The following is a 72089-nucleotide window of genomic DNA, read 5'->3' as shown; positions in this document are numbered from 1 at the left end:
CATTTTATTCAAAGTGTGCTTAACAAATAACTCACACACAAGGAAAGGTGACCTACATTGGTAAGTATTTCAGAAAGGAAAATGCAATCTACAGAAAGGTATCGCTGCACAGCAGTCAGCATCGGTAAGGTCAAAATGTCTACCGGCAATACATGTGGGAGAGGGCTTGGAGAAATGAGAATCCCGCTAAGCCGTTCATAGGACTGCATATTGGAAAGTGGCATTATGGAAAACTGTATGCAGCTTCCCTAAGTGGATACACCAAGAACTATCCTGTGGCAACCCAATGGCCCTCTGTGACAGATACAATTAGAACACCATCCTTGCAAATCACCCCTGCAACCCTTCGTTGCTTGCAGACCTATTTATGATAACCAAGATATGGCAGCCAGCATACGGTCAATCAACAGATGATTGAAAAAAGATGTGGTACATATATACAGAGGACTATTACACAGCCATAAAAAAGGATGAAAAATGTAAATATAAAAAGGTGGAAAGACCTGGATGGATCATATTCAGCATAGTCCATTAGACAGAGAAAGACACATATACTGGGATATCTGTTTTGGGTGGGGTTTAAAACTTGACACAAATAAACTCTACTTTACAACACAGAAACTGAGTCACAGACGTAGTGACCAAAGTATGGATACCAAAGGGAGACATTTGGGGGAGGCATAAACAAGGAGGTAGGGATTAACATATGCACACTAATATACATATAAAAGAGAACACCAGCCAGGACTTAAGTTTTACTCAGTCAAATGGTCCCAGCACTCTGAAATAAGCTGTATGGAGAGAGAATTGTAAAAAGCATATATAGATATAGATAGAGATATATACATACAGATATATAGATATACATGTATAATGGATTCAAGTGGCTGTACAGCCAATGAAACACAGCAGTGTTAATTAAGGATGTTCCAGTATAAAAAGAAATTCAATTTAAATTAAAGGAATACTTCCTCTATTCCCTAAGGCCTCTGTGACCAAGAGGTTATACAGCTAAAAAAAGACCAGGCAGAATGGCTGTGATCAAAATGTCTACAGGGAAAACATGCGGGAGAGGGCCTGGAGAAATTAGAATCCCTCTAAGCCATTCGTAGGACTGCACCGAGAACTACCCAATAATCAGAGAATGGTCCTCCTGGACATGTATGCATAGAACACCATCCCTGAAAATCACACAGGCATTTCTCATGTAAACCATTGGCAAGCAAAAGGAACTAGGATTATATATTTCAGCTGCTGAAAGAGAAAAAAAAACTGTCAACTGAGAATTCTATATCCACCAAAATTTCCCTTTTAAAATGAACAAGAATTTAGACATTCCCAGATACACAGAAGCTGACAGTGTTTATTTAATAGACCTGTCCTAAGAATTACTAAAGGAAATATCCACAGGTTAAACTAAAATAATTCTAGACAGTAATTAAAAACCATGTAAGAATGTGAATATCTCCATTAAAGAAAAATAAAAGTCAATATTTTGCAATTTTTGTTTCTAACCTCAGTTGTTCTTTGTACAGGATTTTAAAGGCAAATATATATAAATAATTATAACTCTTTTTCATTGGGCATAAAACATATAAGGAAATTTTTTGATATTGGTAACATAAAGGAGGGTTAAAATAGTTGCATCATTGTATAGGGTAGAGATTTAGTACGGAATTTAAGTTTAATTGGTAATAATTTAAATTATATTATTATAGCTTTAGAATATTTGATGCAATCCCCATAATGATCATAACTACAATTTCTATAGAATGTACACAAAAGCAACTGAGAAGATAACAATCTACTACAGAAATTTAACAAAACATAAAGAAATGTAATGGAGAAAATAAAGGACAAAAACTACATGTATAGGAAACAAACAACAAAATATGTGGAGTACGGTCTCCCTTATCATTAATTTCTCTAAATGTAAATAGATTAAAGTCTATAATCAAAGGAACATATTGGCAGAATAAATTTTTTTAAGAACACTAACTATATGCTTCCTGTAAAGTGAGTCTTACCTAGAGCAAAAGACACAGATAGGTTGAAAATAAAGGGTTAGAAAAAAATTCATTTAATTAGCAATCAAATACTTGTGGCGGTTATATTATTACAAGACAAAATATACTTTAAGTCTAAAACTATTACAAGAAACAAAAAAGGAACATTTTATACATGTATATGTACCAAAGAACAAAAACCAATAGAGAAAAGAAGTATGTATGGAATTAAGGGAGAAATGGATAATTCTATAATAACAGTTGAAGCTTTCAAAACACAACTTTGAAACAAACAAATAGAGATTAAGAAGGAAATATAGGACTTGAACAACACTATAAACCAATTGGACAGATAGATATTTATATTAGGTCTCTACCAACAAAAGCAAAATACACATTTTAAAAAGTGCACTTGTAAGATTCTTGTAAGATTCTCCATGAGGGAGTTAAGCCACCAAACAACTATTAATAAATTTTATAAGGCAAAAATTGTAAAATGTGTTTTCTCAGATTACAATGAACTAAAACTAGGGATCAATAATAGGAGATAAGGGGTCAATTTCCACATATCTATAAGTTGGAAACTTATAGATATGTGGAAATTGTATAATATACTCTAACAACACATTAAAATATACAAGCGAAATTAGAACATACCTTAAGAAAATTTAAAATAAAATAAAATATTCCAAAATTGATGGGATATAGCAAAGGCAGATTGAAAAACAAAATTCTAGCTGTAATTGCATACTTTAAAGAAGAATCTCAAATCAATTACCCAATCTGCACATTAAGAAAATAGAAAGACAGAGAAAACTCAACCCAATGCTAATGAAAGGAAGGATTCAATATAATTTAGAATGGAGATAAAAAACATAGAGAACAGAAAATCAACATGAAAAATTAACAAAATCAAAAGTTATCTTTTGCAGAAGATTGACTAAATTGACTAGCTTTAGCTAATTTAACTAATGAAAAAGAGAAGACAAAAATTACTGTATCAGAAATGAAAGTTTGGAAATTACCCTTTATTTGATTAAAAAAAAAAACAATAATCAATTCTATGTGTACAAATTGGATAACCTAGATGAAATGGACAAGTTCCTAGAAACAAAATTAAGAAAAATGAGTCATGATAGTGTTACTGCCCAGGGTCCTTGGCCTCCTTAATCAATAGAAATTGATCAGGGGTCAGACAAGAAATTCAGGCAATAGAAATTGATCAGGGGTCAGACAAGAAATTCAGGCAAGCCTTTCCTGGGGCCTCTGCTGCAGCACGGGGGAGCGAGAACAAGTAACAGGTGCCCTTGCTTGCTCACTCCCTGAGAGGGGCAAGCTGGTTCCTTATACGGGGTGAGGGTAGGGGTGTGTCCAGGGGTTGGGCTGGAGGTGTGGCTTAGGTAGTCTGCCCACCTCTTTGGTGGTGTTGAGTGAAGGGGGCATGCACAGTGCCCTGTTTTTGATTCTGACCGCCCTGCTTTTGCTCCTGGCTCTTCAGAAGTGGCAGTTGAGGGTTTTTTTGATCTCTGTATCTTTGGTCCAGAATTTACCTTAACTGCATGTTCACGCAGTTATTTTTAGTCCCATAGAGTTTCTTTGTATTTTGTTGCTAAAGGAGAGGTGCATCCAGATGCAAGTGTTGCAGGATAGGATCCCAGGTCCCAGCCTGTCTCAGTAGAGCTAATAAATAATTTTCCCATTTGAAAACTTAGTTTTAAACTACAGTAATAAAAATAATGTAGTACTGGTATAAAGACAAATATATACAGGACCTGAGGAGAAAACCCCAACTCTTGTCTTGCTAAATTGATTTTCATCAGAGGTGAAACGTGCCAAGACCAGTCAATTTGGATGTTTGCCTTATACCATATATAAAATTTACCCAAATTGTTAAAAACCCTATACATGGAAGCCAAAACTGTAAATGCTTAGAAATAAATATACAGGAAAATCTTCATGGCATTGGATTTGCCAATGATTCCTTAGATATAACACAAAAAGTTCAGGTGACAAACAAAAGTTAGAATACATTAGACTTTGTTAAAATCTGAAACTTTTCTTCATCACAGGCTACTATCAGAAAGACGAATATATACTTTAAATATATCATGTCACTTCCTTTTTCAAAGTCTCTGGAAAAAAATTAGCTAATAGCCTTATGGAAGTTCTGTTGTTTTTTCCCTTCTGCCTTTAAAATTCTTTCTTTATCTTTAATTTTACCATTTTTATTATATGTCCTGGTGTGAGTCTGTTTGTGTTCATCTTTTTGGGACTCTTCGTGATTCTTATTACTGGAAATCTGTTCCATTGCTCAGTTTGTGAAGTTCTCTGTCATAATTTCATCAAATACATTTTCTACCCCTTTCTCTTTAGAAGGTTTTCTTTTTTTTTACTTTTGGCTGTGTTGGGTCTTCGTTACGGCACGCGGGCTTTCTCTAGTTCTGGCGAGCGGGGGCTACTCTTCGTTGTGGTGGCTTCTCTCGTTGCAGAGCACGGGCTCTAGGTGCATGGGCACAGTAGTTGTGTCACACGGGCCCTAGAGCACACAGGCTTCAGTAACGGCGGAGCATGGGCTCAGTAGTTGTGGCACACAGGCTTAGCTGCTCCTCAGCATGTGGGATCTTCCCGGACCAGGGATCAAACTGATGTCCCCTGAATTGGCAGGCAGATTCTTAACCACTGTGCCACCAGGGAAGTTCCTACCCCTTTCTCTCTTTTTTTCACCTTTTGGAACCCTTAACATGTGAAAGTTAGTATACTTGAAGTTGTTCCAGAGTTTCCTTAAACTGTCCTCATTTTTAAAAATTTGGTTTTCTCCTTATTGTTCTGATTGAGCAGTTTCCATTATTTTATCTTTCAGATAACATGCATTCTTCTGTATCACCTAGTCTGCTATTAATTCCTTCTAGTGTACTTTTCATTTCAGTTATTTTATTCTTAACCTCTGACTGGTTCTTCGTTATATTTTCTAGTTTGTGGTTTACATTCTCACTGTGTTCATCTATTATCTTTCCAGTTCGATTACCATTGTCAATACTGTTACTTTGAACTCTATCTGGTACATTATTTATCTGTTTCATTAGATTTCTTTCCCAGATGTTTTTGTTGTTGTTATTTCATTTGAAACATATTCCGCCATCTTCTCATGTTGGTTAACTTTTTCTGTCCTTATGAAATTAGGTGAAACAGTTACCTATCCTGGTTTTGAAGTGATGTCTTTGTGCAAAAATGTTCCCTCACAGTAGCTTTAATGGGAGAGCTGGGTCGGAAGTGAGAATGGGTTATTTTTTTCCCTTTTGGGTTTGCTGGCAGTTACCACCTTCGTGGGAAATAGGACTGGAGATGGACAGGGTAGAGTCAGAGCTAGGTATAAGCTAGGGTTTCTCTTATGCTCAGTGGGAGTCACTGCCCTAGCACAAGTCCATCAGGCACCCTAAAGGAGTTGGGTTTCTCCCTTGTGTGTGATGTCAGCTCCATCTTGGTTGGCATAGTGGCAGGAGACTGAGGGGTTGCACTTTTGTACTTGTTTCACTTTTACCCCAAGTGTGCATACATTGATTAGAGGCTGCAATGGGGCTAGAGGTATTTGTGTCACACTATTGAAATTGTTTTCTCCTTCCAGTGATGTCTTTTCCCTGGAGTTAGTTTTACTCCTCCTTAATGTGGGCAGGGGTGTGCATGGTCATAATGGCTGCATCCACCCTTATCAGAGGCAAAGTCATGTCTGAGCTGGCTCCATTTCCTCTAAGTGTGCACACCCTGGTTGACAATGGCAGCCTCTGTCTTAGTGGAGAATAGTGCTGGGACAAGGGGGTATAGAGCAGGTTTGGTGTGGGCTAGGGTGAACTCTGGGCATGTCCTGCCAAGCCAGCCATAGTCCCAGGAAGTTTTCAATCTCCTACCTTCATGTTGTGACTGGGAGTAAACAAGTATGCCCTTGCACTCTTGAGGAGTGTAGTCTTCGCTTCTTACAGACTTCCAGTAGGCCTCACTGGGTTTCAGACCAGTAAAGGGACTCATCTTCCTAGTGTTTGACCCCAGAACTGGGATGCCTAATGAGTGGCTCAAACCCTCACTCCCCAAGGATGATCCCTGAGCCTGTGACATCTTCCTCTTCTTCTGGGTCCCTTGACAGGGGTGCAGGTCCTGACCAGATGGCTTTTTTTCCCTTTCCATAAGACTGTGGATTTTGCTCTACAGCCTTGGTTATAGAAGAAGCTTTATGTCAGTCTTCAGGTTTTTTTCAGGGTAATTATTTCACATTTAGAAATAGATTTTATATATATATAGATTATATATATATATATATATATAATAGATTATATATATATATATTTTTTGGTCAGACCACACAGCATGTGGGACCTTAGTTCCCCAACCAGGGATTGAACCCACACCCCGTGAAATGGAAGTACAGAGTCTTAACCACTGGACCACCAGGGAAGTCCCTACATTTAGGTATATTTTTGATGTGTTCATGGGGGGAAGTGAGCTCAGTGTCCTTCTACTCTGCTACCATAATCTCTCCTCTGGCTCTTACTTTTTTTTAATGGGAGAAAAATACCAATACAAATGTTCATCAAGATTTGCAGAAATTCATACATTGCTAGTGGAAATGTAAAGTTGTGCAGCTGCCGTGGAAAATAGTATACCATATAATCTAGCAACTCTACTTCTAGGTATGTACATAAAATATTTGAAAACACAGACTCAAACATATATTTGAACACCAATGATTAAATCAGCATTATTTGAAATGCCCAGAACTTAGAAATGACCCAAACGTTCACCAACAGATGAATTGATATTGGGAAGACATAAAGATGATGGAGGAAGAGGATGAGAACCTAATCTCTCTCAACAAACACATCAAAAATACATCAATATGAGGAGTAATTCTAATGGAAAAGTAACTGGGCACTGATGAAGGACTCCTATACAACCAAGGGTATAAGAATGATACACATGTAATTGAGTAGAATGGGAAGGAAAACATCAGGTCAGGACTTGTGCCACTGGGAAGGGACTAAGAAAAAAAGGGAGATCACATGGATGGATGTTTGCACTGGGGTGAGCAGGTTGAGCGGCAGACTGTGAGTACCAGTCTGGGGGTTCTTTGTATAGGAGACAACCTGCTTTGGCTGCTTGGAAAACTGCTGGGACAGATAGAAATGCTAGAGAAGCATAGACTACACTGCAGAAGTGTATAGGTGCTGGCTTGCCCCTAGGCAAGGGAGAGAGGAGTCTGCACTAGAAGTCTGCTACCACCTTATTACACTCCCTAGTCTAAGCCAAGTGAACACACAGGCCCTACTCACTCCATATCACAGCTTGGCACTGGGTCTAGAGTGTCCTGGACCTGGGAAAATACTCGATCTAGGGATGCAGAGGCTATCCAGAGACCTGAGGCATAGCCCAGGTGGGGTGGCATTAGCCATTGTTAGCACTTACTATAGCTAAACCCAGAAAGAGCCAAGATTTCTGACTTCAGTGCAGCTGCCTGAATTCCCACAAATACCTCACTGCATGCCTTAGCACAAGCTGAGTGAACACTCCAGGCTCACCCGCTCTATGCCATAACCTAGCACTGGATGAGGGCCAGCTGCAACAGGGGAAGAATGTGACCATGGGCTGCATCTGAGCAGAGCCTTAGACAACTACACAGGCAGAGCATCAGACCTCTGTAAGGGCATGAGCCCCATTTGCTTCAGCACTCCCCTTCTTTGAGGTAAAATCCTCAGTGGTGGGGAGAAGGAAACACACACACTTAAATGGAACACAGCCAGGTTGAGCCCAACCCTGACAACTTCTTCTTGAGTAAATTGGGAGAACACCTTGCTCCTGAAAAGGCCTGCCTCACACACTGCATGGGCTCTAGCTCCTCTATTACTAGCCACACTCACTACCAAGATGATAGCTTCCGGCACACCCTGAGAGATGTGAATGGTGTCCACATCAAATCCAGCACTGCCCCTAAAGGCATGGGGCACATGCTTTCTAAACAGGAATGCTCCAACAAAGGAAGGCCACTTCAACACCACAATAGATACCTGTTTCCCTTAAATTCATAGACACAGAGAAAATTAAGTAAAATAAAAAGGCAGAGGAACTACTCTTGATAGAAAGAGCAAGACAAAACTCATTAAAAATGAAAGAGATATAAGCAATTTATAAGACAAAGAATTCAAAACATTGGTAGTAAAAATGCTAACTGAATTCGGGAAGAGGATTGAACTAAACACAAATTATTTTAAAAAGGAAATAGAAACTATTAAAAAAAAAAGACCCAATCAAAAATATATAATTTGGGACTTCCCTGATGGCACAGTGGTTGAGAATCTGTCTGCCAATGCAGGCACATGGGTTCGAGCCCTGGTCTGGGAGGATCCCACATGCCATGGAGCAACTAGGCCCGTGAGCCACAATTACTGAGCCTGCGCGTCTGGAGCCTGTGCTCCACAACAAGAGAGGCCACAATAGTGAGAGGCCTGTGCACCATGATGAAGAGTGACCCCAACTTGCCACAACTAGGAAGAGTCCTCACACAGAAACGGAGACCCAACACAGCCAAAAATAAAATAAATAATTTAGAAAAAATATATATATATATGTATATAATTCAATACCTGAGATTAAAAACAGACTAGAAGGAATAAATAGCAGACTAAATGACACAGAAAAATGCATACATGATCTGGAAGATTGAATAATGGGTATCACCCCATCAGAAGAGAAGACAGAAAGACAATTATAAAAAAATACATTAGATCTATGGGATGATATAAAATATGTCAACTTATCCAAAATACGGTTTCCAGAAGGAGAACAGTAGGAGAAGATGATAAAAAATATATTTGAAGAAATTATGGAATACTTCCCAAACCTAAAGAAGGAAACAGACATCCAGGTACAGGAACCACAGAGAGTCCAAAACAAGATCAACATGAACAGATCCACACAAAGACATATAATTGAAATGGCAAAAAATTAAAGAAAAATGCAATGAGAAAATTAAAGTGTCATATACATGGGGAATCCCCACAAGGAAATTAGCTGATTTCTCTGCAGAAACCTTGCATGCCAGAAGAGAGCAGTATAATATACTCAAATTGCTGAAAGGAAAACCTGCAACCCAGGACTTTACCCAAAAAGATCATTATTTAGTATAGAAGGAGACATTTAAAAATGCTTAGGCAAGCAAAAATTAAATTATGCCAAACCTACTCTCAAATAAATTTTGAAGTATCTTCTCTAAATGATAAAGAAATCACAATGTATATGAAAGGGAAAATTACACAAGAAAGGCAAATATATAAAATAATTTGAAATGATTTAAATAAGCCAATGCAGAGATTAAAAGACAAAATAATTATAAAAGCAAATACGACTACAGGAAAGAGTAAAGGGGTAATAATTAGCATGTAAAATATGACATAAAAACACAAAATATGGGGAAGGGAGAAAATATAGATCTTTTAGAATGTGTTTAAACTTAAATGACTGTCAGTTTAAGTCAAGTAGATATAACTATGGGTCAACATATATAGACAAGGGGCACCATGATTAAAAACCTATGATAGATACACAAAATAAAAAGAAAAGAATCCGAGCATACTACAAAAGAAAATTATTAAACCACAAAAGGAAAAACAAAAAGAAGAAATGAACAAAGAATAATGACAAAACACTGTCAAACAAGGAATAAAATGGTAATAAGTATATACCTATTGATAATCACTTTAAATGTCAATGGACTAAATGCTCCCATCAAAAGATACAGGGATGCTGATTGTATAAAAAAATAAAAAATCAGCCTTTCAAAATACTGCCTACAAGAGACTCACTTCAGTTCTAAAGACACACACAGACTGAAAGTGAAGGGATGGAGAAAGATATTTTATGCAAATGGAAATTAAAAGAAAGTAGGATACAATACTCATATCAAATAAAATAGACTTTAAAATAAAGGCTATATCAAAACACAAAGAAGGGCATTATATAACAATAAAGGGACAAATACAAGAAGAGGATATTATACTCATTATCATATATGCACACAATTCAGGTGTACCTAAATATATAAAGCAAATACCAACAGAAATAAAAGGAGAAATTGAGAATAATATAACAATAGTAGGAGACTATAACACCCCAGTGACATCAATGGACAGATTATCCAGACAGAAAATCAATAAGCAACAGTGGTCAATAGACCAGTTGGATTTAATAGACATCTGCAGAATGTTATAACTCCAAAACAGCAGAACACAAGTGTAAATGGATCTTTCTCCAGGATAGATCAAATACCAGGACACGAAACAAACCTCAACAAATTTAAGAGGTAGAAATTATATCAAGCTTTCTTTCCTGCAATCCCAAGGGTGTGAAACTAGAAATCAACTACACAGAGAAAAATGAGAAAGAACAAACATACTGATACTGAACAACATGCTAGTAAAAAAAAACAATGGTTCAATGATGAAATCAAAGAGGAAATCAGAAAATACAAGACAAACCAAAATGGAAACACAACCTTCCAAATTCTATGGAAGGCAGCAAAAGAAATAGTAAGATGGAAATTTATAGCAATTCAGACCTTCCTCAAAAAAGAAACAGAAAATCTCGGATAAACAACTGAAATTACCACCTAAGAAATGGAAAAAGAACAAAGCCCAAAGTCAGCAGGAGGAAGGAAAACTAAAGATCAGAGAGGAACTAAATAAAACAGAGATATAAATAAATAAATAAGAGAAAAGAATCAATGAAACCAAGAGCTGATTTTTATGAACAGATAAACAAAATTGATAAGTGCTGAGCCAGGTTCACCAAGAATAAAACAGAGAGGACCCAAATAAAGAAATTAAGAAATGAAAGAGAAGTAACAACTGATACCACAGAAATACAAAAAAAAAAAAATAATAAGGGAATACTATGAACAGTTATATGCCAACAAATTGGAGAACTCTGAAGAAATGAATAAATTTCTAGAAATATATAGTCTGTTAAGATGGGTCAAGGAGAAGCAGACAATTTGAACCGACTGATAAGTACAAGCAAAATTGAATTTGTAATAAAAACAATACTATCAAACAAAAGTCCAAGACCAGACAACTTCACAAAGGAATTCTACCAAACATGTAAAGAAAAACTGATATCTATTCTTCTCAAAGTATTTCAAAAAATTGGGCTTCCCTGGTGGCGCAGTGGTTGAGAGTCCGCCTGCCGATGCAGGGGACACGGGTTTGTGCCCCGGTCCGGGAAGATCCCACATGCCGCAGAGAGGCTGGGCCCTTGGGCCTTGGTCGCTGAGGCTGCGCGTCCAGAGCCTGTGCTCCACAACGGTGAGAGGCCCGCGTACCGCGAAAAAAAAAAAAAAGTATTCCAAAAAATTGAAGAGGAGAGAACACTCCCAAATTCATCCTACATGGCCACTGTTACCCTGATGTAAAAGTCACAGAAAGATACTACCAAAAAAAAAAATTACAGGCAAATATCTTTGATGAATAACAATACTCTTAAATACAGTAAAGTGAAAAGATATCCATTGTTCTTGGACTGGAAGAAATTATAGAAATAATTTTTTGGATTAGTCACCTAAGGTAAAAGAAATAAAAGGAAAAATAAACAAATGGGGTCTAATTAAACTTAAAACTCTTGCGCAGCAAAGGAAATCACACATGAAATGAAAAGATTGATTCAGCCAACAAAGGTTTGTATATCCAAAATATACATACAGCTCATACAACTCCGTATCTAACAACCCAATCAAAAAATGGGCAGAAGACCCAAACAGGCATTTTTCTAAAGAAGACAAGCAGATGGATTACAGGCACAAGAAAAGATGCTCAACATTGCTAATTATTACAGAAATGCAAATCCAGATGAGATATCACCTCACACCTGTGAGAATGGCTATAATCAAAATGCTTACAAATATCAAAACACAGGATCAGGAGAAAGGGAAACAGTTGTACGCTGTTGGTGGGAAAATAAATTGCTGCAGCCACTATGGAAAACAGTATCACAGGTACATAAGACAAACTTATGTTTACCAAAATGGAGAAGGAAAGGGGGAGGGACAATTTAGGAATATTGGATTAACAGGTACAAAATACTATGTACAAAATAGATAAGCAAAAGTGCTATACTATTCAGCACAAGGAATTATAGCCATTATGTTGTAACAACCTGTAATGGAGTAGTACAATCTGCAAAAAATACTGAATCATTATTCTGTACACCTGAAACTAATGTATTATTATAAATCAACTATATTTTAATTTTTAAAAATGTGTATACCCCTCCCCATGGCTGTTTCACTAATTTTGCATTCATTCCTTAAAGTTACATACTCTAACTAAAGTCTAGCTAATACAGAAATCTTTGTGTTAGGGAAAGTCCATCGTATGTGTTTGGTATGATACCAAGGTCACACACAAAAAGTTAGGCAATATAATTTGCAATATTTTAGCAACATTATTTTCTTAATGCAGGAATTTTTTTGTAAATATATCTTGAATAGTATCCCTACTTAGTATTTGGCATGTAATTTGGGTTTCTGCCAAACTATATTAAGGACCTTTAAAATTCATAGTGGAGAGATTGGCAAAGAAAATTTGAGCTGGTATTTGAGGTCCCATTGGACATTTTATAGCTTTTAGACTAAATAAGCTTTTATTATTTGATTGTTTTCTAAATTCCTACATATGATATTATGTAATTTTCACATGATTTTCTTGATTACGGTATTCACTCTTAACATATTATTTAGTAGTTTCCACAATATTATTTGGTTACTTATACTTCAGTACACATTGGTACCAAGCCATTTATCTTGCATTATTATTTACATACTGTAGCGAACATTCTTTTGGTCTTTATCAATGACTTTACTTCTGAGAGCTAACTTTTAAAAAATAATATGAAAGTAAAATGAGCAAGAAAAAATATTATTGGACTTGCCTATGAGGAATTTGCTCTAACAGATCTCTTGTCATGTTCTAGTTAGTCATTTGCATCAAGAACTTTTTTCTCTGCCAGAACCTGTATTTATTCTAATCAGACTTCAAAACCAAGACTGTTTAGAACACTGAAAAAGTGAGCCCCATGTAACCAGAAAGTATTGGAGAGAACACAGAGAGAGAGGAGGCTTATTTATAAACTTTATATTTATTACCAAGATGTACATGTTTTGATCTGACTCTAAATAACGTATAATATACTTTAAGAACTGAGTAAATGAATAGACTATTCCCTAATTCTTAGGCTTCCAACTAAATCTATATATTGGCACAGATTTTGAAAACTGAAATGACATTTAAACCATTTCCTGAGGAAAGAAAGTGACATCAGAGAAAATGATGGAATAGAAAGTGTCAGGAATCCATCTCTACAATTGTACTGGCAGAAACTCTCTGAAGTAAATATTTTGGAACTTGAGTTTATTTAAATGTTTGCAATTTCCAGGTGACAGTTTGGTTAATATTGATCATTTTTAGCTGTCAGTATGGTGGCAGCTAACCATTTTTACCCCCAACCTCTTGATAAGATGCAAACTAAAGATTCTGGAACCACTTGCTGTTACCAGGGTGGGAAATAAGGACTTTGTCTTTGAAATATAAGGGTTGTGTTCTGATTGTGAATTGCTCTTCTGATGACTGAAGTGTGGATATGGAGGATGGCCATCACTGTTTTAACACCCATGGGACAAAGTAGCTTCCAGGTGACTTAAAGAGGTCACATTATCTTGAACATTAAAAACAACCATACATATTAGAAAGTTTAGAAAGATGCTACATTGATCTGGGAAAGACAAGAACATAAGGAAAAATTCTGAGAAGACCTAATAAAGATTTCACCTCAGATTAGTCATAAGTATGGAGACACTGTACAACAATTTTAAAAAAACCTAGAAAGGGAGAAAATCTGGTTTAAGAGTTATAGTTATGAGTTATAGGTGTTCAGTTTTCAACATCAAGAAACCTGAAAGAAAAAAAAAAGAAAGAAACCTGAAAGACACACATAGAAAGAGGAAAAGATTACCCATTCAAAGGAAAAAAATAATTCACAGAAAACAGACTTGAAAAAGCCAAGATATAAAACTTACTACACAAAAACTAAAACAACTTAAAACTTTAGCAAGCCATATTCAATAACACATGAAAAGGATTATATATCATGACCAAGTGGAATTTATCTCTGGGATTCAAGAATGCTTCACTTATACAAATCAATACATGTAATGCATCACATCGATAAAATTAAAGATGAAAATCACAAGATCATCTCAATAGATGCAGAAAAAGCATTTGATCAATATGCAAAGTTCTTTCAACAACCCTCAACATATTGGGAATAGAAGGTATGTACCTCAATGTAAAGAGGGTCATATATAACATACTCACAGATAACCTTATATTCAAAGGTTAATGAGAAAAAAATGAAAGCTTTTCCTTTAAGATCAAAAACAAGACAACAGGGCTTCCCAGGTGGCACAGTGGTTAAGAATCTCTTTGCCAGTGCAGGGGATGTGGGGTCAAGCCCTGGTCGGGGAAGATCCCACATGCCGTGGAGCAACTAAGCCAATGTGCCACAACTACTGAGGCTGTGAGCCTGTGCTCTAGAGCCTGCAAGCCTCAACTCCTGAAGCCCGCACACTTAGAGCCTGTGCTGTGCAGCAAGAGAAACCACCGCAATGAGAAGCCCGTGCACCGCAACGAAGAGTAGCCCCCGGTCGCCGCAACTAGAGAAAGTCTGTGCGCAGCAACAAAGACCCAATGCAGCCAAAAATTAATTTTTTAAAAAAAGAATACAAATTAAAAAAAAAAAAAAAGAACAAGACAAGAATGTCCACTCTCACCATTCTTATTCAATATAGTACTGGATTTTAATTAGAGTAATAAGGCATGAGAAAGAAATAAAAGGTATCCAAGTTGGAAAAAAAGAAGTAAAATATTACTATTGCAGACAATAAAATTTGGTATACAGAAAACTTCAAATACTCAACAAAAAACCTGTTGGGAGTGAAGTAAGTCAGAAAGAGAAAAACAAATACCGTGTGCTAACACATATATACGGAATCTAAAAAATAAAAGGTTCTGATGAACCCAGGGGCAGGACAGGAATAAAGACACAGACATAGAGAATGGACTTGAGGACATGGGGAGGGGCAAGGGTAAGTTGGGACGAAGTGAGAGAGTAACATTGACATATATACAACACCCTATGTGAAATTGCTAGTGGGAAGCAGCTGCATAGCACAGGGAGATCAGCTCGGGGCTTTGTGACCACCTAAAGGGGTGGATAGGGAGGGTGGGAGGGATACACAAGAGGCAGGGGATATGGGGATATAAGTATGCATATAGCTGATTCACTTTGTCATACAGCAGAAACTAACACAACATTGTAAAGCAGTTTTACTCCAATAAAGATGTTAAAAAAAACCCAAATCTGTTGGACCTTAATGATTTCAATTAAGTTGAAGAATATATATTTCACACGAGAAATCAGTTTGCATTTTATACACTAACAATGAAACATCTGAATAAGAAATAAAGCAACCTATTCCATTATAGTAGCACAAAACAATAAAATGTTTAGACATAAATTTAATAAAGAAAGTATAAGACATGTACAGTGAAAACTAAAGATGTTGTTTAAAGTAATCATAGAAGACACAATAAAAAGATATGCTGTGCCCATGAATTAGAAGAATTAATATTGTTAAAATGTCCATTCCACCAAAAGCCAATCATAGATTGAAAGGACTCTCCACCAAAATAACAACGGCATTCTTCAAAAAATAAGAAAAATATCCTAACATTTGTATGGAACCACAAAAGACACCAAATGGCAAAAACAATTGTGACGAAAAGGACAAAGCCAGAAGTATCACACTTTCTGATTTCAAACTACTACAGTAATAAAAACAGTATGGTACTGCCATAAAAATAGAGAGATAAACCGATGGAACAGACTTAAGAGTCCAGAATTAATCCCCTGAATATATGGTCAATTAATATGCAACAAGGGAGCCAATAACCCATGAGAAAAAGACTGTGTCTTTAACAATACTGAAAAAACTGGATAAACACATGCAGAACAACACAATTAGACCCCTATCCTACATGGCTCACAAATATTAACATAAAATGTATTAAAGACTTATAGTTAAGACCTGACACCATAAAACTCCTTGAAGAAATTATGAAAGAAGTTCCTTGACACTGATCTTAGCAATGATTATTTGGATGTGACACCAAATGGAAATACAAAACAAGCAAAAATCAAGAAACGGGACTATATTAAACTTGAAAACTGCACAAAAAAAGGAACAATTAAAAATGGAATGCAATCTATTGATGGGGGGAAATTTTTTGCAAGCCATATACCAAATGAGGTGTTGTTTTATCCAAAGTAGATTAAAAAAAAAAACTCAGCTTAATGACAACAACAACCTCATTAAAAAATGGTCAGAGGAGGGCTTCCCTGGTGGTGCAGTGGTTGAGAGTCTGCCTGCCCATGCAGGGGACACAGGTTCGTGCCCCGGTCCGGGAGGATTCCACATGCCGCAGAGCACCTAGGCCGGTGAGCCATGGCCTCTGAGCCCGCGCATCCGGAGCCTGTGCTCCGCAGCGGGAGAGGCCACAGCTGTGAGAGGCCCACGTACCGAAAAAAAAAAAAAAAAAGGGCAGAGGAATAGAGAACAAATGTATGGACACCAAGGGGGGAAAGTGGCAGTGGTGGTGGGATGAATTGGGAGATTGAGATTGACACACATACACTAATATGTATAAAATAGATAACTATTAAGAACATGTTGTATAAAAAAATAAATAAATAAAATTCAAAAACAATAAAAATTAAAATGGGCAGAGGATATATGTCAATCCTAATCTCCCAAATGACTTATATACACTATTATGTATAAAATAGATAACTAATGAGAACCTGATGTATAGCACAGGGAACTCCACTTCACTGTACAGTAGAGGCTAACACAACAAGCTAACACAACAAGAAAAAGTACTTCTGCAGGATAGTATCTGGGTCCCAAGGAATAAAAATTTAAAATTTTAAAGCTATCTCCAAAATTCCTCCTCAAAATGTTATACTCATTTACAAATGTACAGATATCATTTGATCCAGCAATTGTACCCCTAGGAATTCATGCTGCAGATATAGTCACAGCTATGTGATACAACTTACACACAGTGTTTCTTACTGTACAGTTATAATCAACTTATATATCCATCAGTTATGTCAAATCTATACAATGGAATACCACAAAGCCATAAAAAAGGACGAGAAAGCTCTCTGTGTGTTTGTGTGAAAATTAAATTGCAGAGCATTGTGTATTTGCTTGTACATGCATAAAATAGTCTTGTAAAAATTCATAAAAGAGTCATCAAATTAATTGCCTGTAAAAGATAAACTGTTGGCAGGGAACTGGGTGGGAACTTTTATTATATAGTCTTTTGACCCATGTGAATATACTACCTATTCAAAAGTTAAGTAAAAAATATAAAAATTGAAAAAAATAAAAATGGGCAGAGGAAATAAACATTTTTTCCAAAGGAGCTAGGCAAATGGCCAATAGGTGCATGAAAAGATGTCCAGGATCACAAATAATCAGAAAAATGTAAATCAAAACCACAATGAGATACCACGTCACACCTCTCAGAATGGCTATCAGCGAGAAGACATGAGCTAACAAGCATTGGCCAGGATGTGAAAAAATGTGAAAATGGGAAAAACTGGGTACTGTTGTTTGCAATACAGATTTGTTCAGTCAGTATGGGAAACAATATGTAAGTTCCTCAAAAAATTAAAAATATACCTACCATATGATCCAGAAATTCCATTTCTGAATATGTACTCAAAGGACTCATCAACAGATGAGTGGGAAAATATTATATATAATACATATCAGAATCACATGACATGAGTCATTCCTTTTTCTCTCCCCTTTGATTTACAACTAATTACACATCCATAACTGAAAAAGAGTATATCTGCACAACATACCAGGACACCCAAGAGACCTGTGTTTCTTAAAGTCTGTGGATTAATCCTCAGAGGTAGCTGTGAAGTGAGGGGAATGGTGGCAGAGCTGACAGTGGCTGAGTCAGTGGCAGCAGAGAGGTGAAAACAGGTCCAGCAGCAGGCCAGCACTGTCTTTCTTTCTGGCAGAGGAAGTGGAAAGTGTAGGTGGTGCGTGTGGGTCACCCAGCTGCACATGTCACAGCTGGAGGGACCTGATGCTCTCCTTGAGAAGGAACTGTGATAACTTGGGGGTGGGAAAGGAAAAGGAAGTAAGCAGACAAAGGAAACAAAGTTAAAGTGTTTCCTGCTGTTGGCTCAGGGACTCACCTAAAAGGACCACCTGCAGACCTCTGGAAGTCCTGCACTTGAGGATCCCCCTACAAAGCCTTGGGCACACCCAAAGTCCCATGTTCTAAGCACACACCTCCTCCAACTATGATGCCACCTCTTTTTTCTCCGCCATGTGAGTGCGTGTGTGTGTGTGTGTGTGTGTGTGTGTGTGTGTGTGTGTGTGAACAACAGAGACAGATATCACAGTCAGCAGCGACTCAGCTCTGATAAGAGAAGCCAAAACCTTGTGCTATAACACCACCTTCTGGAAAAGAAAAGGAAAAGTCCTAATTACCAATCTGTTGGTAAAAAAAATTAAACAAAACCTTGCCTAAATAAGAATGGTGTTCACCACCTCAAATGCAAATGTGACAGTGACACATTGTATCCAACAATATAAAGAATTACGATATATTGTAGCACAAAATGATGATTTTCCAGCAACCAAACCCAAAGACACAGAATACTGTGATCTAACTGATAAAGAAATCAAAAGACCTGTTATGAAAAATTTCAGTGAGCTACAACAAAACTCAGAAAGACAACACAGTGGTATCAGAAATAAAAACGATGAACAGAAGGAGTACTTTAACAAGCCCATTGAAATTGTAAAAAAGGACTGACCAAATTTTGGAGCTGCAGAACTCAATGAATAAGATGGAGAATGCATTATCTACCATAAGAAATAGAGCATATCAGATAGAAAAGAGAGAATAAGTGAGACAGAATATAAATATAGAAATAATTCAGGTGGAAGAGGAAAGGGAACTAAGTTTTTTTAAAAATTGAAGAAAACCTCAAAAACTATCAGACTCCATTAGGAGAGCCATCATAATATTAGTGGGTATACCAGAAGAAGAAGAGAAGAAGAAAGGAGGAGAGAGTTTATTTAAAGAAATAATAGCCAAGAACTCCCCAAATCTAGGGAAGAAATGGGGTATAAAAGTCCACAATGCTAATTTATTATCTTTATGAAAACAAACTTTCTCCAAGATGCATAGTATGAAAACTGTCAAAAGTCAATCAGAAAAATAAGATCGATTTTTCAGCAGAAACTCTACAGGCCAGGAGAGGGTGGAATGAGATATTCAAAATACTAAAAGATAAAAATGTCAGCCAAGATTATTTTATTTGACAAAGTTGTCCTTCAGACCTAAAAAAAAAAAAAAAAAAGCTGAGGAAATTTACCATCACTAGAGCAGCCTTACAAGAAATGTTGAAAAGAGTTGTTCGAGCTGAACCAAAAAGACAGAATTAGAAAACAGTAAATCTTTTTAAGTGTAGTAAATTTTTATGTATCAGTAATTATTCTAAATGTTAATAGATTGAACTCACCATTCAGAAGAATGCCGGATCGATAAAAACAACAACAAAAACAAGATCCAACTATATGCTCCCTAAAGGAGACTTATTTCGGCTCTAAAGACACATACAGGCTCAAAAGTGAAAGACTGGAAGATGATATTCCAACTAAATGAAAACCAAAAGAAGGTGGTGTAACCATACTTATATCAGAAAAATAGACTTCAAGTCATCTTTAGCTTGAGTGTAGCAAGAGACAAAAAAGATTATCATATAATAATAAAAGTGTTAGTACTACAAGAAGACATAAAAACTGTAAAGATATACACTCCCAGCACCTGAGCACTAAAATATACTAAGGAAATAACAATAGACCTGAAGGGAGAAATAGGCAACAATACAATACTTGTAGAAAACACAATATACCACTATCAACAGTAGACAATCCAGACAGTAAATCAATAAGAAAACATTGGAACTGAACCACACTTAGAACAAACAAACTTAATAGACATTCTAAGAACAATCTATCCAACAGCAGCTGAATATACAGTCTTCTCAAGTACATATGTAATATTCTCCAGGATAGATTATATAAGAGACCACAAAACAAAAACCTGAAATTTTTATAAGATTGAAATCATACCAATTATCTTTTCTGACCAATATGTTATGAAACTAGAAGTTGACAGAGAGGAAAGTGAGAATATCTTAAAACATGTGGACACCAAACAGCACATTACTAAAGAATCATAAGGCAAAGAAGAAATCAAAAGGGGAATGAAAATGTAACTCAAAACAAATAAAAATACAAATACAGCATATCAAATAGTGTGGGTTAAGGCAGTTCTAAGAGAAAAATTTATAGCAACAATATATACCATATATTAAGAAAATAGAAAGATCTTAAAATCTTAAATGAACAATTTAAATTTACACCTCAGGGGACTAGAGAAAAAGAACAAGTTAAGCCCAAACTTAGCAGAGGGAAGGAAATAAATGAAATAAAGATCAGAAAAATCAGTAGAAAGGATCAACAATACTAATAGCTTTTTCTTTGAAAATATAAACAAAATGGACAATTCTTTAATTAGAGAAGAAAACAGAGATTCAATTAAATAAAATTAGAAATAAAAGAGAATACATCACAACTAATGCTACACAAATGCATAGAATCATAAGACTACTATAAACAATTATATGCAACAAAATTACATAACCTAGAAGAAATAGATGTATTTCTAGAAACACACATCCTACAAAGACTGAGTCCAGAAGAAATAGAAAATCTGAACAAAGCAGTAATAAATAAAGAGTCCGAGTCAGTAATCAAAAACCTACCAGCAGGTAAAACTCCAGGACCAAATGGCTTCACTAGAGAATTGTACCACACACATAAAGAAGAATTTCACCAATTCTCACACTTTTCTAAAACATCAAAGAGGAGGGAATACTTCCAAATTCATCTTAAGAAGCCAGCCTTACTTTCATACATAAACCAGATAAGAATACCACAAAAAGAAAATTATAGATCAATATTCCTAATAAATATAGATGCAAAATTTCTCAGCAAAATATAAGCAAACTGAATTCAAGAACACGTTTAAAGCATTATACACCATGACCAAATGAGATTTATCCTTAGGATGCAAAGACGGTTCAACATACATAAATCAATATATGTAATGCATCATACCAATAAAATGAAAGTTAAAAATCACATGATCATCTTAACAGAGGCAGAAAAACATTTGACAAAATACAATATTCTTTCATGATAAAACCCTTGATAGATGGGGAATAGAAGAAATAGACTTCAATATAAGAAAGGCCTTTTAGAATGAACCCACATTTAGCATTATGCTAAATAGAAGAAAACTGAAAATGTTTCTTCTAACATCAGAAACAAGACAAGGCTGCCCATTTTCACCACTCCTATTTATTTATTTACTTATTTATAAATTTATTTATTTAATTTATTTGGCTGTGTTTGGTCTTTGTTGCTGCAGGCGGCCTTTTCTAAATGTTGCGTGGGTGTGCTTCTCATTGCTGGATAGCACGGGCTCCAGGCATGCAGACTTCAGTAGTTGTGGCTCGCAGGCTCTAAAGCACAGGCTCAGTAGGTGTGGTGCATAGCCTTATTTGCTCTATGGCATGTGGGATCTTCCTGGACCAGGGCTTGAACCTGTATTCCCTGCATTGGCAGGTGGATTCTTAACCACTGAGCCACCAGGGAATTCCTTCACCCCTCCTATTTATAGAGTACTGTAGGTTCTAGTTAGAGCAGTTAAGCAAAACAAAGAAATAAAATGCATCCAAATTGGATAAAAGGAAGTAAAGTTGTCAGTTTTTGCTGGTGACATAATCTTACGTATAGAAAATCCCAGTCAGTCAAAAATTTGTTGACATTAATCAACAATTTTACTAAAGTTGCTGGATCCAAAATCAACATACAGAAATCATTGCATTTCTTTACACCAATGGTGAAAAATAGCAAAAAGAAATTAAATAAACTAACCAATTCACAATAGCATCAAAACAGTAAAATACTGAGGAATAAATTTTTTAACAGCAGGAACTATAATTTAATCACATCATATCGTATTACACTATGTAACATTCTATATTTTGCCTGTTGATATGTAACATAGTTAAGTTTATTACAAGCATTATTTCCTAAGACTTATGGTATAAGTGCTTCTTTCCAAGTATTACCACTTATTTAGTGTTTATCTATATGTTAACATTAAGTAAATCAGTGATAAATGTATATAATGTAACATGCATTGTGCCATTTCTCCTTAGAAAACCAAAACAACTATAAAATCTAAAACAAGACTATCAACATCACAGATACATGTCTTGAGTAGGTTAACAGCATTTCCCCCTTAACATGAAGGTATTTTCATCAAAAATGCTTCATTGTTTTTAGGCTAGCATTACTTTAGCAGTAGCTGGTCTTCAGGACAAGTAGATCAGAAGCTTCAAGTGCTAAAGACACTGAATTACTCTGAGAAACATCCTTCCGCACAAATAATGAAAAGAAGTGAACTGCTGGTGTCACCTTAACATAAAATTGTGCGTTTTCCCTTTCAATATGTGATTTAGTTCATTTATATGATGACAACAAAGTTTTGAAGTTCTCATGGCACACCAGGGAGATAGACTGATTTGTCAAGAAACCTCTTATTTGTTTTAATATTTAAATTATAACAATACAATAACTAGAAAAAGGTCAGTTCCTTGGTGGTTTTAAACCACATCAATTTCAATATTTGTTTTTCAACATAATGATGCAATTAAATCTATGCTTCTGCAACAATAGTGCGATAGAGTATCCTTTCCTAGATAAAGGAGATGAGGTTTATTCAAGTAGATGCTTTAAATAAGGTAGATTGTTGGCAATTACTTATCAATCTAGCATGTTTGACATAAAATATATTATGAAAGCTTAGGAACGGAAATATCTGCACAAGAAAATCTACAAAATTTTTCTGAAAGAAATTGAAGACACAAACAAATAATAACATCTCATGTTTATAAATTGGAAGAATTAATATCATTAACATGACCATATTCCCCAAAGCCATGTACAGATTCAAATCCCATCAAAATACCAAAGACAGTCTTCACAGAAATAACAGAAAAAATTCTAAAATTTGCGTGGAAACACAAGTAACCCCAAATGGCCAAAGCAATTCTGAGGAAAAAGAACAAAGCTAGAGGTATCAAGTTTCCAATTTCAAACTATACTGCAAAGCCATAAATACAGAATGGTACTGCCAGAAAAATAGACATATCAACGAAGGGAACAGAATAAAATGCTCAGTACTAAATACCAGTATATACAATCAATTAATATTTGACAATAGAGCCAAGAATACCCAATTCAGAATAGATAGTCTCTTCAACAAATGGTTCCTTGATTAAGGGAAAAGAAAGGTCTCAATTAAAGCATGTCCTTGACTAAACCACCTCAAGGTACTGAAAAAAGAACAAACTCTGCCCAAAGTTAGCAGAAGGAAGAATATAAAGATTGTATCAGAAGTAAATGATATAGAGACTGGAAAGAGAGTAGAAGAAAATCCAAAAAAAAAGTGTTTTTCTTTTAAAATAAATAAAGGTGACAAATATTAGGTAGACTAACCAAAAAGAAAAATTAACAGGGATTTAAAGAAACAAAATAATAAATGAAAGAGGAAATGTTACATCTATACCAGAGAAATAGAAAGTATCATGAGTGATACCACCGAAAACTGTCATATTAAAACAAATTGAACAACTTAGAAAAAAAATTAGAAACATACAACCAACCAAAACTGAATTGTAATGAAATGGAAAATCTGAACAGAAAATTATGGAATCAGGAGGTGAAATCATTAAAAAAAAATTTTCCCAATTAAGGAAAGATCTAGGACCAGATGGCTTCATAGATGAATTCTGCCAAACTCTGAAAGCATAATTACTGCCAATACTTTTTAAATTCTTTGAAAACATTAAAGAGGAGGAAACACTTCCAAACTGATTTTTGAGGTAGCATTACCCTGAAAGCATAGTCTGATACTGCACTACAAGAAAAGAACATTACAAGAAAATGTTGCTGATGAACATAGATGCAAATATTGTCAACAAAATACTAGGTTATGGAATTTAACAGCACATAAAATGGATCAAACATATCAAGTGAGACATAATAGGATGTAAGGATAGTTTATCATATGGAAATCAATAAACATGATATACCACATTAACAAAAGAGTAAAATCACATGATTATCTCAATAGACTCAGAAAAGCACTTGACAAATTTTAATAATCTGTCATAATAAAAAACCTCAACAAATTAGGTATAAAAGAAATGTACTTCAATGTAATAAACTTCCTATATGACAATACACAGCTATCATAATAATTGTGAAAAGCTGAGAGTTTTTTTGGGTTTTTTTTCTCTAAAATCAGGAAAAAACAAGGGTACCCCTGCTTACCAATTGTCTTCAACATGATATTGGAAGTCCCAGCTAGATCAATTGATTAGACAGAAAGAAAGAGAGAGAGAGAAACAAGGAAGGAAGGATGGAAGGATGGAAGGAAGGGAGAAAGAAAGAAAGGTAGAAAAAAAAGGAAGGAAAGGAAAGAAGGGAGGGAGAGAGGAAGGAAATAAGGAAGGGAGAGGGAAAGGGAGGAAGGAAGGAAGGGGAGGAGGGAGGGGTGAGTAAGGGAGAAAGGAAGGAAGAGAGAAAGAAAGAGGGAAAGGATGGAAGGAAAGAAGGAAAAGAAAGGAAGGAAAGGAAGAAAGAAAAAGAAGGAGAAAGAGAAGGAAAAAGACAGAAAGAGAAACAAAGAAAAATAAATACAAACAGAAAAACAAAAGTGAAGAAAGAAAAGGAAACAAATTTTAAAAAACATAGTCTGTCTGAAGATGATGTAATCTTACATAGAGAAAATTTTAAACACTCCACCAAAAAGTTATTAGAATTAATTAATTAATTCAGCAAAGTTGCAGTGTACAAAAATCAGTTACATTTCGATACATTAATGATGAAGTATTCAAAATAGAAGTTAAATAAACAATTCCATTTATGATATTATCAAAAACAATGAAATAATTAATAATAAATTTAACCAATGAGGTAAAAGTTCTGTAAACCGAAAACTATAAGACATTGATGAAAGATATTGGAGAAGTACAAATAAATGGAAAGATATCCTTATTCTTGGCTTGGAAGAATTAATGTGATATTGTTCATAGTACTTAAAGTCATGTATAGATTTAAAGCAATCTTTATCAAAATTCCAATGGCATTTTTTTCCCCAGTGAAGTAGAACAGTTGTGGCTCAAAGCAATGGAATAAAAAAAAAAAAGCCACAGCATTTTTGGAAAAAAAAAAGTAAGGAAAAAAGAAGGGGGAATCACTCTTCCTGACTTCAGACTATATTGAAAGCTAACATAAATCAAATATATATGTGTGTTTGTGTGTGTGTGTGTGTGTGTGTGTGTGTATTTTTTGGACTATTATAGGGAGCCCACTGGAATATTTATTATAGGGAGCCCAGAAAATACCCACATATATATGGTCAACTGTTACATGTCAAAGGTGCTTAGAATATATAGTGGGGACAATGAGAGTCTCTTCAATAACTGGTGTTGGGAAAACTGGATATCTAAACATACAAAAAAATGAAACTGGTTTTTCAGACCAATCACACAAATCAACTCAAGACTGATCAGTGATTTAAATGTGAGCCGTGAAACTGTGAAACTCCTAGAAGAAAACATAGTAAAAACTCCTTGATATTGGCCTTGTCAATGTCTTTTTGAATACGCTATCAAAAGCACAGGCAACAGAAATCCCAAGTGGGACTGTATCAAACTAAAAAGTTTCTGTACGTAAAGATTGTGATCAGGCAATCAGTGAAAAGTTAATCTATGAAATGAGAGAAATATTTAGAAACCCTATATCTGATAAGTTAATATCCAAAAAACATATTTTTTGTTTTTCGGAGTGAGAGAAAAGACTGACTACAAATAGGCCCAAAGAGTGTTTCTGTGCTGATAGAAATATAATACTTAAAGACTGTAAAAGTTTCATTACTCTGTAAGATAACTAAATAATATAGAATTGTTTTCTTATAATATGTGAATTTTATAACACATTAATAAACATGTTTTTAAATGGGCCTTCCTGAAGACAATAGAGAAACAAAGCAGTGAATAGTTGAAGAAGGAGATGGCAGTCACATTCACAATGGCTTCTCTTCCACCACGCAATCTGCTCAGCAACTGCCCTCACCCTCCTATTCCAGTTTAGCAACAGGCGTCCCAGTAGTGTCCAACCCCAGCACTGACTCTAGACCAGCTGCCTCAAAACAAACATTGATGGCAGTTGCCCACCATAACTACTAAAAACATCATCAGCTTTATGTCCTATGATTAAATTAGCTAGGTCTACCTCATCTATGAAAGAATGAATTTGGTCTGCCAGAGAATGTTGAATCAGGAATTTGTGTAAATAGAGAGGTATAATATATTTCAGTAACAATTTAAAGCACAACTTGCAAGAAGAGAATCAGAAACAAACAAAAAAACTATTAATTACCTGCTCATGAAGACATCTTTACTGCTACTGAAACAAGATTTTTAGTATTAAATATGACTTTCCTAAAGTATGTGGATTCGAATCTCTGTTGCTTCATCAGAAAATGTTACTGATGAAATTATGGTGAGCTGAGAAATGTCAGTTCTACCAGATTCTCCCAACGAGCTCATGAAGGACTTAAAGAGTTAGGGGTATTTTCTCCACGGCAATGGAATATTTTGATGAGAAAATTGTTTTAATTCTTCAGAAAAAATTACCATTATCGAATTAGTCTGGAATACTCATGGTTTTTCCTCCAGTTGCAGAACATTCTGCAGCCCTAACAATAACTCAGTGTTCTCCAAGCAAAGCCCTTAAACACAAGAGCTTACCAAACTCTAACAGCACTTTAAATAAGTAATGCTGATGTGGCTGTTCTCAGGTGTGAAATTTCGGAGCTTTATGTAAACCCAAATGAAAGAACAGCAAAAGCAGCTTCAAGACCAACACTAGAGCCTGCTAAAACAAATGCAGTACATAGGTGAACAGTATGCATGGGTAGGGCAGAGGGAACATGAACTGTAAGTGATGGACTATACAGTAGAAATATCCTCAGGGTGTGGGCAGAATGAATAGCCTCCTCAGAATTTTGTTTTAAAAATGTAACAAAGCCAAAGATGCTTTTAGAAAATCTAAATGCCTTCAGAATGAAATATAAATTGAATGTGATCCTAGCTGCAGAAGAGATAGCTTAGTAGCGTAAGTAATTCTATGCATATGAGAATTATGTGAGCAACATGGTGTCCCATAGACTTTAGACATTTAGAACACAAACTGGAATTTTCACAGGTGGAATATGCTTACCACTTCTCCTGGTTGGATTATTGCATAGAATCTTTTTATTTTGTGATAAATTTTCATTAATCATACTAGTTCTATCATGTTTTGAAGAATAAATATTTTTGTGCTGTCAACAAAGTACACTAGTTTATTTCTGCATATATGTACCTACACATATATTTTAAACAAATCCAGACTTGACACACTAGAGCTTAAGTTTAATACTATACACATGAAAGAGAAGACCTGCTTTTCAAATAGACACTACACTGCTTTTGGAAAAAAGTAAACTTTTTGTTTAAATGAGCTTTGTCTGGAATGTATGAAAAGTGGTTGATGCTTTTGTGAAGTTATGAGTAAATAAAAGGCCACTTCTGTAGTATTTACGGTAAAAAAAAATCCTTTACAGTATTGACTATACATTTTTATAACCTATTGACAGAGAACGTAGCCAGTCACTATATACATGTTGTCAGTTCTCTTCTGAGGCCACGTCTTACAATGCATGGATGGATGCATGAATCCATCCATGATCAATCCATTTATGTTCTTGCTTTGGTATTGATCTTGTATTAGATGTTTCTTCACTTTTTTTAACATCTTTATGGAGTATAACTGCTTCACAATGATGTATTACTTTCTGCTTTATAACAAAGCAAATCAGCTATACATATACATATATCCCCATATCTCCTCCCTCTTGCGTCTCCCTCCCACCCTCCCTAGCCCACCCCTCTACGTGGTCACAAAGCACGGAGCTCACCTCCCTGTGCTATGTGGCTTCTTCCCACTAGCAATCTATTTTACATTTGGTAGTATATATAAGTCCATGCCACTTTATCACTTCATCAAATCTCACACTTCCCCCTCCCCATGTCCTCAAGTCAATTCTCTATGCCTGCGTCTTTATTCCTGTCCTGCCCCTAGGTTCTTCATAACCACTTTGTTTTTCTTCATTAGATTCCATATGTATGTGTTAGCATATGGTATTTGTTTTTCTCTTTCTGACAAACTTCACTCTGTATGACAGACTCTAGGTCCATCCACCTCACTACAAATAACTCAATTTCATTTCTTTTTATGGCTGAGTAATATTCCATTGTATATATGTCCCACATCTTCTTTATCCATTCATCTGTTGATGGACACTTAGGTTACTTCCATGTCCTGGCTATTGTAAATAGAGCTGCAATGAACATTGCGGTACATGACTCTTTCAATTATGGTGTTTCAGGCTATATGCCCGGTAGTGGGATTGCTGGGTCCTATGGTACTTCTATTTTTAGTTTTTTAAAAACCTCCATACTTTTCTCCATATTGGGTGTAACAATATACATTCCCACCAACAGTGCAAGAGTTCCTTTTTCTGCACACCCTGCCCAGCTTTTATTGTTTGTAGATATTTTATTGATGGCCATTCTGACTAGTGTGAGGGGATAGCAAATTGCAGTTTTGATTTGCATTTCTCTAATGATTAGTGATGTTGAGCATGCTTTCATGTGTTTGTTGGCAATCTGTATAATTCTTTGGAGAATTGTGTATTTAGGTATTCTGCCCATTTTTGGATTGGGTTATTTGTTCTGTTGATATTGAACTGCATGAGCTGCTTGTATATTTTGGAGATTAACCCTTTGTCAGATGCTTTATTTGCAAATATTTTCTCCCATTCTGAGGGTTGCCTTTTCATCTTGTTTATGTTTTCCTTTGCTGTGCAAAAGCTTTTAAGTTTCATTAGGTCCCATTTGTTTATTTTGTTTTATTGCCATTTCTCTAGGAGGTGGGTCAAAAAGAGTCTTGCTGTGATGTATGTCATAGAGTGTTCTGCCTATGTTTTCCTCTAAGAGTTTGATAGTGTCTGCCCTTACATTTAGATCTTTAATCCATTTTGAGTTTATTTTTGTGTATAGTGTTAGGGAGTGTTCTAATTTCATTCTTTTATATGTAGCTGTCCAGTTTTCCCAGCACCAATTATTGAAGAGGCTCCCTTTTCTCCATTGTATATTCTTGCCTCCTTTATCACAAATAAGGTGACCATATATGCATGGGTTTATCTCTGGGCTTTCTATTCTGTTCTATTGATCTATATTTCTGTTTTTGTGCCAGTACCATACTGTCTTGATTACTGTAGCTTGGTAGTATAGTCTGAAGTCAGGGAGCCTGATGATTCCTCCAGCTCCATTTTTCTTTCTCAAGATTGCTTTGGTTATTCAGGGTCTTTTGTGTTTCCATACAAATCCTGCAATTTTTTGTTCTAGTTTGGTGAAAAATGCCATTGGTAGTTTTCTAGAAATTGCACTGAATCTGTAGATTGCTTTGGGTAGTATAGTCATTATAACAATGTTGATTCTTCGAATCCAAGAACATGGTATATTTCTCTCTCTCTTTGTATCATCTTTAATTTCTTTCATCAGTGTCTTATAGATTTCTGCCTACAGGTCTTTTGTCTCCTTAGGTAGATTTATTCCTAGGTATTTTATTTTTTTTGTTGCAATGGTAAATGAGAGTGTTTCCTTAATTTGTGTTTCAGATTTTTCATCATTAGTGTATTGGAACATAAGAGATTTCTGTGCATTAATTTTGTATCCTGCTACTTTACCAAATTCATTGATTAACTCTAGTAGTTTTCTGGTAGCATCTTTAGGATTCTCTATGTAGAGTATCATGTCATCTGCAACAGTGACAGCTTTACTTCTTTCTGATTTGGATTCCTTTTATTTCTTTTTCTTCTGTGATGGCTCTGGCTAAAACTTCCAAAACTATGTGAATAATAGTGGTGAGAGTGGACAACCTTGTCTTGTTTCTGACCTTAGAGGAAATGGTTTTGATTTTTCACCATTGAGAAGGATGTTGGCTGTGGGTTTGTCATATATGGCCTTTATTATGTTGAGGAAAGTTCCCTCTATACCTACTTTCTGGAGTGTTTTTATCATAAATGGGTGTTGAATTTTGTCAAAATCATTTTCTGCATCTATTGAGATGATCATATGGTTTTTCTCCTTCAATTTGTTAATATGGTTTATCGCATTGATTGATTTGGGTATATTGAAGAATCCTTGCATTCTTGTGATAAACCCCACTTGATCATGGTGTATGATCCTTTTAATGTGCTGTTGGATTCTGTTTGCTAGTATTTTGTTGAGGATTCTTGCACGTATGTTCATCAGTGATATTGGCCTGTAGTTTTCTTTCTTTGTGACATCTTTGTCTGGTTTTGGTTTCAGCATGATGGTGGCTTCATAGAATGAGTTCAGGAGTGTTCTTCCCTCTGCTATATTTTGGAAGAGTTTTAGAAGGTAAGTGTTAGGTCTTCTATAAATGTTTGATAGAATTCGCCTGTGAAGCCATCTGGTCCTGGGCTTTTGTTTGTTGGAAGATTTTTAATCACAGTTTCAATTTCAGTGCTTGTGATTGGTCTGTTTATATTTTCTATTTCTTCCTGGTTCAGTCTCAGAAGGTTGTGTTTTTCTAAGAATTTGTCCTTTTTTTTTTTTTTTCGGTACATGGGCCTCTCACTGTGTGGCCTCTCCCATTGCGGAGCACAGGCTCCGGACATGCAGGCTCAGCAGCCATGGCTCATGGGCCCAGCCACTCCACGTCATGTGGAATCTTCCTAGACCGGGGCACGAACCCGTGTCCCCTGCATTGGCAGGCGGACTTTCAACCACTGCGCCACCAGGGAAGCCCTGTCCATTTCTTCTAGGTTGTCCATTTTATTTGCATATAGTTCCTAGTAGTAATCTCTCGTGATTCTTTGTACTTCTGCAGTGTCAGTTGTTACTTCTCCTTTTTCATTTCTAATTCTATTCATTTAGTCTTCTTCCTTTTTTTCTTGTTGAGTCTGGCTAACAGTTAATCAATTTTCTTTATCTTTTCAAAGAAACAGCTTTTAGTTTTATTGATCTTTGCTATTGTTTCCTTCATTTCTTTTTCATTTATTTCTGATATGATCTTTATGATTTCTTTCCTTCTGCTAACTTTGGGTTTTTTCTCTAATTGCTTTAGGTATAAGGTTATATTGTTTATCTGAGATGTTTCTTATTTTTGAGGTAGGATTGACTTGCTATAATCTTCCCTCTTAGAACTGCTTTTGCTGCATCTCATAGGTTTTGGGTTGTCATGTTTTCATTGTCATTTGTGTCTAGGTAATTTTTGATTTCCTCTTTGATTTCTTCAGTGATCTCTTGGTTATTTAGTAGTGTATTGTTTACCCTCCATGTACTTGTATTTTTTACAATTTTTTACCTGTAATTGATATCTAGTCTCATAGAGTTGTGGTTGGAAAAAATACTTGATATGATTTCAAGTTTTTTAAATTTACCAAGTCTTGATTTGTGACCCAAGTATGCTTCATCCTGGAGAATACTCTGTGAGCACTTGAGAAGAAAGTGTATTCTGTTGTTTTTGAATGGAATGTCCTATAAATATAAATTAAGTCCATCTTGTTTAATGTATCATTTAAAGCTTGTGTTTCCTTATTTATTTTCATTTTGCATGATCTGTCTCTTGGTGAAAGTGGGGTGTTAAAATCCCCTACTCTTGTTGTGTTATCGTTGCTTTCCCCTTTTATGGCTCTTAGCATTTGCCTTATGTATTGAGGTTTTCCTATGTTGGGTGCATAAATATTTACAATTGTTATATCTTCTTCTTGGCTTGATCGTTTGATCATTATGTAGTGTCTTTTATTTTTTTTGTCTCTTGTAATAGTCTTTATTTTAAAGTCTATTTTGTCTGATATAATAATTGTACATATATAAATTTTTTTAACTGGAAAATACATGTGGTCAAACATATGGTTGTTCAGAGAAACCAGATGCCTCAAGCAAGTGATTTTAGTGTTTTTCTATGTACGGGAGATGCTGGAATCTGGGATCAATAAAATTCTTCCTTAAATATGCATCTTAACTATTGAGAAGCCCATAGATCCAAAGCACAGAATTCTTCATCTTATTTTTCCCATCCTGAATTCCCCACAGGGTCCACTGTTGGTGGACAACTGCAGTGGATTTGGACTTAACTCTTTGTGTAACTGGATGATGAGTGACTCTTTTCTTGGGTGGTTAAAGCAGATGTACAATATTTGTTTGACAGGCTATAAGACAGGCTGTCTTATTTAGCATAAAGTTCAAGCAAAATCATGTGTAAGCTAGAATGCTTCCTCATACTTCAATAGGGGAAAATTTCTTGCATCACCTTGAAAAAGCATATTGAACATTTTATTCCTGAAGATACACTTCTTAACATTAACTTTAAACTTTATTCTACATCTTTGAACCAAAGTTTTGGTTTTGTTTACATTTCTATTTTCAGTTGTACCTAGAAAAACATGTCTTATACTGTCCAATCTTATAAGTGCTCACCTTAAGAAATTTTAAATTGTGTACAGTGGTTATTTATATTTTTGTGACTTTCAATTATCACTCTCCTAGTTGTATTTTAATATATAAATTATGTAGTTATTATTTGACTAAGTATTTAAAATAACCCTTGCCTTATGCTTCAGTTATTCCAAGTAAATTTAGATGTAAAAATAAAATATATTTCTGGGGGGAGTCTGACATCTTCATAAAACCTAAGGTTTTGGTGTTATTTTAGGGAAATATAAACACAATGTTTCCACATTTTACTTTCATCCAATGTGACATGATTATGCATCTTTTTGACTAACTTTACCAAATGAAAATTTTTCTTATTCATTTTTAATATTGTCCTTAGATTTTGATCAATTGTATATCAACCCTTGACATTCCATTTTCAACACAGTATTTTTTAATGAAAAACCATGATGTAGTATCCAAGTTCACAGTTTGTTTGGGAGATAATTTTATACCATTAACAAAAAATGAGTTTTCCTGTGGGTGTTTTTTTTTTTAAGAATTTTTTAGCATTCCATCTATTTTAGGATTTAAAAATTTTCATCTTTATATATTTATAGTGCTTTTAAGTGTACCTTTATAGTTTTTATGGTGGTTTGGATATTACCATACATGTGTGACATCACAATCTACTGGTATCAACATTTTTCACTTCAAAAGAAATGCTTAATTTCCATTTACATCCTTTATATTTCCTACTTTTAAATACTAAAATTCTGAGTATCAGATAGTGTTACAATTTTTGTTTCAACTATCGAATATTATCATAAAACTTATGGGGAAGAAAACATTGTATGTATCCACATTGCTGCACTTTTTGTTGTTTCTCCTTCGTTTGTGATACTCCAAAATTCCTTCTGTTAGCATTTCCTTTCTTTCAACCCATGAAAAATATTTTGCCACTTCTTTCTTACATCCATTAGTTCAGATTATAAATTCACTGTTGTTGAGTTGTTCTCTTATGATAATACATCATTTCTCTCTGGCTGCTTTCAAGATGTATTTTTATCTTTAATTTTCAAAAGTCTAGTTACAATATGTCTTGGTATTGATTTCTCTGAATTTATCCTATCTCTGGTTCACTCATCTCCTTCAGTCTTTACATTTGTGTGTCTTGTCAAATTTGGGAAGATATTTGATCTGGCTTCTGCCAATAATCTTTCCCTACTTCCCTCTTTCTCCTTTCTTTTTTAGATTGTAATGATACAAAAATTGACCTTTTTGGTTATTTCTTTCATGTTTCTAAGATTCCGGTCATTCTTTTTCTAGGATATTTTCCCTCTATTGGTTAGACTACCTGAATTTTATTCTTTTGTTCCCAAGCTCGATAACCCTATCCTGTTATCTTTTACTATTGAGTTCACTGTACAAATTTTATTATTTTGGTTATTGTATTGATGTTTTTGTGTTCTATAATTTTCACTTGTTCTTTTTATAATTTGTCTTTCTTTGTCAAGATTTTTCTATTTTTTACTTGTTTTATTCAATTTGTAATCGCTATACAAATGTTTTCATGATGGTTTCTTTAAAAATCTTGTCATATAATTTCAACTCAGTGCTTGTATCAGTTAATTACCTTTTCTGATTTCAGTTGTAATTTTCTTATTTTTGATATAATAGTTGATTTTTATTGTATTCTGGATATTTTGTCAATTATGTTAGGAGTCTTTGGGTCTTTAAATCTTTTTATTTTAGTAGGCAATGACCCTGTTTATGTATAATACATATGGCTTGGACTACTTTGTCAGTTGCAGTTTCAATTGCCATTTGACATTCAGACCTTTGTTCTTTTTCGTTTACCTGATACAGCTGAGATTCCACTGATTCTCAGAAGTTCCGCTCAAGAATGTAGTCAGATGTGTGTTGATGAGAGAGAAGTACGCCCCTGTTGGTTCTACTTGAATGATGCAGTGTCTTTGACAGAGCCGCATATCTTAGTTGAAAAAGGGATACTTAGTTCTGGTTAAAGATAGTGCCCCCTTGATTTATTTCTGGCATGGCTTTCAATTGATATCTCTTGACAGCAGTGTTTTGTTTACATGGAATTTTCTTTTCTTGTGTGTGTATGTGTGTCTTTCTTTGTCTTTTTTTATTATTATTATTATTTTGTATCTTTTTGGAGTATAATTGCTTTAAAATGGTGTGTTAGTTTCTGCATTATAACAAAGTGAATCAGCTATATGTATACACATATCCCCATATCACCTCCCTCTTGCATCTCCCTCCCACCCTCCCTAACCCACCCCTCTGGGTGGTCACAAAGCATCAAGCTGATCTCCCTGAGCTATGCAGCTGCTTCCCTCTAGCTATGTATTTTACATTTGGTAGTGTATATATGTCCATGCCAGTCTCTCACTTCATCTCAACTTACCCTTCCCCCTCCCCCGTCCTCAAGTCCATTCTCTGCATCTGCATCTTTATTCCTGTCCTGCCCCTAGGTTCATCAGTGCCATTTTTTTAGATTCCATATATGTGCTGGGATTCACGTTTGACTCAGGGAAGAAATGATTTGCCTTCTGCTGTTGAATAGGGTCAGGAAAAGTTGGATATGGTTGGCCTTCCTCTATTAGGTGAAACATTCAAGATGCTCTGCTGCTATAATTTTCTCCTTTGATCTACTCTGGCATTAACTTCAGGGTACATGATTATGCTTAATGGCAAAAAGCAAGAGGAAACAGATACATGCCATTTTGCCCTGCAATGTAAACTTTTAAATAAATTTTATCCCCACTAAATGTAGGACTTATTGGGAAAATGACTGATTCCAGGATAGGGCAAGGGAAGTAAAAAATGAAACTGAAGTATTTTCAGATATTCTAGAATACACTTCCGGAAAGTAAGAAACTGACATTTTGAAAGGATATGGACAACAGCATGTAAGCATTTCCACTTATCAAATATGGGGAGATTTGTATATTAAATAATTATAAATTGTAATAGATCCTAATCCATTCAGCAAAAAAAATCCATGAATCCATGTTCAAGAAATACTAATTTATTAATTAATTATGTAGAAGAAAAAAGCACTTTCCTTCAGTAGAATACCAGCTATTAATTTTTGCAATCATCGTATGCCCTTGATTCAGGAAAGAATCATCAAAGAAAGCTGTAGTTTGTGGGTGATAGTTTGATAAGAAACAAGACATTTATATTGTTTCAGAGTAAATACCTATAAGTTAATTACTAGTTACCAAGGAAGAACAGTAATTTTCATGGAGAGTTCTAGCAGACACCATTTTAATTGAGGGATAGAAGTTAACAAAAAGATGATGCTAACATCACGTGTTTTCAGTTGTCCTGAGGACACATCTCTTCTGTAATATTCTTGTGAAGAATGAGTTCCTGATTATAATCAAGAGAAAATACCAGAAATCTAAAATGAGGGACTTTCTGCAAAATAAATGTCCTGTGCTCTTGACAAATGTTAAGATCATAAAATATAAGGAAAAACTGATAAATGATTATAGAGAAGGTGACAAGGATAATGATAATTAAATGCTATGCATAATTTTAGATTGTTTTCTGGATAAGAAAAATTCACTTTTTTTCATATGAAAGACATCATTGGGATAATTGCAGAAACTTGAATAAATTCTGATATCACAAAGGAGTATTATGACAATGTTTTTTCCTAATTTTGATAATACTTGTTGTTAGGGATTGAATGTTTGTCTGCCCTTCTCTGAGGTTTGTATGTTGAAGCCTTAACACCTTAATCCTCAGTGTGTCTGCATTTGGAAACCACAGAGGTCTGGTATGAATTTACCTTAGTGTTTTATTTTCGTTGTTCTTGTTTGTTTGTTTATTTTTTAGGTCTTGACAAATAAAGTCTTTTGTATTAAAAAAAATTCAAGGACATAATTAAGGCTGAATGATGCCATAAAAATGGGGCTCTAATTTGATAGAAATAGTATCCTTTTAAAGAAAGAGCTAGCACTCCCCACCATCCCTGTCTTAGTCTGACTCTCTCTCTCGATACTTAATATAAGTGAAATTTTACAGAATTTGTCATTTTGTAACTGGGTCATTTTATTTTGCATAATGTCCTCAAGACTTACACATATTGTGGCATATCTCAGATTTGGTTTTTTTTAGAAGATGTTGGGGATAGAATTTTATTAATTTATTTATCTATGGCTGTGTTGGGTCTTCGTTTCTGTGTGAGGGCTTTCTCTAGTTGTGGCAAGTGGGGACCACTCTTCATCGCGGTGCGCAGGCCTCTCACTATCGCGGCCTCTCTTGTTGCAGAGCACAGGCTCCAGACGCGCAGTCTCAGTAGTTGTGGCTCACGGGCCTAGTTGCTCTGCGGTATGTGGGATCTTCCCAGACCAGGGCTCGAACCCATGTCCCCTGCATTAGCAGGCAGATTCTCAACCACTGTGCCACCAGGGAAGGTCTCAGATTTTTTTCCTTTTTAAAACTGAATATTTCTTCGTATGCATATAACAGATTCTATTTATCCACCTGTTGGTGAACACTTTTTGATTATGATAAAGCACATAATATTTATATTTTAACCATCTTTAGATGTACAGTTTGGTAGTGTTAAATATGTTTACATTATTGTGAAACAGATCTCAAGAACTTTCTTCTTGCAAATCTGAAATCTCACGCTCATTACACAACAGCCTATTTCCCTTTTCTTCTCACCTCCTGGTAACCATTAATCTGCTGCTCTGATTTTGTAAATTTTACTACCTTAGGTACTTCATATAGGTGAATCATACAGTTTTTTCTTTTGTGATGCTTATTTCACTTTGCATACTGTCCACAGGGCCAATTCATGTTGTAACATTACACATGATTTCCTTCTTTTTTTGGCTGTATAATATTCCATTGTATGTATTTACTACATATCATTCATTCATTTATCAATTGATATTTGGATTGCTCCCACCTTTTGGTTATTGTGAATAATGATGCTGTGTTTAGGGGTGTACAAATATCTATTTGAGACTCTGATTTTAATTCTTTGGGTTGTGTACTGAGAGGTGGTATTGTTAGATCATATGAAATTTGTAAGTTTAATTTTAAGAACTACGGTAGTGTTTTCCATTTTGGCTATACCGTTTTACATTTCCAATCAATAGTGCACAAGTGTTCCAATTTCTCCACATTATTGCCAACACTTTTATTTTCTCTTATAATTGTTTTAAAATAACGATCTTAATGGGTATGAGGTCATTTCTCAATGTGGTTTTTTAAAATATTTATTTATTTGGTTGTGCCAGGTCTTAGTTGTGGCAGGTGGGCTCCTTTAGTTGCATCTTGCGGGCTCCTTAGTTGAAGCATGTGAACTCTTAGTTGTGGCATGTATGTGGGATATCCTTGTCTGACTAGGGACCGAACCCAGGCCCCCTGCATTGGGAGCATGGAGTCTTAACCACTGCGCCACCAGGGAAGTCCCCTCATTTTGTTTTTTTGTGTTAATTTTCCTAGTATTTATTGGTGTTGAGCATCTTTTCACATACTTCTTTGAAGAAACGTCCATTTAAATCATGTGTCCATTCTTGAATTGGGTTGCTTGTTTTTGTTGAGTTAGGAGTTCTTTATATATTCCAGAAATTGAATCATTATTAGATATATGATTGGCAAATACTTTCTTTAGTTCCTTAGTCTGCCTTGTTGACTATGTTCTTTGGTGCACAGAAGTATTACATTTTGATGTAGTTTCTTTATTTTTGCTTTTGTTGCATGTGCTTTTGGTGTCACACACACAAAAATTATTGCTGGTGTCATAAAAACTTTTCCACTATGTTTTCCTCAGAGAGTTTTATAGTTTTAGGTACTATGTTTAGGTCTTTATACATTTTGATTTAATTCATCCAACTTCATTCTTTTAAATGTGAATATACAGTTTTCCCAACACCACTTGTTGCAAACACTGTCCTTTCCCTATTGAATCATCACTTGACCATATATATGAGGATTTATTAATGAGGATTCATTTCTGAGTTCTCTATTATATTCCTTTGGTCAGTATGTCTGTCTTTATGCCAATACCACATTGTCTTGATTACTGTAAGTTTATAATAATTTTTAAAAACAGGAAATGTAAGACTTCCAAATTTATTATTTTTAAATGATTATTTTGCAATTGAGAGTCCCTTGACATTTCATATAAATGTAGGATTTTTTTTTCAAGACACCTTTGGGATTTTGAGAGGGAGTGAATAAATTTGTCAATTGCTTCAGGTAGTAGTGGCATCATAATTACAGTAAGACTTCCAATTCATGAATACAAGGAATATTTTTATTTATTTATGTCTTTAATTAATTTAACAATGTTCTATAGTTTTAAATGTATGTTTTCACCTCTTTGATTAAACTTACAACTAAGAATAATATTCCTTTTATGCTGTTGTAACTGGAATTATTTTCTTAATCTTTCTTAGAATTCTGTATTTTTAGTGTATAGAAACGCAACTGATTTTCAATGTTAATTTGCAACTTTGCTGAGTTTTCTATTTGGCTTAACAGTTTTTCTGCAGAATTTTTAGATTTTCTACAAATAAATTTTGTAATCTATTAACAGAAATATTTTCATTTTATTTATCCAATTTAGATATTTTTTGTTTAGTTTCGTTGCATTATTGCTCCATCTCAGACCTCCAGAGCTATGTTGAATAGAAGTGGCAAAAGACATTTTTGTTATGCTTCTAAGGCAAGCTGTGGGAATTCACATATGGCTTTAGTTATGTTGTGGCAGCTTCCTTTTACTTCTGTTCATTTAGTTATTAAAAAAATATATTTTCTCTATCTTATTATGTATTTCTCATGTTGAAGTAGTTCTTATTTGGGTGGTAGAGGGATAAGGGATAAGTTCAGGGCTTGTAAGTTTTTGATAGTTGCATTACCAAAGACCTACCTTTCTCAATAGAAGAGACTTGAAACTTAAATGTTTTATGGGCAGAAAGTAGACTAAGGTGCATATCCTTCAGTGAAATCATTTCTTCAGTGTCCTTTGTAGTATTGAAGGAAGGTGCCAGTTATCCTTACCTGATATTCATGGCTTTGTATAGTCCCTTTCCACACTGCAGCAGAATTTTTCCGTGTTACCAACAGAAAGCAGCAGAAATTATTATGTGTGGTGTCTGAGGTGAGGCTATAAGAAACATCCTACTTCAGCCTTCGTCTTTTAGACTTCTTACTCTGGAGGAAGAAAACCATTTTATCATACGGTCACTGGAGAAACTTGAGAAGAGATCTGCATGGGCAGAAAGTAAGCGCTGTCTCACACACACACACACACACACACACACACACACACACACACACAGTAACAATTTTCCAATCATGTGTGTAAGCTACTGTGCAAGAAAATCCTCCAGGCTTTAAGCCTTCAGACCTGCAGTGAAAGCTGACACCTCTAGGTTTTACCCCTGAGTTTTTTCAGCTCTCTTACCTATTTCAGTTTTTCCCTTCAGTAGCCTGAGACTATGTGGGTGTTCAGATCATTGAGTGGCCAGCTCTTATGTGGGTCCCCAGTGCAGCAAGTTTTTAATTAAAATGAGTGGGTTACCCTATAGGGATGGCTGCATGATATAGGGTCTTGTCTCCAGATCTCCCACAAGTTTCCCAGTTGCCTGAGAAAGCCAGGAGGAGATGTCCCTTCATCAGAGCTGCAAGTTTCATGAGATATCTTCACTTTTATTCCAACAAACTCTATTAAAAAAGCCAATTCAAGGGAAAAATGACAGGTCATTCTCCCACCTAACTACCTACTCCAGCCTCTACTTGGTGTCTTTCAGCTGAGCAAAGTCTTCCCAGTCTTTGAGCTGAGGATAACCCAGGTACCTCTTCTTGAAATTAAGTTTTGAGGATAACTTATTCTTCCAGAGAGTGGTTTAACACCACCTGAAAAAACTCAGGATTGTCAACCAGTAATCAGGAGACCCAAGGATCAGTAGAGAATCACCCAAATTTGTCTGGACTCTCTGATGAGGCTGATGGGCAGAAGAGGACTCTGTTGTTGGGACCAAGGCTCTGGATCCTCCTAGAGTTCAGGTAAAGGAGAGAAGTCTGCTCTGGGTCCCTTTTTTGGTCACCAAAACTGTCAAGTTAAAAAAAAAAAGCAAACCTAATAGTTGAGAATTATGTTTTATTTGGTGGACTTACTGAGGACTATAGCCTGGGATAAAGCATCTCAGACAGCTCTTAGGTATGGCTCCAAAGAGGTAAGTGAGGAGCCAGGATATAAAGGAGTTTTTGCTGAAAAACAAAAACAAAAAAACACCCAAAAACATGTAGTCAAACATGTAAAAAACAGACATCTCAAGGTAATAATTTTCATGCCTTTCTATCTGTGAAAATGCATGTCTGGGCTTGATCTCAGAGATGCAGCAGTGACCAGTGGCTTGAAGTGAGATCTTAGTTCCCTGCCCAGGAATTGAACCTGGGTATCCTTGATGAAAACCAGGAATCGTAGTCATTAGAACACCAAGGACTAGAGGCTAGAAGCAAGGTTTCCCTGGCTCTTGCCTCCACTTGAAAGCAAGAATGTTATAAGGAGGCAAAAGCTCTAAAAACAGGTGCGAAGTTTATTATTAGAGGCACAGAACAACAAGTGGGAGAGCACACAGAGAAGCAGTTTGTTTATTTAAGACTGAAGCAAGGCAGAGATACACCCCTCCTTTTCACCTCCAAGGAGCCTTTCTTGGCATGTGCAGTATCTCCCTTGCCCGAAGGAGAGAATGTGCATGTGCAGTGTCTCCCTTGCCCCAAGGATGAGAAATATGTGGCCTCTTGATCTATTTCTCAAACAGCATTTAGCCCCTCTGTCCCTGCTGTAACTGTTATCTTAAAGTGTCCACAGGAAACGAAGTCCAGCTATTTACCCTGTTTCTGTTGTTATTTCCATCTCACAGTGCAAACAGGAGGCTGGTTGTAAATATCCAGCCTAGAACCCATCTGCATCCTTCCTCAGAAAATGCCAACAGGAGGCTAGTTTTAAGTGTTCTGTCTGAAGCTCATCTTTTTCTCACCCCAAGATATGTAAACAGGAAGCTAGTTGTAAATGACTAGCCTGGAGCCCATCTACCTCCTGCCTCAGGCTCACTGAAATTATTCCTTTGAATTTCAATTCCACTGAATTAATCCTTTCAAGTTATTCCTTAACAATGTAGGGCCAGTATTCTGTCTTTCTCTATCTTGAGTCCCCTCAGGTTGCACCACTGGGGCAGTTGCAGTGGCTGATAACTTCTTTTTTTTTGCGGTATGGGGGCCTCTCACTGTCGTGGCCTCTCCCATTGTGGAGCACAGGCTCCGGACGCGCAGGCTCAGCGGCCATCGGCTCACAGGCCCAGCCGCTCCGCGGCATGTGGGATCTTCCCGGACTGGGGCACGAACCCGTGTCCCCTGCATCGGCAGGCGGACTCTCAACCACTGCGCCACCAGGGAAGCCCAGTGGCTGATAACTTTATGGCTGAAACATCCTTCATCTACTGAAATGTCAGGTGACATTCTTTGTCCACAACTGCAACAAAAGGGAACCTCTAGGGAAGCCTGTATTATCCAGATCAGCCTTCAGAATTTGTGAGAAATAAGGACTCAATAAAACTCTGAGGCATGGTAGGCATATAGGTTAGGGTGTCACCATACAAAGAGAATCAGGCATGCCTTTCTTGATGTAAGAGAAGGCATTTTAGGCCTAAGTCATTTTGTGATCTAAGCCTGAACCCAATACTTGTCCTTACAGAAGAATAGGTCTCATCAGTTAATGATTTTAAGGGAACAAAAGAATGTAAAAATAAAAGGTACTACCAGGGCAGAGAGATAACTTAACCACACCAGAGACAAAATATCAGCTGTACAGGTTCCCCTTTCTATTTCAAAGGTAAGGATTAGTCTGAAGCATATTCTTGAGCTACAGGATCCTCTAGGGCTAAATCACCAGACTAACCGGAACCTAAGGAATGATGAAGTTCAACTTTATTGACCCGCCTGACTTCAATCAACTTGGACTCTGTTGATCCAATTCTATGTTGAATTTTCCTCTGCTCAAGCCCAAAGAACTTACTTCCGGTGAGAATGAATGTTAGTAAAAAGAAGGTTGGGAACCATGAAGCCAAATCTGGCTTCTGTACCCCAACACCAAATTAAATCTCAGAGACAGAGTTTGGGTGAAGCAGAACAGAAGAGCTTTATTGCTTTGCCAGGCAAAGGGGGCCAGAGTGGGCTCATGCCCTCAAAACTGCATGTCCCACCCTGGAGGGGGTAGTGAGGAGTTTTATAGCAATGGTTCACAGAGGGTGTGATCAGCTCGTGGACATTCTTCTGATTGGTTGGTGGGGAGGTAAGTGGTAGTCAGAGCCATCCACCTTATGGGTCCAGCCGGTCTGGGGTCTGTGTGCTTGTGGGCAGCAGACAGTAAACTTCTCCCATCTGGTGGGGGTTTCAGCATCTGCAAAACAGCTCAAAGATATTGTTATGTGTATCCCTTGAGGGGAACCAGGACCCTGCCCCAAGGCTGCACTGTTGTTCCTTGACTGTTCCTCCTTTGTCTCTGCATCCCCTCCCTCCCCTAATTAGCAACCGTTTCAACTGCTCCTTGGAACTCAAGAAAAATCACGGAGGCTGAATGAAGCCTAATTCCTGTAATCAAGAAATGGGAACACAGGAAGGCGTTTGTGCCCAGGAACCCCACAGGGCCCCGTAGTATCAACGACAGGATGTCAAGGGATAACAGTGTTATTCATTGCTCCCAGGTCCTAAAAATCCTCCATTCTTGGCCCTTACTTTTTTTTTTTTTTTTTTTTTTCAGGCTCAGCAGCCATGGCTCATGGGCCCAGCCACTCCGCGGCATGTGGGATCCTCCCAGACTGGGGCACGAACCTGTGTTCCCTGCATCGGCAGGCAGACTCTCAACCACTGTGCCACCAGGGAAGCCTGGCCCTTAGGTTTTCTTACTGATAATATGAGAGTGTTACAGGAGCTATTACAAGAGATAATAAGATCCTGAGTCTCGTAGTCTTCTGTAATGGCCTTTATGTTTTGAAGCACCTCTTTATTAACCCTTTTATGGGAAGAGGTATTGAGGGGTTTATTTGAATCTTTTTGGAAAGTTTGCTGTAAATTTTGCCAACATCAGTTGAAGATTTTTGCCTGTAGGAAAGGTGGTAGCTGATTCAATAGGGACAAATGATCAGCTTTTCCAGAATGTGCTCTCGTACTGACAGAGATGCAACACATAAAAGATGTCAAAGGGTCATTTAATTCACCTGGTTGATGACTACTGTCAATTCTATAATTAGTTTCCATTTTGGGGAGGAGCAATCCCAGCATGATGCTCCTGTAAGAAGTCCTTTGCCTAATATGTGAAAAGTGGTGGAGGAAGCAGTGAGAAAAGGGTGTGTGTCTCTCAAAGCTCCCGAACAAAAGGGCATAGGTTCAGAGACAGGAACCTCTTGAGGTTCATTAGAGATCCCGCTCTGAAAGATTTCAGTGATCCAAGGCAGGGGCTCTTGGTAGTAGAGGGGTAGAGCACCAAGAGTGTGGCTCCAGTGCCAGTTAGGGCCGGAAGCAGGTTCATCCTGAGTGAGGAGAACTGCTTCCCCAAGCTGCTTAACAGGGAGGAGTGGGAAGAGCCCCTGTAGTTCCTCAGAGCTCCATCACTGAGAACTGGGATTGATTTTGGATGCAGGCAACAGTAAATGGAAGCTTACAGCAAGATCTCAGCTTCCAGACCAGGAGTCCTAACCACAGGGGCCAGCGGCTAGGGCCTGGATCCCTAGTTGTTGCCTGCCTACTCGAGAATGAATTCAGGTGAGAAGGCAGAAGGTAAAGAGAAAAGTAAAAATTTATTGGAAAAGCAAAGTACTTGCAGAAAGGTGCATGGGCGAACTCAGAGAGTCATGCCTTTGGGAAACTCTTAAATTCTTTATAAAAGGGCAGCTCTTCCAGGTCTTTGTCTTCCTTCTTGCCAGTCGTCTTGTTTTGTCCCCCTACTCCCACCCCAGCCCTGGCTAATTTGTCTCAGGACCTTTCCCCTAGGTGTGCACGCACCTCTCAGCCAAGATGGACCCTGACGCGCAGGCATCTGGGAGAAGCAAGAGTCACCATAGCCTGGAGTTGTTCCCTGACCTTTAACCCCCAAGGAGTCTTTCTGCACATGCGTAGTGTCTCCCTTGCCCCAAGGAGGGGAGTCGCGGAGATCCCTTGGCTTTTACTCAAACAAGGTTTTGCCCCTCTCTGTTCCAGCCATGACTGTTATCTTAAGGCATCTGCAAAAGACAAAGCCTGATTGTTTACCCTGTTTCTGTAGTAACTTCCATTCTAGAGAGCAAACAGCAGGCTGATTGTAAATGCCTAAGCTGGAGCCCACCTGTCTCCTGCCTCAGGAAATGCAAACAGGAGGCTAGTTGTGTCTGGCCTGAAGCCCACTTTTCCTGCCCTATGAAATACAAACAGGAGGCCAGTTGTAAATGTCTATCTTATCTTATCTGGGGGCCCATCTTATCTCCTGCCTCAGGAGGATGTGAAAGGCTGATTACAGGGTCAAAGTGCCTCCTGAAATACTTAAATTAACAACCTCTTTTTCAATCTCCTGCCTCTTTGCAAAAACAGTAGAAACTAGGGGGATTTTTGTTTCATGTAGAATACTTCATTTGCTGGAGTTGAAGATGAAGAATTTCAGCAGTGTTGCTTTTAGGTGACTTACCTAGAAGGTGAGAGAGCTGGCTTACCAGATTAACTAAATCTGGGTGGACATAGTTTCCCATTCCATCCTAGTCCTTTTTAAAAGAAGGGGAAAACAATTCTCATTCAGTCCATTATTAAACATAGAGTTTAAATCTACCCAGATGGAATCAGTATCTGAAAGAAGAACAGAATTTTCTTTAAAAAAAGAGTCTGAAGTTGATTGTAATATTCATAAACAGGTTTTTCAGATTTTGTGTGCAAGCCTGAATATTGTTCCAATCAACAGGCTTTAGAAAAGCCCTAAGAATTTCTCCATTAAGTTGCCTGGTGACTGCCTGAGCCTGATCATATACTAAGTTTGTGAGCTGGTCTCAGGTTATAATTCTAGAGACATTTCCGAATTTTTTCATTTAGCAGTTTTCATCCAATGCTAGATCTGGCTTGCCCAGATAACAATATGAACAACTAATAAAAAGTTCAGTTTAACTTAATTTCCTTAAAACTGCATTGGGCTACAATGGCTCAAAAATTTCCAGAACTAAAGTGGATTGCTTGTTTTGATTGGTGTTTTGAAGCTTCTGAACATTATCAGCAGTCTAAAATTTTCTTTCTGCAAAACAAGATTTTTAAGATTAACTGAGGCAAGGAAATGATAAAGACAGATAAAATGGTTTCCAAAGCCTCAGGCTTCTCTTCCTTGGCTTCTTTGTCTCAGGCTCTGCCTCCGTGCCATCTTCCTCCTTTTCTTGTACCTATGCCTCCCCTATACCCTCAAATCCTCTATACTAATTCTATTAACCAAACTTCCTTTTTCCCTGAAACTCTCCCCACCCCCTTTTCCTCTGTACCCATCGGAACTTGTCCCTTTAAAATTAAGCCTTCTAAGGATCCAGAAGCTAAACCCTTAATTTCTTATTCTCACTGGACTAAAGCTGAACTGCAAGCCATAGTCAAAGATTTTCCTAACATAACCAAAGACTCTCATAGATTTGTTAACGAAATTAATATATTCATTCAAACTTACCAACCTAGTTTCTCTGATTTATATCAGCTGATAATGTGCTGTGAAGGGCATGCCCAGCCTCAGATGAAAACCCCTAATTGGGAAAGTCCTCAAAGGTCTCTAGAATTACAACTGGGAGATGAGCCCACTAACTTATTATATGATCACGCTCAGACAGTCATCAGGCAACTTCATGGAGAAATTCCTAGGGCTTTTCCAAAGCCTGCTGGTTGTAACGAAATTCAGGCTCGCACACAAAATCTGATGAACCTGTTCATGACTATTACAATTGACTTCAAATAATTGTTGAATTCTTGTTCTTCCTTTAAATGTTGATTCCCCTGGGTAGCTTTTAACTCTTGTTTACTAATGGACTAAATAAGGATTGTTTTCCCCTTGTGGTTAAAAGGACCAGGATGGAATGGGAAACTATGTCCACGCAGATTTAGTTAATCTGGTAAACCAGCTCTCTCACCTTCTAGGTAAGCCACCTAAAAGGAACACTGCTGAAATTCTTCATCTTCAACTCCAGCAAATGAAGTCTCCTAAATGACAAAAAAAAAAAAAAAAAAAAAAAAAAAAAATCCCTCTAGTTTCTACTGTTTTTGCCAAGAGGCAGAGATTGAAAAAGAGATTGTTAATTTAGGCATTTCAGGCACCTTGACCCAGTAACCAGCCTTTCACGTCCTCCCAGTTCTCAGTGATGGAGCTCTGAGGAACTACAGGGGCTCTTCCCACTCCTCCCTGTTAAGCAGCTTGGGGAAGCAGTTCTCCTCACTCAGGAAGAACCTGCTTCCGGCCCTAACTGGCACTGGAGTCACACTCTTGGTGCTCTACCCCTCTACTACCAAGAGCCCCTGCCTTGGATCACTGAAATCTTTCAGAGTGGGATCTCTAATGAACCTCAAGAGGTTCCTGTCTCTGAACCTATGCCCTTTTGTTCGGGAGCTTTGAGAGACACACACCCTTTTCTCACTGCTTCCTCCACCGCTTTTCATGTATTAGGCAGAGACTTCTTACAGGAGCATCATGCTGGAATTTGTTTCTCTGAAAAGGAAGACAGGTAACATAAAAGTTAACAGTCAAGAAATTTTCTGGAAAAGGCAATTATTACAGAGTAGCAGAAGTGTATTCAAGAGCAGGAGACAGCTCGGGTGATTTCCAAGTAGGATAACGTCGTGGGCCTACCCTATACTTGATTCCTCCTCTTGTCAGCGCAGGGCCTGGCGCTCTAAAGATTCCATTTTCCTACCGGAACCGCCCCCAGTGTGTCTCACTTTCTCTAGCAGCGGGAAGTCACTAGCTGTGGGCTACGCCTGCGCAGTCGCGGGGACGGAGGGGAGCGGTCGAGCTTGGGGGATGGGGAAGTCGTGAAGCCACCTGCGCAGCTGTTTGCTTGCCAGTAAGCGTGGCTGCCTGCGGAGCTCGCTTGAGTTGTCTGTTCGGAGTCTGCAACTACTAATTTCTTTCGGCACCTCGGAGGATTACCTGGCAGCGCCACCAACACCGGAACCCAGTTGGAAACGCTGAGGTTTTAGTTACCGCCATGCCCAAGAATAAAGGTAACGCCTTGGCTTCCGAAACCATGGTTTTGCTCGGCTTGGTGTCGTTGGCAGTGACTCGCGGCGGTGGTAGTTCTTCCTTCTCGTGCTTGGTTGGTGTCTCTGAGTGGGAATCTGTTGTCGGGACAGGAGCTGGGAAGCGACTCCTATCTCCCTTCCACTTTGCTCACGTTGCTATACAACCGACGCCATTATTCTAAGGGCCTCTAGACGGAGAGTGTAAAATTTGTTCCTGGTTCACGGCAGGCTAACTAGCGGCACGTCACGAACCTGGAGAGCCTCTCCTGGGCCGCCTGGCCTCTCCGGCGTTGGGCCCTTCCCAGGACTGACCAGGACCACTTTTTAACCAGTGATTCTTGCTTTTGTGACCGTTAAATCTTCGTACATATTCTCTTTGTGGACTGTTGGTGAAGACATTGCTTCTGTGTAAACACTAGGTGAAAGCTTGTGACGTATTTAGGTTCAGCTCTGCCTGTTTACTTTCCTCCTTCCGTCACAAACTTGAACATTCTTGTTTACAAGGTATGTTATACATTTACAAAAGTTTTCAGCCTTCTTTTCTCATAGCATAGATTCTGGTAGTAAATATTTCTACCCATCGTTATTCTGAGGCAAACCGTTCACGAATTATCACATTCGACAATAACGTTGCTTGGAACTTCCAAAATGGGAGTCCTAACCTAAGTAAAGCAGAGCAGTCGGACCGTCACTCCTTAAAGAAGTTTTCCTTTCTAGAGACCTGAGTTCTGTCATTTTTAATCTCTACAGCGTCTCCTAGGAAACTATAAGGGCAAAGAAGGCAGCATAGCACCACATTTCACAGTCTACAAGAAATGTCCCTTCATTATTCATTCTTGACACTCATATCTACTGTGTCTCCTTTCTACTTAACCGCTTGCTGCACGGATTCTACTTCATTTTCTCTTTGTAGCTGTCACCACTTACTTTGCCTTGCGATACTTGGTCACAGCTCTTTGCTTGCCCTGTTGAGTTCACTGCTCTCTGTGGCCCACAAACCAGCTCACAGATTGTTTTTCTAGCAAGTGTTTTCCTGCTAATTATTCAGTGCAACAGTAGGGTTGTCTTTCTAACCATATGTTCGGTAAATTAGATAAGGCTTATACCAGTGTTTTCCTTATGTATATAATTCATGATTATCTCACAAATAACAGTACATTTCAAAAAATATCTTGTTTCCACCCGTATTTCTAGTAATGAAGTTTCAGCCTCCCTCACTAGATTGTATATTCTAAAGGGAATAATACCTGTTTTATGAATCTTGGATTACTACAACTTGGCACTTATTGTATGTCTAATAAATTTTTGTTAATGTTGTCTTCCTATGCTTTTCTCCATCCTTAGGAACTTAGATAGTAAGTTCCCTCCTTCTGTAGGACTTTTAAACTAACTGATGCCTAAGTAAATCACATCAGAGAATATCTGCAAATCACATCTTATTTTTTATTAGAAATTTTAATTAGAGTTGATTTACAACATCTGATTTAAGGAAGAGATCTGTGAAATTTGCCTGAACTTAGTTTTAGAAAGAAAGATGAACTATCTTTCAGTATCAATATTGATATTGAAATATTCAGTATCTGTATTGAATACAATACATTGTTGTATTCTCAGTTCTTTCAAAAGACAATTTTAAATGGATTTTATTACTTGATAGTAAAATAAGGGGTTTTTAAGGTATGGTTAATATAGACTAAACTCCTGGAAATTATACTTCTGAATTTAAGAATTACAACATACCTTCAGTTAAAGACATCTGTGTACCTCTCTGAAATCTCCTTTCTTCCTCTCTTTCTGGAGATAATCATCCTGAATTTGATATTTCAATCTGTGTATGTAAAACCAATCTGTTATTTTCTAGGTTACTTAGTTGAAACCTGTTGTTAGGACTCCTGAATTTTTGAGGTGAAGTTTAGTAATGTAGAAATAAAACTCTATAGATATTTTTTCTTCATTTGAAAATTCAAAAACCCTGTGAACATAGTGTCAGTGAAGGTTACCCAAGTAAGAATATAAAATTACTTTGGACCATATGTTGAATAACTTTTGCTTTACTCATGTGGCTTGTTTTCTTTAGAAATCTTAGAAATCCATTCTTAAATCAGAAAAAAAAACAACACATCCTCTGACCCACTTAAGAAGAACATTTGGGGTAAGATGCTCCTACCCTTTAAAGACATCACTTTTTTCTTTTTTTTAAAAAAATTTATTTTATTATATCTTATTTCTGACGGCGTTGGGTCTTCGTGGCTGCGCGCGGGCTTTCTCTAGTTGCAGTGAGTGGGGGCTGCTCTTCATTGTGGTGCGCAGTCTTCTCACTGTGGTGGCTTCTCTTGTTGCAGAGCATGGGCTCTAGGCGCATGGATTCGGTAGTTGGAGCATGCAGGCTCAGTAGTTGCAGCCCGCAGGCCCTAGAGCCCGCGGGCTTCAGTAGTTGTGGTGTGTGGGCTCAGTGTTGTGGCTCGCAGGCTCTAGAGCACAGGCTGAGTAGTTAGTTGTGGTGCACAGCTTAGTTGCTCTGCGGCACGTGGGATATTCCTGGATCAGGGATCGAACCCGTGAACCCTGCACTGGCAGGCGGATTCTTAACCACTGCACCACCAGGGTTTTTTTTTTTTTTAATACTTCCAGGAAATCTACATTTTATTGAAGCATTATGCCAAACTAAGGACATAAGATTTTTAAATTTTCATTCATTTAGAAATATAGGAACTACTCTTGGTTTATGTGAAAAACTGGCAAACTGTGATATATAACTAAGTAAGCAAAGCAGGTATTACCCTTGTCCTAACAGAGCTTCCAGTGTATTTTGAAGTTCTGGCATGTTTTATATCTTGAAATAAACACTTTTTTCCCTCTTGAATGATGTGTCCTTAATGTATAGGATAGTGAATCCAGATACGTCAGGGAATTGTGAAGACCACCTACCTTTTAGTATAGCACAGCAATGTGAGGCTGCCCCAGCAGGTAGAGGGTGCATTCAAGAAGATAGATGTCAGTTTTTACAGTGCCAGGTGCACATTTTAAATTCTGTTCGGGATTTTTGTTTCAAACACTTCCCATGGGTCCCTTATTACTATCTGTCAGAGCCTTTCTCCCATCTATTGGAAATGGGTGCTCTTGCATAGGTTTTGGAATGGGAATAAAATGCTATGAAGAAGTAGCCTAATTCCTTGATTATGTAGTAGGAAGTTTCACAAGGAAATAATGTTATAGTAGAATACATTAAATTTTAGTGAAAGTAAAAATTCAAAAGTACAGCTAAGTATGATTTTAAATCTTTAGCATGATATGGTTGTAGCAGAGGGCTAGATAATAGTTCTTTGCTGATGGTAGTATAAGTGAATATACTTATCAGAAGTCTAAGGAGGTGGATACATAACCTTTATCCTGGAAATTCTACTTCTATAAATTTATCCTAAGGCACTTGTTTGTAGGATAATCTCAACTCAGCCTTACTAAATTACAGTAAAATATTAGAAGTAACCAAAATAAAGAATTAAGTTTACTCTGTTAAAATGTTCATCTTATTCTATTGTTCAATTGACATGAAAAGTCATGCAAAACAAATTATTGAGTGGGATTAAAATAAGTTGTAGAAGAGACTATACGGAATACAACTTTAATTTGAAGGCATGGACAATAAAATGTTAATAGTTATCCCTGTTAATGGGATTTTTGTTCTCTCTACTTCCGTATAAGTAGTTTTATATCAGAAAAATCCAAATCTAAATGTCAAAGTAAGATATGTGCTTGATAATATGTTTATCTGGTAAGGGATTTAAAAGAAAACCTTTGACAAATTGTAATTATTGGGTAACCAAATTAGATTAAATTTTAAAAATCTTACTTAGAGTTCTGTTAATATCGTACTGCTCTTTAAATGGTATTTTTTTTTACTTTTCTGTTTTTATAAAGTTTAAAGCCTTATTTTAGCTTGTTTCAAGTTTAGTTTGTAAGATATTATATAGATAATTACACTTAATTTTTTATTCACTTTTTAAATCAATTAGGTAAAGGAGGTAAAAACAGGCGCAGGGGTAAGAATGAGAATGAATCTGAAAAAAGAGAATTAGTGTTTAAAGAAGATGGACAAGGTAAGAATTTTGAAGTTATTAATGTCTTTTTTTGATAATATGAATTCCAGTCTTTAACCTAAAATGGATCTTAGTCACAATCCAGAAGAGTTGCTTTTATTCATTTATAGTACCCCACACTTCTTCAGAATTTGTCTATTGAATAACCCATTGTATACTATTTCTGATAGAGGATTAATTGGTGGCATTTCTGTAAACATAGTTTTCTTTGTTCTATGTGGAAAAGCATTATATAAGTGAGAGTGAATTTCAGGGTTTAGAGCAGAGTAAGGGTGGCTGCCAACACTGAAAATTTCCTACTCTAGTGTAATAGTGGGTAATGTTATACATTATTTAGTAGAGTATGACAAATACATCCAAGACTATCAGACCCTCACTACTCCACTGCTGCTAGCACACGATCATAAAATTTAATAAAACAACTGATAATTGTTGACTGACTTTTTAAGTAAGTGCAGACTAAAATTAAAAATGAGTAAACTAAATTGACTGAAGCAGTTTTTTCCTTTTAAAAGAAAAGTTAAGCCTACAGAAAAGTTGGAATATGAGTACACCAAACTCCCATCTATTCTTTATCTAGATTCACTAGTTTTTAAAGTTTTCTTTGTGTATTTATTTTCTCTTTGTATATGTACATGAAAATTTTTACTAACCTTTTTAACTTTCTTATTAGCAGATATAGTTATATACAGTTACAGACTTTAGCCCTAAGTCCTTCAGCATGTGTCTCCTAAGAACAAGGGCTTTCTCCTGCATAGCTACAGTAGAATGGTCACTAGAAATTTAACCTTAAGATTATACTGTTATTTAGTAAGTACTGTTTTTTATGGTAGCCACTAGCCATGTGTGGCTATTGAAATGAATTGAAATTAAATTTTGAGCTATCAATGAACATATTGTTTAATTCAGATATATAATTTTCCCTCAATGGAAAAATTCTACTGAATATTGCTGACCTAGTGTATAATCTACATTCACATTTCTCCGTTTGTTTTAGTAATTTCCAGCACTTTATTAAAAAACTGTGTACTTATTCATGCCATACTGCAAGCCACTAGAAAATCAGCATCTTTATTAATTATATGAAAACATGTTGTCTGGCTAAAGATAATCAGTTACTTAGCCTTCACAGTGTCTCCTTACATTAGAAGTTTGTTTTCAGGGCCAATTTTTAAATTCTTTTCTCTCTCATTTTCTCCCATGTTGAAGAAGAGCTGAGCAGTAAAGCTAGGTTCATTGGCCTGTGGTGAAAGGGACTCAACTTATCAGCCCCACAGTGTAGATCTCATTTACCTCTCAGTGTAATTATAAATAGTCCAGGGTCTCTGTGATGTTAGTCCTTAGAAGAAATTTAGTAGTGTGAAGGTTTTATATTAATTACCTGTTTCTTTCTCCTTACTCCCATGCCTGCTTTTGTCATTTAAATCTAGAAGAGATTGCTCCATACTGGCTAATGCTTATATCAGTGTTTTCAACTTCTGTAGGTTTTTATTTGCTCTAAAAATAAGAGGGTAAAGTATATAAGCATAGCTGGAAAAGGCTATAGAAATGGTTCAACAGATGAAGTGTGGTCTCATTTTCTTGGATAAGATTGTTATATGTCTCTTTCAGATAGCTCTCACGTGGTAGAATACTTAAAATTATCACTGAACAAGCCTTTCTTTTTAAAAAAATTACGGTTTGATCCAAAGTTAGCAGTAAAAGTGAAGTTACCAACTTAATATCAATTGTTAACATTTTAAGAAAAATTAAACAGTATTTTACAGTTTTTTCTTTTGTTTTTTTTCCTCCCTAAGAATATGCTCAGGTAATCAAAATGTTGGGAAATGGAAGATTGGAAGCAATGTGTTTTGATGGTGTGAAGAGGTTATGTCATATAAGAGGAAAATTGAGGAAAAAGGTAGGTATGGAGGTTTATTTTACTTCAATACAAAATTTACCTTTTAAAAACTTGGCTCTGCTTTAGATAATATATGGGCCAAGCGACTCATTTTTGTGAGTTCCCGAAGACTTCAAAAATAGTGATTTATATGGCAATCTAAATACATAAAATTATAGAAGATCCGTGATAACTTTCATAATAGAGGATTATATTTACAAAGAATTATTTGCTTCACCTATGTTGGATTTATGCCAGAAATGTATACTATTGAGGAAACAATTAGACAGATTCAGTCTATAAAACAAATGATGTAGACTCTTAAATGTTATGCCATGAAAGAAACAACAAAAGCTGGAGAATTGTTTTAAGATTAAAGGAGACTAAAGTAATTGCTAATTAAATATAGTATGTGTTCCTTGGTTAAGATTTTGGTTTGGGGGAAACAGCTGTACATGATATTAGGAAAATTTGGAATATGTTAGATCATAGTTTTTAGTAGTTCAGGCGGGTTTATTGATCACATTGTTTAAAAGTTCCTTCAACGCTAATTTTTTTATTTAAAAAATATATTTGGTCTGTTAAGTCGTTCTTTTCCAATTAATGGTGGGATTTGGTCCTGTATTTATGTAGATTGGTGACTGGGTGGCTGTATTTGTGTAGGTGACTGATTTTCATATATGTTAAATAACTAAATATCTCAGGAGTGATTTGTGATTAAAGGTCTTTCATTTACCTGACAAATAATGATGTTTTTGTAATTTTTAAACTCTCAGGTAATTGAAATAAAATAATTATGTATTTTTAACATCCTAAAATAGAAAATTTGACACAAACTGTATACTATAGCTTTTTCTTAATATACTGTAACTATAACTGGAGTCTGTCTCACACACGCATGTGTACACACACACACCCACAGTATACTATATTCTATAGTTTTTCCCTATTTCCTAGTAAATACGTTTTCCACACTGGGTGAATAGTACATATTTTTTGTAGGAAGAATGGTTTAACATTGCACACTATAACTTGTTTTTATTTTGAATATAATATACAATAAATTTTATTTTATAGGTTTGGATAAATACCTCAGACATTATATTGGTTGGTCTTCGAGACTATCAGGTAACAATCACATTTAAATTTGTAGTGCCCTTGTATTTAGTAAGTTGTTAATATTTAGAAGATGCAATAAAAGCATATTTAAGCAGTCCTAGCCAATTATGACTTCTCACCATTCTGTCGTCAAAATTTATTAAGGTCCAGTTGTATTCAAGACTATAGGATATACCTTGTTTGGGATAGTTCCCATGACTGATTAAATGATACATGTGTTTTGTGGGAAAACTGGTTAGTACTGTTTTTATTTTAAATATCATGTGCAGTAAGTATTCTCTTATAATTTTGGATAAATACCATAGACCATCATTCTGTCCTCATTCATTTATTTTATTATTATTACTATTTTTTTTTGTTTTTGCGGTACGTGGGCCTCTCACTGTTGTGGCCTCTCCCATTGCGGAGCACAGGATCTGGACGCGCAGACTAAGCGGCCATGGCTCATGGGCCTAACTGCTCTGCGGCATATGGGATCTTCCCGGAGCGGGGCGTGAACCTGTGTCTCCTGCCCTGGCAGGCGGACTCTCAACCACTGTGCCACCAGGGAAGCCCCTGTTGTTATTATTATTTTTTAATATTTATTTATATTTTATTTGGCTGCGTCGGGTCTTAGTTGTGGCAGGTGGGATCTTTGTTGCCACGTGGGGGATCTCCGTTGTGGCATGCAGGATCTTTTTTTAGTTGTGGCACGCGACCTCTTAGTTGTGCCATGTGGGATCTAGTTCCCTAACCAGGGATCGAACCTGGCCACCTGCATTGGGAGCACAGAGTCTTAGCCGCTGCACCACCAGGGAAGTCCCGTGTCCTCATTCATTTAATGTTCAGTTGTATTCTAGGCATTGTGCTAGATATTCAGGGGTTATGGTTCCCAAATGTCAGTCAGTGAAATATTTATTGGTGCAGGCTGATTTGTTCACTGTTCTGTAGTGAAATGAGAAGATATGCACGTTTTGTATGGTGTTTTTCACATAGCTAAATTATCCATTTTCCTTTCCTTTTTTTTTTTTTTTTTCTTGGCTGTGCTGCAGCTTGAGGCTCTTAATGGATTGTACCCATGCTACTGTAGTGAAAGTGCTGAGTACTAACCACTGCACCACTGGGGAACTCCCCTCCATTTTGCCTGTTAAATATATTTTTTAAAATTACCTTTTGTGAAATAAGAACAGTAGTATATGATGGTGGTTTTTATTATGTTCTTACTCATCAAAACAAAAATTTAGTAATTTTATGGCGGCGTCCCAATTACTATTTTATTTTAAAATTTAGAGGTCTCAAGTCCAAGTTTGGTAAACCACTATTCTAGATGATGCAGCTGAATAAGTCAAACCTTCCAATCTCCAAAAGGGTTTTTACAGTTGTATAGTAGAAGGATAAGACATGCACTCAGTAGTTACTGTACAAACTATTTTTTAAGTGTATGTTATAAATTTGAGATGAACACTTAGAAAAGAACATGATAGTTGCCCTCTATGATGTCAGCCTTCAGACTATATATGCATTGTGAGTCTGAAATTCATCTGATTTCTATCGCACCCATCATCTGTGTTTAATTTGTTGTGAGTGAAATGATTGCTGTCTCTATTATCAGGTCAAGTTTTTCATAGATAATCGGTTGGGTCTAACTGGTTTGTAAAGTTTCAGTCTTCTTCCTTGTTGATTTTTTACATGATCTGTTTGTGATTGAAAGCGGCATTTTGAGGTCAATTAATATACTTCTCATTGCCATAATTTTTATTTTTTAAAATAATCTGTATCTCTTGATTTTCTCTATTTAGTGAAATATTCTGACAAAGTTTTTTTGACATGGTTTCTTTTAGTTCTTTAAATATATTTATAGTAACCGATGTAAAGTCTTTGTTAAGTAAAACTTCTGGGTTTTCTCAGCAACAGTTAGTAATGACTTCTTTTCTTGTGTGCGACCACCCTTTCTTATTTCTTTCTGTCTGATAATTTTTTTGTTGAAAACTAGAAAATGCAAATATAACATGGCAAGACTGGAAATTAGATTTCTTCTTGCAGGGTTTGTTTATCCTGTTGTTTGTTGAGGGATTTTTCTGAAACACATTCTGTATGGTCTGTATCTTTTTCTTGTGTGTGGTCACTGAATGCTTGTTTATCTTAGCAAACAGCCCATGTGTGAGATTTCATTAAAACCAGTAAGCCTCCCAGCTTTTGCATATGGAATCTGTGCATGTTGGAGCATACCTTCTAACACTCATCCAGGCAGTAATACTCTCTTATTCTTAATTTCATGCTTGTGCAGAATTTCAGGGTCACTCAGAACTGGGAGATTAGGACCTTTCCAGATCCTTGATGAGTTTATGCACAGCCCAGATTCCACATATGAGTGAGATCATACAGTATTTGTCTTTCTTTGTCTGACTTATTTTTTATTTCTCTTAGCTAACTGCCCTCCAGGTTCATCCATGTTGTTGCAAATGGCAGGATTTATATATGTTGGATATTAATCCCTTTTTGGTCATATCATTTGCAAATATTTTCTCGTATCTAGTAGGTTGTCTTTTAATTTTGTTGATAATTTCCTCTGCTGTGCAAAAGCTTTTTAGAGTGATGTAGTTCCACTTGTGGGTTTTTTGCTTTTGTTGCTTATGCCTTTGGTGTCATATCCATAAAACAGTTGCCAAGATAAATATCAAGTACCCTTTCTTTGTTCTCTTTCAGTAGTTTTATGGCTTCAGAGCTTGTGTTTAAGTCTTTGATCTATTTCAGGTTAATTTCAGGCAGTTTTTGGTGTAAGAAAGGGGTCAATTTCATGTAAGTATTCAGTTTTCCCAATCCTATTTATTGAAGAGTGTCTTTTCTACACTGTATTGTCTTGGTTCCCTTGTTAAGAATTAGTTGACCATTTTTGCAAAATTTTATTGCTTGGTTCTCAGTTCTCTTCCATTAGTCAACAGGACTCTTTTAATGCCAGTGCCTTACTGTTTTGACAACTGTATTTTGAAATCAGGAAGTGTGATGCCTCCAGCTTTGTACTTTCTCAAGACTGCTTTGGCGATTTGGAGTGTTTGTGGTTCCATATAACTTTATCTGTCTGTGAAAAAAAATGCCACTGAAATTTTTATAGGAATTACGTTGAATCTGTAAATTACTTTGGGTAATATGGACACTTTAGTAGTATTAATTATTTCAGTTCAAGAATGTGGGATACATTTCCGTTTGTGTCTTCAGTTTCTTTCATCAGTATCTTATAGTTGTCAGTGTATACATCTTTTACCTCCTTGGTTGAATTTATTTCTGAGTATTTGTGTTCGATGCTATAAATCGATGCTATAAATGAGGTTTTCTTGATTTCTTTTTTAGATAGTTCATTACTAGTTTATACAGACATAACTGATTTTTGTGTTGACTTTATAACCTGAAACTTTACTGAATTTGCTTCGTGTATCTATTTTTATGAACTGGATCATACATTGATAGTCTTTTCTTTTTTAATATTCTACAATAAAAACTTGTTAATTTGTCCATAAAAATATATCATTTTCATGTCCATTTTCTTGGTTTAACTTTATATAAACCCCCAAAGTGGAGAGAACAGTTATTAATTCCCAGTTTAATTCTGTTTTGTGAACAGTGAAACCACAATTCTTAAGGGATTCCTATTCTAACATTAATGTGGTAGCTACGAACAGCTCTTCTGATTCTTAATCTTTTGCAAATAATTACATATCCTTGCTATTCAAAGTAATCCAAAAATAATAGCAGCATCACCACCATCTGGAAGCAAGTTAACAGGTTATTAGGCCGATCTTATATCTACTGAGTCAGTATGAGAATTTTAACACAATCCCTGTGTGTTTTGTGTGCACATTACAGTTTGAGAAGTGTTGGTTTATATTACATTGCAGTTGCATCACTGTGATGATTTCAGTTGCCTTTCTTGAGGTCTTTTCTAGGTTAATTGTCAGCATTCAAACTCATTTTTTCTTCCGTAAATGACTCAGATTCTTTAAAATGGAGAAATGTGAACATTTTAGGGCAGTAGTTCTGAGGGATATTTGCCTCAGAAACACCCAAAAGAGCTTTTTAAATACAGATTTTTGGACTTTACCTCAGGTCTGTCAATTTTCAGGAGATACGGTTATCTTTTTAAAGTTCCACAAACAATTCTAATAGGTAAGGTACCCTAAGAACCACTGTTTATAGAAAGGCTTATTGATTTTCTTGGGTAATAATACCACTTGCAGTTTGAATTATAGCGTGGCCAAGGACCACATTGCATCTTTTTCTCTTTTTCTTTCCTCCCCGCTCCCCTTTTTTTTCCTTTTTTCTCTTTATTTTATTAAAGTGAATTCTATAAGTAATTCTTCTAGGCTATTCATTATTTGAATGCAAACTTCTTGACAAGGTTTTTTTTTAAAGAAGATAGAGGGAAGGTGAAGAAAAACAGAGAATTTGTAATGGAACAGTGAGTTTTCTCTTAGTGTGTTTAATTAGAAAGTAATTTATGAGACAACTGATGATATTTTGGCATAACCGGTTTTGTTGGTTACTTGTTATTCTCCAAGGATAACAAAGCTGATGTAATTTTAAAGTACAATGCAGATGAAGCTAGAAGTCTGAAGGCTTATGGCGAGCTTCCAGAACATGGTAATTAATGTTAAAGTTATTACATTTCCCTGTCTTACAGTAATATTAGCTCGTTAGTGTTTAGGTGAAGCAGTTTTGACAGAATTATCTCTTTTACATATTTTTTACATATGTGATTAAATTAGCTTTAAGTATGTATATCCTTCAAAATATTAATAATTTAGTAATAAATTGAATTCTCTTCCTAATAAATGTTCTTTTGGTGGGGAGTGTAAAAGTTTATAAACTCTGGACTTGTATATAATATCTATTAAAAGTATACATTAGTTACAGTGTTTTAAACAGTTCTTAAGAGATGATCTGTCTTCAGCTAAATGAGGGCAACAGTTATGGTACTTGTATTGATTTTTATAGAAAACAATGTTCAGTTTCACTTAGCATAGTACTATCCCAGAGAGTTTTGTGGAGTGTGTGTGTTTTTAACAGATACTCCTTTTATTTCTTAAAGGAAAAAGTATTGCATTCTTACTGTAGTAAACTTGAAAAGATTAAAGTAAATTTCTAGTAACATAAAAGAGGCAATATAATAAGCTCACATTTTTAACTTGGAAGCTATTTTATTTGATTTACTTTACTCCATTGCATTTTATTATAAAATTATGAGATTTTTGAATAAGCATGAAACTTCTGATGAAATTATTGGCCTTTTAAGAAATAATAAGATATCTGGAAATCAGATCAATACTTTGTTACTTTTGTTGCTTAGGAATAAGCATGATTTGAATGTTTTTCTGACTGATTTGCTAAGTCTATCCAGTGGTTAACACTCATTTGGTTAGTTATCCAATGGTTGGTGAAGTGGATGTTCTTAGAAGTTTATAGATGCCAAGGGTAAGTTGTTAACGTGTACAAGCCCTTTTTGAAGCATACTTCAGAAATATAATAGCTACTAAGTTAGTGTAATTAGAGCCAGCCTGCCTTACTTATATCTTTTTGAACAAAATAAAATTATAGTGCATATACTCTTCATTGTAATGACTTTGCAGTAAACTTCTGGAGGTTTCAGTGTGAATTTGCGTTGTGTGATGAGTTGTTTGTAGGAAGATTTTTCTTCAAATGAAATGGTTGAATTGAAGACTACTTATAAGAGTCTTGTTGTGTAGTTCAGTGTTTTAGTATTCTTTACTGTTTCAGTATTATTTCTTTTAGTAGGCAATCCACCTAGTAACATCTTGATTTTATATATATGAGTATATTGTTACTGTGTTTTTAGCAAAAATTAATGAAACAGATACCTTTGGTGCTGGAGATGATGACGAAATCCAGTTTGATGACATTGGAGATGATGATGAAGACATTGATGATGTAAGTAGTGGATGAACCTTGTGGTTTTTTGATTGTTTTGTTTATGAAGGTAATCAGATGTTTACTTTTAATCTCAGAATGTTGAACACTTAAATTGAATATATTTTGAGACTTATCCATAAATTTGAATATTCATTAGTATTCAGAAACCCTCTAGTCAGACTTTTTAAACTTTGAGAAACCTTGTAATTCTTGAAACTCTTCTTTCTTTGAAACGATCAGTTAGCTTTGACAGTGGGTACTCCATAATGATAGCTTACTGGATAAGAATGTCTACAGTGATAGCTATTAAGTTTAGCAGACAGCTTTAAAAAATATGCCATCTCCCAAATATGTTAAAAGAAGAAAATCATGTTTAAGCCAACTTGCTGAAGCATTGAACTTGCAATATTCTCCAAAGCCTTAAAACGGAGGCGTGTTGCCTATGTATTTAGAGGTTACATGATTTTATTTGTCATATATCATTGTTGGCCAAACTCTTCATTTGGAGTTTGTGGAAAAAGGTTGTTTTTCTTAGTAATAAAACAGTGAGAGTAAGAGTGTTAAATGCCTAACTGTTCTCCTGTTACTATATTTACGTGAAATTCGCCCTGATTTTCTTGAAATTGCATGTTAAGTAATTGGGATGGTGGTATGGCTTACCACCATCAAGCTTACCTCCAGTCAAGCTTATTAGGCCATTTTTTTTTTTTGTAACTCTGTATTAAAAGTGTAGTTTAGAAACAAAAAGTCCAAAAATATTAGTGTTTTATTGGATACGAAGGTGAGATTTTAGAATACCTAGAGTATTTGTTCCTGACAAAGATTGTGCAGCACAATTAGCCAAGTTTTTCAAGAAGAAAAGATTCACAATCTTTCAATCACCAGCATCTTTATTAAGAGCATTTTCAGACAGAGAATTTGAATTTTAAATTGAAGTGAACAATTATCCAGAAATAGAAAATGAAAAATGATTAGAAAAATATTGTTCTAATGTTTTTAAATATTTTTTACATTATACTTTTCCTATCAGAAGGTCCAAAATTTTGACGTAACTGTTTCAGTTTGCATTATTTATTTATGAGGCTTTTGTCATTGTCTGTTATCTGTTTGTGATTATAAATTATGTAAATGCTAAAATGAGCATCTCAAGTCTGCTAAATTGTGGCTGAAAAAAAAATCAGTTAGCTGTGTTTTCGAAAATTGAAGTCCCAGTTTTATGAATCAGAGTTACAAATCGGAAGTTCTATAAACTGATCATATAAGAAGAAAAAATCCAGTAATAGAATAAATTCTGTTTAATGACATCTTTGTAGCATAGGTGGTCTCTAATGCTGACAACAGATTTCTTAGAAATGCTGTTCTCTCTATTTAACTAACATTTTGTTAGTTTTGTCAGAGAGTTTTTGTGGCTCAATTAATACTTTGACAGTAGAACTGACAATTATTTTCTGTGGCAAGAATGTAAAATGCAACAGTTGTGTAGTATATTAACAGAGACTTGAACGTTTTGACAACTGAGCCGGAGTTGAAGGCTAGGAATATAACCAGAGTGAATGCTTGAATACCCAGCCACAGAATTAAGTCTTCTCTCAGAAGAAAAAGAAAACACATTTCTGGATCTATGCCAACACTTTCTTTGGTACTGTATCTAAGCAGCCTTGTTGGGAAAGAAACTAAAGACAATGGTGATTAAAAGAATTTGTGTTATTTTGAATACTTTGGTTAGGTTTATGTTTATTACCTCTCAGTCCTACTTTTTCCAGAGTCATTTTGCCAGGTGATTTACTTGTTTCACTCCTACGATTAAGTTGACTCAGAGAAGAATTTGGTTTAGTACCACACTTCTGTCATTCTTAAGGGAATTATACTTCCCCATGTCTGTTCCCAGTTCCAAAACAAAAAGTCTCTGATCACTAGCATGAAAGGAAAGAATGAGATGCTAAACTTTATTAAGAATAGGCTGCATAACATCGAATGTTCTCGGAGAGGTTTACTGACAACAGACAGGAATTGAGAAAAAATCTGGTTGGTATACAGAATTTTTGTTCAAGGATTTATTTTCCAGATAGTCTAAGGGGGTCCTATATGCAGTATTGTAAGAATTATTTTTTCCATTGATCTGATGTTCTTTTCACTTAACAGATCTAAAGTGAACTCAAAGTTTCTGAGGATTGTTCTACAGTTTGAATTTTGGTCATCACCTGTTAAGAAGAATAAAACTTCATTCAGCATGAATGTAGTTTAAGGCACACTGATTTATTTTCATTGTTTTAAAGTATTTATTATAATTTGTATAAAAAACTGATGAAACTGAATTATATTAAGTAAAATGTTAACACTTTGTTCTTTTAATGTGATGGAACTTAGGGGTAGAAGATCACAATATCTGCTGTTAAAACAGTGGGAAGAAAGAAAGAAGAAGAGAGATGCCTTCCCCACTGTGATTACTTTACTTCCAGTTAATGGATGTTTTGAATAAATTGCCTTATTATTGTAGACTGTGATAAGCCCTAGTTCCAACTAGTCTGTTTACAGAGTCTTTCTGTATGTTCCAGTTACCTAGATGGTCTCCTGAGATTTTTGATAAAATTTAAGGAAAGCAGAAATCTGCATTTGAAGTCAAGAAAAGGGGCTATTTTCAGATATATGTAGCCATGTGTATTTTTATATACTAATTTTGGTAACTTGTGTATTCTTTTCATCATTTTATGTTGCCACCATCATAATAAAAGGATTTCCAAAATGCAGTTTTTAGAATACAGGTTTGAGCAGTAATTTTGAATTTGTAAGATTAGTAGTTGAAAAAACTCTATTCTAGGTAATACTCAATTTTCTTAACGTTGAAAGTTTTGATGTATTTGTTGACAGTGTTTTTACTCAAGTAAGACAACTTTTAATGGTAAAATAAGTAGATTATTCTTTACTATACAAAGTAGATTGTGTATGTTTTTTCATTGTCAAAAGTCATACATTGTAACCCATAGTTTTGAGTTTTATGAAAAATTAAATTACAATGTATAAATGAAAATCTAATTTCATAAAAAATTCTATAAGCTAAGTCTTTCTTAAACTATCCCTTAGCTGAGATAAGGGAAAGGAAGGAACCACAGCTAAGAAATATAATAAAATGTTGCATTGAGTATATCTTGGCCTTACTTTGTGTTACTGGTGTATTTTTATGTGCGTTCCAATTTTTTTGTGTTTATATTTTACTAGGAGTTTAGATCATAACCTTTTTTAACGTTTTGTTTTGAAGTTATCAACTATAGTAAGATGAAATTAAGGGCAAGGCTAGTTAAACAGCCTCAGTTAAATTTTATACAACTTTAGTAAGAAAAGATTCATCAGGTAATTTGTGAAACATATTTTTTGTCTGAGAATTTTTCAGCAGTGAAAATTAATATACAGGGAATACGCCTTTACCTGGTTTCAGTAATATAAATATAACTAAGGGGGATAAAATAAACCTTCATATGGTTTCATCTCACTTTGCTCTAATTTTACTTCCCAAGTGTGAAAACTCTAGGTTCAAAATCTGAGGCCAGAATATGTACATAATTAAATCTAAGAAGAAGAGAAGTTTCACAGATGTGGTTTGTGGTTCTTAATCTGTGAGTTCCTGAACACTTACCTAGGTGATGAATGTGTTTGAGACTAAGGACTAGTTTTTAATAATCTTAAGAAACAAGCTTGAGAAGGTGACTTAGTGGTTGTCTTCATGGGCAGTCAACTAGTCTTTTGTACATAAAGGTATATTAAGTTTACATATCTTCAACATTTTGCCAAAAATATCAGAATCTGCATATGTGATACAGTTCATTGTAGGTAGAGAACCTACTTAAAAAGCTTTTCTCTTGACTTCCTCAAATAAATATGGTTTGTCCCAAGATTTACTCTACTCCCAGTTTGTGTTTGCTAGTTGTTGTGGTCTGATTATGTCCTTTGAAAATTTGTATGTTGAAATCCCAACCCCTAAAGACGATGATATTGGCAAGTGGGGCCTTTAGGAGGTCATCAGGCACCAAGGAGGAACTCTTACAAATGTGGTCACTGCTTTTATGAAGGGAACCTCCTAGGGTTCTTCTGCCATGAGAAGACAGAGCAAGAACTCAGCAGTGTGCAGATCAAAGGAGAACCTTCACCAGAACTCTAACCATACCAGCACCCTGATCCTATACTTCCAATGTCCAGAATTGTGAGAAATTTCTGTTGTTTTTAAACCACCCAATCTGTACTATTTTGTTACAGCAGTCTGAATGAAGTAAGATACTGGTAACATACTTTTTTCTTGCTATTTAGTACCAGTGCAGCATAGTGTTTCATCTTGAGTTGGATCGAAGATGTAGCTTATGTGCATTTTCCCATGGAATTATTTTGATACACATTATTAGAAATTTTATAGATTTGTTGTTTTGATAATATTTCAAATAACGAATGAAAGGAAGAAAAACTTGTTACATTCTTTGATAACCACAATACAGTCACATAAACTGTGTCTCGAAAGGAAATCAAAATGTTTGAAAGCCAAGAAAAGTAACCTTTTTAGTCAGTCCTACATATTTGTGGGTTCTGCATCCATGAATTGAACTGTGGATCTAAAATATTAAAATAATTCCAGAAAGTTCCAAAAAGCAAAGCTTGAATTTGCCACATACTGGCAACTGTATACACACTATTATTATTCTATTTACAACTGCATAGTATTTACATTGTATTAGGTATTGTAAGTAATCTAGAGATTCTATGCCACTTTATGTAAGGGATTTTATGTTCTTAGATTCTGACAACTGGGGGGAATCCTGGAATCTTCAGGAGATACCAAGGAACAGCTGACTATAGTGATGGGGTACTGATTAACTTTTTGTATAGTAAATTTGGTAGGGTTGCATTTTCATGCATTGTTTATTCTACTTATAGGACATATGTATATACAGTATAAATATGTTGTGTTATTAAGGTGGTTAATAAATGCATAAGCTTTTGTGTAAGAAGGCTGGCAACATATAATTAGTTGGCTATCGTTTCTTTGAGCCTTAAGGAACCTATAAACTGCATTGTGGACAGTCTTGTATTTTATTAAGGAATGACCATTGATTTTCTTGCCATATCTTGGTATCATAACTAAAAATATACTTGCTTACAAAACTTGTGATTGGTTTAACTTAATCCTAGCTATGTTGAGTAAGTGTTCCTTCATTAGTTATATGCTGTCAGTATTCACAAATGAGTAAACACATGTTTTGAATAAAACACATTGTTGATACTTTTATTTGTATTTTATACATGTTTTAATCACATTCAGCATTAGGTTTTGGTTGACATAAAATAACAATGAAGTTCTTTTTTCTTTTTTATTATTGTGGTAAAATGCACATAAAATTTTTACCATCATCACTATTTAAAAATATACAGTCCAGGGGTATCAAATATATCCACATTGTTGAGCAGCTATCACCACCACCCTTAACACTTTCCATCTTGTAAAACTGAAACTCTGTACTCATCAGTGATACCATTCTCCCCTCCCAACCCAACCCCCTAGCAACCACCATTAGAGTTCTATCTGTGATTCTGTATACTCCAAATGCATCATGCAGGTAAAATGATATCCTCAAGTTTTAATCCATGTAATAGTATATGTGAGAATTTCTTTTTAAGGGTCTATAATATTCCATTCTACGTAAACGCCACATTTTGCTTATCTGTTCGTTCATCAAAGGATGCATAGCTTATGTCCACATTTTAGCTGTTGTGAATAATACTACCATTAACATGGGTATACAGATAGGTATCTTTGAAGCTCTGTTTTCAATTCTTTTGGATATATAATCAAAATGAGTTGCTGGAACTTAACAGTAATTTTGTTTTTAATTTTTTTGAGGAACCACTCTGTTTTTCACATGGGCTGTACCATTTTGAATTCCCACCAACAGTGCACAAAGTTTCCAATGTCTCCACATCTTCCCCAATGCTTGCTGATTTTTGGTGTGAGTACCGTGTGGTGTGTGTCTTTTTTAATAAGTATATTAGTCATGCTAATATGTGTGAGGTGGTATCATTATAGTTTTGATTTGTATTTCCTTAATGATTAGTGATGGTGAGCATCTTTTCATATCCTTATTGACCATGTGTGTATCTTCTTGGAAATGTCTATGGAGTTCCTTTGCTTCTTTTTGAATTGGGTTGTTTTTCATTGCTAAGTTTTAGGAGTTCTCTGTATATTCTGGATATTAACCTCTTATCAGATATATGATTTCCAAATGTTTTCTTCCTTTCTGTGGATTACACTCTTATTCTGTTAATAATGTTTTCTAATGCACAAATTTTAAAATATTCATGAAGCATGATTTGTCTGTTTTTGCCACCTGTGCTGTTGGTGTCATACCCAAGAAATCATTTCCAAATCCAGTGTTGTGAAACTTTTTCCATGTTTTCTTGTAAGTGTTTTAGGTCTTAGATTTAAGTCCTTGATGCATTTTAATTCAGTTTTTGTGTGTGGTGTTGGGTAAGGGTGTAACTTCATTCTTTTGAATGTGGATATCCAGTTCTTCACCACTATTTATTGGAAAGACTGTTCTTTCTTCATTGAATAATATTGACACCCTTGTCAAAAATTATTTGACCATTTTGCAAATGATTATTTCTGGGATCTATTCTCTTCTGGTGTATATAACTCTCTTTGTGCTGTTTAGATTATAGTAGCTATGTAGTAAGTTTTGAAATCAGAAAGTGTGAGTCCTCCAGTTCTGGATTTTTTGTTTTGTTTTGTTTTTTTAGGATGGCTTCAGCTTTTCAAGGTCCTTTGAGATTCTATATGAATTTTAGGATGGTTTTTTCTGTTTCTGCAGATACATTTGTTGGGAGTTTTATAGGGATTGCCGTGAATCTACAGATGACTTTGGGTAGTATTTGGCATCTAAAAGATACTGTCTTCCAATCCATGAACATGGGGTGTATTTTGATTTATTTTTGTCTTTACTTCTTTCAGCAGTGTTTTGTAGTTTTAATTGTGTGAGTCTTTTACTTCTTTAATTACTGAGTTTTTTTTAAATGCTATTATAAATAGAATTGTTTTTGTAATTTCTTTTTCAGATTGTTCACTGTGCATAGGAATGCAACTGATACCTCTGTGTTGACATGTATCTTGCTACCTTGCTGGATTCATTTGTTAGTTCTAACATTTGTTTGTGTTTGTGGAATCTTTAGGGTTTTCTACATATAAGATCGTGTCATCTGCAAAGAGATAGTTTTACTTCTTCCTTTCCAATTTGGATACCTTTTATTTTGTTTGTTACTAAATTCTCTGACTAGAACTTCCAGTACTAGGTTGAACTAAAGTGGTGAAAGTGGGTGTCCATGCCTTGTTCCTGATCTTAGAGTGAAGTTTTTTAGTCTTTTACCATTGAGTATGATTGATGTATACTGCAGGTTTTACATCTATGGCTTTTATTATATTGAGGCAGTGTCCTTCTATTCCTATTTTCTTGTGTGAAAAAGTGTTGAATTTTGTCAAATCCTTTTTCAGCATCAATTGATCATGTGTTTTTTACCCTTTATTCTGTTGATGTGGTGTATTACATTGATTTTTTTTTTTGTATATTTAACCATCCTTGCATTCCATGTCTAAATTCCATTTGGTCATGGGACACAATCCTTTTTAAATGCTGCTGCATTTGTTTTGCTAGTATGTTGTTGAGAATTTTGTCATTAACATTCATAAGGAATAGTGTTCTATAGTTTTCTTGTGTCTTTGTTTGGCTTTGGTATCAGGGTGATGCTGGTCTTATAGAATAGGGTAGGAAGTGGTCCCCACACTTCATTTTCAGCGGTGGGTGTTGAGAAGAATTGATGTTTTTAATCTTTAACTGTTTGGTAGAATTCTCCAGTGAAGTTATCAGGTTTTCTATTTTGGGAGTTTTTTTTTTTTCTTTTTTTACTGAATCAGTCTTACTACATAAAGTTCTATTCAGATTTTCTGCTTTTTGTTAGTTATTCTTAATATGTTTCCTGTTTTTAGGACCTTGTTCATTTCATCTAGGTTACCCAATTTGTTGGCATACAATTGTTCATAATACTCTCATAATCTTTTTTTCCCCCCTATGGAGTCAATAATCATGTTCCCACTTTCATTTCTGATTTTAGGAATTTGAGTCTTATATCTTTCTCTTTTGTCTGTATAGCTAAAGTTTGCTCAATTTTATTGATCTTTTGGAAGAACCACATTTTCTCTATTGCTTTTCTATTTTGTATTTTATCTGTATTCTAATCTTTATTTTCTTGTTTCTTCCTAGCTTCTTTTTTTTCTAGTTTCTTAAGTTTTGAAGTTAGGTTGTTGATTTGAGATCTTGTTTAGTAATGTAAGCATTTGTAGTTATATATTTCCCTCTTTTCACTGCTGTCTTTGTGTCACAACTTTTGGCACGTTGTGTTTTTATAATTATTTGTTTTCAAGTATCTTGTAACTTTCTTGTTCTTTGATCCTTTGGTTGTTTAAATTTTGCTTTTAGAATTTCTTCAATTTTGATATGTTGGTCTGTGTAATATATGCACATTTTATATTATACACTGACCATTCTTTTGTTTACATCTTTTATTCTTACAATTTGATGTACATAGTATAGTATATATTTGTACATTTGTGTCAAGACAATATTGAAAATAGTTGCTACCAATCTCATCTAGTTCAACTCAAGATGAATATGAAGATGGAGTTCTCTCAGCTGCTTGAATTTGTTACATAAAATGGCTATGAGGGATATACAACTGTGTTATATGCTTAGTAATAGCTTATGGATTTAATATTAATAGCTCTGGCCTGTTATTCTCTAGTTCTTACTAAGTCCTTTTACTATAGTTAATGAAAACTAATTAGCACCAATTTAATAGGATGTTTTCTTTCATATTATATCTGGGATAATATAACAAAAGTCAAACGCAAACTAATTGCAATTAGAAAATAAAATATAAAATAGCTGCTTCCATTGAGTACATTTTATTGAAGTGTGGTTGATTTATAATATTAGATTTAGGTATTCAACATAGTGACTCTGTTTTTATAGATTAATCTCCATTTAAAGTTATTACAGAATGACAGCTATATTTCCCTGTGTTGTACATATATCATTGTTGCTGATTTATTTTAAATGCAGTAGTTGGTGTCTCTTAACCTCATACCCCATTTTGCCCCGCCCGTCCTTCCACTAGTAACCATTAGTTTGCACTCTGTGAGTCTGTTTCTGTTTTATTTTATGTATTCATTTGTTTTAGTTTTTAGATTAGATTTCACATATAAGTGATAATACAGAGTAATTGTCTTTGTTTGACTTATTTCACTAAGCATAATATTCTGTAGGTCCACCCAAGTTGCTGCAAATGGCATTATTTCATTCTTTTTTGTAGTTGAGTAATATTCCATTGTATGTATGTACCACATCTTCTTTATCCGTTCATCTGTTGTTAAACACTTAGGTTGTTCCCGTGTCTTAGCTATTGTGAACAGTGCTGCAGTGAACATTGGGGTGTGTGTATCCTTTGGAAACATGTTTGTCTCTGGATGAATGCCCAGGAGTAGGATTGCTGGATCATATGGTAGCTCTATTTGAAACTCTTCTTAAAAAGTGTTAAAGAACTTTCCCACTTAAGAAAATTTTGTGGTTTAAACCCTAAAATTGTCAGTTAAGTAAAAAGAATACTCTAAAAACTTTTGTTTTTCCTTGATTGCAGAAATTTTATCTTTTCCAAGTTTAGCCATGCAAGTCAGTTGGGCACATCTCCTCTTATTTGCCATGTGAGTTCTCTTCTAACCCAACACAGTTTTACCTCCCTTTCCTGCCACAACCGATTCCCACATAAATACACAACAGTCACTATGCTAATGCCTATTGTGCAGCCATTTAGGACTCTGCTTGGTCCATAAACTCCAATAGCCATGGTATATGTTGGTGGCCAGTGCCTTAATTCAGAAGTCAGATTCCAGCAGGACCAGAGACAAATCCTGATGGGTGGCTTGTGTTTATTCAAGGGTGTGCTGCTATAGAAATCCCCAGTGGAAAGCATTTATTTTTTAGTGATGTGATATAATGGATAGAGGATAATAGATACATTAGTGATGTACTATTTCCTAAAGGTAAACATTTCTAGGAGACTTTGCCTATTTAAGTGTTTGCGGGGGTTTTGATAATATGAGTTGTTAGTTGTTAGTGTTTGGAATTGTTTTTACCTTCAGGACACGTAATGCCCAAGTATTTGTATATATGGAAGCTAACAGCCCAGCCTCTGTCTTGAAGGTGTTGCAGAAATGAGTGAAGAGTCTGGATAATGGTTTATCAATTTTGTTTATCTTCTCAAAGAACCAGCTTTTAGTTTTATAGATCTTTGCTGTCGTTTCCTTCATTTCTTTTTCATTTATTTCTGATCTGATCTTTATGATTTCTTCTGCTAACTATTTTTTTTGTTTTTTTGTTCTTCTATCTCTAATTGCTTTAGGTGCAAGTTTAGGTTGTTTATTCGAGATGTTTCCTGTTTCTTAAGGTAGGCTTGTATAGCTATAAACTTCCTTCTTAGAACGGCTTTTGCTGCATCCCATAGGTTTTGGGACATCATGTCTCCATTGTCATTTGTTTCTAGGTATTTTTTTATTTCCTCTTTGATTTCTTCAGTGATCACTTCGTTATTAAGTAGTGTATTGTTTAGCCTCCATGTGTTTGTATTTTTTACAGATCTTTCCCTGTAATTGATATCTAATCTCATAGCATTGTGGTCGGCAAAGATACTTGATACAATTTCAATTTTCTTAAATTTACCAAGGCTTGATTTGTGACCGAAGATATAATCTATCCTGGAGAATGTTCCACGAGCACTTGAGAAAAATGTGTATTCTGTTGCTTTTGGATGGAATGTCCT

At 35.7% G+C, this 72089-nt stretch overlaps 1 protein-coding gene across 1 annotated transcript; it reads left to right on the top strand.

Annotated features, from left to right (window-relative positions):
• The first annotated feature begins 47965 nt into the window (after positions 1 to 47965).
• LOC307181057 (eukaryotic translation initiation factor 1A, X-chromosomal-like) lies at positions 47966 to 64331 on the top strand. Its single transcript, XM_079911834.1, has 7 exons — positions 47966 to 48173; positions 52205 to 52288; positions 54085 to 54188; positions 55245 to 55295; positions 59819 to 59900; positions 61114 to 61205; positions 63330 to 64331. The coding sequence occupies exons 1-7, from the start codon at positions 48158 to 48160 to the stop codon at positions 63333 to 63335; spliced, it is 435 nt and encodes a 144-aa protein (XP_079767960.1). The 5' UTR covers positions 47966 to 48157; the 3' UTR covers positions 63336 to 64331.
• Positions 64332 to 72089: the final 7758 nt, after the last annotated feature.

Source organism: Stenella coeruleoalba (genome assembly GCF_951394435.1).
Source record: "Stenella coeruleoalba genome assembly, chromosome: Y".
NCBI classification, from domain to species: domain Eukaryota; kingdom Metazoa; phylum Chordata; class Mammalia; order Artiodactyla; family Delphinidae; genus Stenella; species Stenella coeruleoalba.
This window is presented reverse-complemented; position numbering and strand designations above follow the sequence as displayed.

Excerpts from the sequence above, each read along its gene's own strand:
- LOC307181057 (XM_079911834.1), top strand. Across the intron at positions 55,296-59,818 it reads TTGGTCTTCGAGACTATCAG|GATAACAAAGCTGATGTAAT; the intron begins GTAACAATCACA and ends TTATTCTCCAAG. Across the intron at positions 59,901-61,113 it reads TGGCGAGCTTCCAGAACATG|CAAAAATTAATGAAACAGAT; the intron begins GTAATTAATGTT and ends CTGTGTTTTTAG.